This window comes from Lissotriton vulgaris, chromosome 10, assembly GCF_964263255.1.
Source record: "Lissotriton vulgaris chromosome 10, aLisVul1.2, whole genome shotgun sequence".
In the NCBI taxonomy this organism is placed as follows: Eukaryota; Metazoa; Chordata; class Amphibia; order Caudata; family Salamandridae; genus Lissotriton; species Lissotriton vulgaris.
Window position 1 is genome coordinate 916,846,745 of NC_141698.1, and position 72,089 is coordinate 916,918,833.

A 72,089-nucleotide genomic window follows, 5' to 3' on the forward strand; every position below is an offset into this window, starting at 1 on the left:
ATTTTGATGGTCAAGACCAGCCCATTGCTTTTATAAGCAGAAGGCTGACCCCTAGAGAGAAGAATTGGTCAGCTATTGAGAGGGAGGCCTTTGCTGTGGTTTGGGCCCTGAAGAAGCTGAGGCCATACCTGTTTGGTACTCACTTCAAGATTCAGACCGACCATAAGCCCCTCTTGTGGCTAAATCAGATGAAGGGTGAAAACCCCAAACTGCTTAGGTGGTCCATTTCCCTACAGGGGATGGACTTTACAGTGGAACATAGACCTGGTACTGATCATGGCAATGCCGATGGGCTCTCCAGATATTTCCACTTAGAACAAGAAGACTCACCTGGTCAAGGTTAGCTTATTGTTCCGACGTTTGGGGGGGGGTCATGTAGGAGAGTAGGGTCTGCAATCCTATGATCACCCAGATTTTTTGCTTTTGTTTCACTGGTTTACGACTTTCTCTGGCTGTGGGCCTGCTGATCAGACCCACAGCCTGGCTGTTCTCTTTCTAAATTACGAAATGTACCCTAGGTGCATTTACCAATTGGTACTGGGCCACCTTATCAGACCCCGTAACGCAGGGCATAGGGGTACCCAGGGCCGCCAGGGGCTGAAGCATGTATTATGCCACCCCTGGCTGGCCTCCTAAATTTGACACAACTGGCTGCACGACAGCTGGGGCGAAGCCGTGTAACCACCCTTCGCTGTAGGTATAGTAGCTCTATATCTAACCATACAATGGACACCCGAGTTCCTATCAGTCACTCCTATGGCAGGCCTTGACAATCCTGAAGGCAGAGTGCGTGGGCTCGTGTGAGCTAGGTTCAGGCCCGAGCCGAGCCCGGTTGCAGCTTGCGGAATCAAGACCCAATAGCTGTTCCATGATAACGCGTACCATATCGGTAACTCCGGTGTCGCGTTATCAAGGCATGTCGAGTAAGGTGTCATACGAATCGGGGTGCTGCCCTCTCACCAATTCTGGCGATGAGGTTAGCATCCCGCCCTTCTAGAGGGACACGACATGTACGTAACTGTGAACCCCGGTTAAAGTTAACTGAAGCCTCAGCTCCACAAAATGGATGCTGCCACCACAGACACGAGTCTGACCTCCTGCTGCTGGGAGTCCTTCCAGCGAGGAGCACTTGGACAAAGGGTTTCCTGTCGAGGGCGCTGTTCGCACCGTCCCAGACAGGGTTTGTGTATTCTGGGTAGGTAGGGCTTTGGCGAGAAGGTGACTGCGAAGTGGCACCCCGGTGCTCACTACGCATCTGCCGGTTAGAACCAGTTCCAGGGGCGACAGCCCTGGCCTGGGGAAAGTCCGGCAGGGGAGAGGGGTGTAACTACCCCCCTTCCTGGTCCCACCCTTAGGGCAGGACCTAGTCATGTACCCACCCCTTTCTTTAGCATAAAGACCGGAGCGGGGACCCTTCCAAATTAGATCATCTTTGATTCAAGAACTACTTTCTACGAAAGGACATTCAAGACTCTTCTCAAGATTTCTCCCTTGTGACTAAGGAGTAGTCACCCCGCATCAGCGGGCACCAACTAAGAACTCTGCGGGTTGCTGTAAGTCCTTCCTCAAGGAATCCGACGGCCCAGCTCGACGAGAACCGGCTTCCCTGGCACCTCTGACCTCTACCCACGTCATCAGCTCAGCTGTGATCTGTGGGTGCGACGAGACCTCGAGGGACCGGCCATCATCAGAACCTGCACGCTCTTAAAAACCAGCACGACCATCGAGGTAACTCTCTGGTGAGTGCTCTGGGGTCCGAGAAGCCCCGACCCTGAGCCGCTCCAGCACCGAAGTGCAGTCTCCCAGCATCTCCACGATCTGCGTGGGGCCCTTCTGCTCGCTGCTCAGCACGTTGTCTGGTCACTAGCCGCTGGCTTGTGTCCTTCTGTGACGACATCCGAGAATCCGTACTGCTGGTCTGGTTGCTCCAGACTGGCCCTTGCTTCCATCTTTGCGAGAAGCACCCCGGACCCTCCTGGTCCACTCAAGACGCCCTCTTAGGCCCACCACGTGGCCCTGAGAACTGCCAAGGCTTGTTGCCCCATCCTGGGCCCAGCGACGCCGATAGCATCATCCTTCGTGGGACAGCTCGCACCTCCACCGTGGTCGCCGACAACGCCTCCTGGTCCGTGAGACTGCAGAGCCTAGCGTCGCCCACTCACCTGGTCGAGGTGACGGCCAACCGGTGCCTTCCTGGAACCCTCTGACTACTGGCTAGTAGTACGAACTTGGTCCCCTCTGCTTTCAGGTTTCTTCAATCTCCGATCCAGGCTTGGATCTCTACGAACTATTCAGCACTGGTCGCCGGCCAGCAACTCCTTTTCTTCCGGCTCCTGGCTCGTCAGCGAAGACCCCGACGCCTGTAAGACTTGTGCAGCCGCAGCCCTCGTGGCTAGGTAACTCGGCATTTCGGTGCCTGCATAGCCTCCTTACTCTAGGGTCCCGAGTCCCTCGCTTCCGACTTGCCTTATCGGGTCCGCCCGAGACCTTAATCTTTCCGTGTCCTCGGACACTTGTTTCTAAATTGTGCACTTGAAGTATTTGCTAAAGAGATTTGGTTTGTGCTTAGTACCCTGTCCTCATAAAGAGTACAGGGCTGTTGTGATTCTTAATAAATATACTGTTTATTTTCATAACACTTGTGTGGTGTCCTTTCACTGGGTGTTCAAGGGGTACATGTGTGGTAAACAGCTGGCTTAACACGCCCTCTCGAGTCTTTAGCCTTAGACTGCTCGTATCCACGCTACTAGGATAGCTGGTCTATAGGTTGACTTACAACCAAACACCATAAGGGTCGTTGGAACGATACATAGCGGTCGCTAGAATAGCGAACGTTGCATATCGGGCCAACTTCTCACAGGGGGCACATCTGATGTCGATCAGGAGCTCGTTACAGGTTTTGCCCACAACTTAGGATAAGGTACTTCCACCCGTTCATGCTCTGCGGATGCACGGGGGTTCGGCAAGGGCGAGGTCCGCAGATTGGAGGTTCCTCTTGGGTACGTGGAAGGAGATTCTATTGTTGAGATATTGGGGTCCGGTGTTGTGGAGGCATTTGAAGGCATGGGTGGGTATCTTGAAAGTTACTCTCCTCTCAACAGGGAGCAACTGGAGGCGATGGCGTTGACCTGTCGGGTCATGGAGAGGGAGGAGTGGAGTATGAGGCCGAGGTTTTAGGCTTGGTCCATGGGGGTGGGAGGGCTGCCGAGGGTGGTGGGCCACCAGCTGTTGTCCCATGCAGAGGGGGAGCGTCCGAGAACAAGGACCTTTGTCTTTTCTGAGTTGAGCTTCAGGCAGCTGCTGCTCATCCATGATGCAACGTCCTTCTTTCCTTCCTGGAAGTTGCGTCTGGTGGTGATGGGGGTCCTTGGTGAGGGAGAGGAAGAGCTGGGTGTCATCTGCATAGGATACTATGCTGAGTCCGTACTGTCTGATGATGTCAGCGAAGGGGGCCATGTAGATGTTGAATAGCGTGGGGCTGCGCGACAATCCTTGGGGTACTCCGAAGTTGATTTCCTTGTGTTCAGAGAAAAAGGGTGGCAGTCTGATTCTTTGGATTCTGCCGGTGAGGGAGGAGCGGATCCAGTTGAGGGGTGGATCCATGTATGCTGGCGTCATGGAGTCTGGTGGTGAGTGTGCAGTGGGAGACAGTGTCAAATGCTGCTGAGAGGTCGAGTAGGATCAGGACCGCGGTGTGTCCTTGGTCAAGGAGGGTGCAAATGTCAGCTATGGTGGCTGGCTGGTAGAGTGGTCTCGGTGCAGTGGTTGCTGCGGAATCCTGATTGGGAGGGGTCAAGGATGGAGTTTTCTTCTATGAGTGTTGTTAGTTGGGCCTTGACAGTCTTCTCTGTGGCATTGGACGCAAAGGGCAGGAGGGAGATGGGTCGGTAGTTCTTGAGGTCCGTGGGATCTGCTGAGGGCTTCGTGAGCATGGGTCTGACTTCTGCACGTTTTCAGTTGTTGGGAAAGATGCCGGTTTTAAAGGTGGCGTTGATGGTGCGTCGTAGTTCCGGAGTAATGGTGGTGGCGGCTCTTTGGAAGATGTGCAGGGGATAGGGATCCATGGGGGCTCCTGAGTGCATGCCTTTCATGGTTGATGTGGTGTCTTCGGTGGTGACTGGGGTCCAGGAGGAGATGGTGGGCTGGCTGGCACTGCTGAAGTAGAAAGTGGTTTAGAAGCCAGGTGTCTAGTCATTGAAGTTGTCGTAGAGGCCCTTGATTTTCAGATAGAAATAGAAGCCCAGCTTGTTTCAGAGGTTCTGGGATGGGGCGATGTCTGTGGTTTTGCTGGGGGGCTTGGTGAATTCCTGGATGACTCTGAAGATTTCCTTGGAGTTGGTGAGGATATTTTTCTGGAAATAGGTCATTTTGGTGGATCTGATGCGTTGGTGGTATTCCGTTATGGCGTCCTTGTAGGTGGTGCGATCTTATGACGTTATGCTGATTCTCCAGTTTTTGGAAGTGCAGCTGAGAGGCGGGAGTGGGAAAACCAGTGAGGGGAGTGGCTGGGGGGGTCAGCAGTGGCAAAAAAAGGTGGGGAGGGTGGGAAATGGAAACTATGGCAAGAAAAGATACAAGATGAAACAGAAATTAAGGCAAAAATATAATGAAAGAACAAAATAGAAATTATGGCAAAATAAAGTGCAAGAACTAAATAGAATTAGGGCAAGATAAAATACAAGAACGACATAGGGACACAAGGACAGCGGTCTCAAACCACTACCTGGTGCAGAAGTGGAAGGGGCAGCAGCGGTGGAGCCTCAATCAGAAGAGCTGCACAGGCGGAGAGCGGGGTCCTTGACCAGGAGGTCAGAATTGACATGAGTTGACTCTCACCTTGTTTTTAAACTGAAGGCTCTCTTATTACCAAGTTAACCGTTTGTTCACTGAGTTAACTCGGGCTGCTGTGCATGCTTAATATGGGCGCTGTGACCATACCTTCAACGTATACACTACAGCCCTTGATGTTAATGAAATATGTGCTCATGAAACCTACCCTGAAGAAGACTATCACTTTACTCCAACCACTGTCTGATTCACAAGGTTCTTTTCTCTGATTCTGGCATAATACTGACTCAGAAAGAATTCCCTTTATTTAAACTGTCTGTGGGCCTATGCTGAGTACAACTGCAAGCTTGTAATGACTCACTCGGGTCGCCAGCTTGAGACAGTAAAGATACCTTGACTATCTAACTTCATTGTTATTTCTAAACATACTCTTGAATGGTACAAGCAATGCCATTCACTCGGTGCAGCCTTGTTAATATCCCAAAGCTTTCTTAGCGAGTATTTGTCATGGAGTTGTGTAAAGGAACGCCCACTTTGCATGTCATTAGCGATAAATATCGCTGACATGCAAAGTGGCAAAAAAACGGCTGCTAACTCAAGGTAACGAGCGCTAATGCTTGTCAGCGAGTTCTTGTTAATAGTGTGAAAAATTGCTTCTTTTTCGGCGATATGTGCCGAAAAAGCAGCGATACTTCTCTTGATAATATGCCCCTTAGTTTTTTATATTCATCCCTTCTCTTTTTAGAAGTGCTTCTACTATGGTGAATTTCTATTGACTGATGTCATGTTTCTTTTTATTAAAATGGACCACTACAGCAAATGTTTTCTTCTTTCTTTTAATATTTTTGTTATGGGAAATTAAATGAGTTTTCATTTTCCGTTCTGTATTGCCCACATATACCAATCCACATGGGCATTTTAGCATATAAACAATGTTTTTTGAATCACAAGTAGCCATCACTTTTAAAGGTATTTTATTGCTTTTCAGACAGAGGATGTGTGAAATTATTTAGTTGCAAACATCATAACAGCCCCTTTATATGTTGTTCTTATAATTTTGTCTGCATTTCTTGTGTCAGTATGTTCCTGATGTTCTTGGTGGACTGCTATGGAAACAATGGTTGCATATGAAAAAGCTCCTTAAAGTCATGTTCAATTTGCAAACGTCACCAATATCTTCGTATAATCTGTTTTACCCTGTTCCTTTTTGTTTGCTGAATATCTAGACACAGAAACCATCCTTATTCCTGGTCTTTCTTGGTGGTTGTCCACAATAGATCATGGGGCATATTCATAAAGAGTTAATTCCGATTTATCAACACCTTAGCGCATCAAAAGTGGAGATAGAACTAACACCCCATTCACAAGCTGGTGTAGATAGCAGACATTGTCAGAATTCCTGCGATAACAGCCCCAAAACCTAAAACCATGGTGGACACCACCAACTAACGCTAATGAGAGTCAGAGTAGGCGTTCCCATGCAGAAAAACAAGAAAAACCAACAACACCACTTTCACAATGAACTGACAGATCCACGAAGCGAACCAAAAAACACGCAATAAGCCGCGTTAGCCACAGGTATTTAACATCTGCCTCAAGCAGGTGTAAAGATGGATGATTAGCTGCAGTAGGCAATGGAGCCCCGCACACTGCCACATTCAAAGAACAAACAACACCATGGAGCAAGTCATCATGCAGCTCGGAGCCCCAGCAGGGCCACAACACCCACTGCCACCAACCCCAGGACCGCCACCACCCCCTGGACCCGGACCCCGCCCCCCACAAACCACCACAGTAGCAGCTCAGAGTAAGACAGCAGACCTCCCACAAAAGCACCACTCTCACAGACCTAACACACAAGGAAGTAATTGCCCATTACAGGTTCAAAAGAATAACCATTCACCGCATCCTGTCCCACATTGCCCACGGGCTGACAGTCCCAACACAGCGGAGAACCAACATCCCTTTGCCGACAAAGCTGCTGGCTGTGCTGCACCTGTTGGCCTCTGCTACCTTCCAACCAACAACTGCCAGAGTCAGAGGGCCCTCACAGCCAGCCCTATCAAAGTTCATCACACCTGTCCTGGATGCCATCCTCCGCTTCATAACCCAGTACTTTCACTTCCCCAACACTGTGCAGGAACAGCTGGAGACAAAGCAAGGCTTCTACGCCATAGCCGGATTCCCGGCCGTGTTGTGGGCAATCGACTGCACATATGTCCCACTTGTGCCCCCTGCGGACACTGCACACCTCTACTGCAACAGAAAGCACAAGCATTCCATCAATGTGCAGGCAAAGGTTGACCACCGGGAACTGTTCACAAATGTTGTCGCCAACTACCCAGGCAGTGTGCATGATTCCTTCATGTTTCGACAGTCATCATCAACCAGCGCTTCCAGGTTGGCACATTATGGGACGGGGCTACTCGTTGGTAAATACCAATGTGGAATAAAAAGTATTTTTAGGAGCTCACTGATGCACCAGTCCTTAAACTAACAAAGAAGAAATTGGCATGGAAGCTGTAATATCAAGGAAATAGATGTATTAACCTCTCATGAGGGAGACTACATCAATACGGTACCCTCAGGCCACTGTATGAAGTAGTCCAAGGAGTACAGAAACCATGGGCCTTTTATACTGTGATAGTTGCAGTGTAAGCATGGAGGTTTTAAAAAGAGGCGGTACAAGTTTACACATGAATAGCTATTTTACATTTATGTACTAACAGAAAATACTTAGTCAACAAAGTAGGAGGAGTAACAGAGTTGCTGACATTAGTTAAAATAGCCTGACAGTTACTTTAAGAGCAGGTGCATTCTAGCAGCTACAGGCCTTTCTGCGCATGTGCAGTGCTCTGGCTCAATGCTGAAAGAGTGAACTGTAACTGATGACTCAAGGAGAATACAAGGGCAGGCAACCGTGAAGAGGGAGAAGCACATGGCTAACTAAATAGCTGCCACAAACAAAATGGCTTCAGCTCACGCTAACAGCTATTTCTGCTAGTTTCCACAGATGGCCGCTTTAGCATTAGCTAAAGACATCCGCTATGAATTAATAGAAGCATGGAAGTTATCCTGCACATCTATCCTCATAAATCCATTAATATCCTGATCCATTGCTAGGTGGGCATTTATATCCTAAACATTTTGTTAAGCTGGTACATATAAGGTATAGGCAGGAGCACAAAGGAAACAGAGCATTAGGCCATAATAAACACACAAATAGCAGGAGAAAATAATGGATATTATTACAAACAGAACTATCAATATTTTTCAACCTCAAGCAGAAAGTAAATCCCAAAACCATCCAGCCCAATTCTCAGTTTCAGGGCTCCGATGTATTCCAGTGACCATCTATTTCAATTTCAGAATAGCCAACAACACATGTCTATCTTAATAAAAAACATTTTTTAATAGACCTTTCCAGTGTTCTTCTTTATGAGGGCTAGGGTATCAATGATATATTCAGGTGGAGGGCAGAGTTGTATTTATCAAAGTGTGCACAAAATATTTTTCTTGCAGAAGCAGAAACATTCCGAATGCAAATATTAAAGCAACTAGACATATTGTCACAAAAACAATCTTTGTGTTGGGGGACCAGGAGGACCAAACTGGTCCATGGAAATTAGGACTAGGAACCGTAAAGGGCTGTTCCTCCTCAAAAGTGGGACGACCAAAGTTATACATTGATAAGAAGTACTTGAAGAAAAGAAGCCGCTGTACAACCAGCCAGAGGGGAGTCTTCTCCCTGTGTCTGTCTGAACCTCACAGGCAGGCTCCTATCATTCATCAAAAGTTATTTTCCAACGGTGGAGCTGCCCAGTTTGCAACTCAGACAATCAGGGCCCAAAGTTAATTTTTTCTTTCAGGATAGGGCACCCACCCTCTGGGGCAAATGCCCTCAGCCATCCTGTCCAGTGTCTCAGGCAGTGCACCAGTATTTTTTGCTTTAATCTAACAGGCACCAAAGGCACAGCACCTGTGCCCTGAACTCAAGTCCTTCCCTAACTCTTGTGTCGCTCCGCTGATGCACTGCTCTTTTGCCAGGCCACAGATTGTACCCAGTATGCCCCGGCAGTCCGACGCATCAAAGAGGTTAGTGTTGAGGCACCCCATATATTAGCAAGGCACCCAAGAACCACTTAATATATCTGATAGTAAAAAAAAACACCCTGGACCTATTAGCGAGGAGCTTTTTGGTGAACTGACAAGAGTAAAACGTTCATAATGTTTGCTGAGGATCACACAGGCATCTTTCCTAACATTGTGAACCCATGTGCATTCTACTTTTAACGATCTCGACAATGTAACATCTTTTTTAGAGAAAAAAAACGTAATCATCAGCTCTAATAAGGGCTGTCAGCTCAATTACACAGACTAACTAATAAGAGACTGGCAATGCCCTTGCAAAACTGTATTTAGCATGAGAAAAACATAAACAATAATGGGGTTATCACCTGAGAATTTTAGAACAAAAACTACCCACATATAGTTCCCCTTAAAGGTCAAATAAGGGAACATCAATCTATTCTACTCATCCTTTCATAATTTCATCAGACAGGATGAGGAATAACTTGGCCTAATTTTTTATTCATTTTCACAATTTTATAACAGTATTACTGAATAGACAATATGACATTTCATGGCCGTTCTTAGACAGCTTATAAAGGCTCAAGAGAGAGTGAGAAAAAGAGAGAGAGAGAGAGAGCACATAAATCAAGAAAAATTACTATGTGTTACTTAATGTTGCTTACCCTTAATTTGCCAAGGAGCTAATCTCCCTAATCTCCTCCCGCATTCAACAGTAGGTAACCGAATCAGGTGACCTCCTAGCGACAATATTTACCCCCATTTTTGGCAGCTGGGCACAAACAATACACTTGTATTATTTCTCAAGAAAACAGTGATATCCCCATGTGCTCCTAACAGAGTACGCAATATTTCCTTTAGCTAATGTTACCTAAAACAGATATGTGGTGTCCAATCTTGTCCCAGGAAGGCTTAATGAAGGCCATAAGTTCATTGAAACAACTAAGTAAATTCTTCTATTTCTTAAACGTAGTTAAATTACCAAAGACGATATCGTAAATATTATTAACATGAAATGAGAATTAATTTGACCTTACTTTTCCTAGGCACATTCTAACCACAGACATCATTAGAGCAAAATTTACATTACTTGTAGTGTTTGACCCTAGAATGCATGTGCCTTAATACCATGCTGTACTTACTTAAAACCTAGTTGACCCAGTGTTTTATTCTGTAGCTTGTGGCCGGGCATAGTTATGTGTTGTTTACGACCAGCAGGAGTTAGCTTCTTAAGCTTTTTCAGGGGAAAAAGGCCTTGCTGTATTGTAATGAATACACAGAAATCCCAAAAAGATGATAAACCATTCATTACTTCTGCTTGTTCTGACTGACAGCTTCCTTTGGACAGACAGCTTTGAACAGCTGTTTAAAAGCTCCTTTTTCTAGTGCCGGGAATGAGTATGGTGCAGTCTATTTAAAACCCAGGCATTCCAAGCCAGTCTATCGTTTTGCAATGTGATAAAAAAGGCGCTTTTATTTTAGCAGCAACTAATTACTCAGATAATGTGAATATCTTTTAATATTAATATAATGTATCTAAGGATAATGCTGTAACATTTTGTATTGAGTCCTAGTTGTGTAAAGCATGCAAGTTTTTTTTTCTTTCTATGAGGCCTATTTTTTTCCTATTGAGTGTTAATTCTAATGTTTCTTTACCATTGTGGCAATATTCACACATCTATACTTTGTTACTGTTTTAATTTTAATGGTAGCGTGCAGCTATTTAGCATATGTTATATAATTAATTCCTTGAATTTTAAAGTGCAATTCTTTCAATAACATTTGCAGAACATAATGATAACAACAAACCAAAGTGAGCTCATTCAAGACATTTTCAAGAGGGGGGCCACACACTCAGAACACACAACACTGCTTGCTAAGGCAAGCCATTCTCACCCAACAAACATAGTCATTACTCACTGAAACAAGTACTTCACAAGCATCACCACCGGTGTCAGTTCACACACCACATAGACACTCAAAGAACAATTAATCCACAAATCAACACTTAGGACTAAAGCAAGAGACAGCCCACAGACCTCAAACCAAGCCATTTGTAAATACCAATTGTAAGTCATATTTACAAATGAAAGGATTCTCAAAAAACAGTACAGAAATTACACCAAGACAAATAGATAGCTGAAAGACTGTCATGTTCAAAAAGACAGGCTCCAGCCCCAGGCCTTTTCCAAAATACACCAAATTACCAGTTGGGCTGGCAGAACACTCAAAAGCGCTCTGTATCACCACTTATGAATTTTACTAAGTGTGTAGATCAGGATCCTCCTTAGTGTATTTGTTCCATAGAGTACTATACATTATGGAAGAAATACCATATTTAATGTACATAAACCTATTTTGGTATCTCCTCTAGGGGAATCAGCGGAGTTCTTTCTAAATCCATATTGGTACCATCAAGACAGCAACACTTTCTACGAAGTGTGCTAGGAGCAGGCATGCCAAAATTATTACAATGAAATGTAATATAATCAAAACATATTTATCCTGAGAATTATCCAAAAGTAGAGAAAAATCTCCTCATTACCTGCCTTTATTTGCTGCAGCAAACAAACAAACAAACCGAAATATTGGCCAAGCGATACAAAAGTGTCGCATCGCGACCGTACCAAACAAAAGTCTCCAGCTTCCAACAGCCAAGTTCTGAGTGACCTAACGGTCGTTTTGAAATACTCATGCCAAAGAAAATTTCAGTCGGGAACGGCCATCATCTAGAGGATTAGATCGGGAAAAACTGAGAACACCACACATCACAATGCCTCCAAAGCACAATGCACAACTGTGGGGATGCACACGTGATCGAACCACATTTAACATGTCAAACTTCAAGAACACCTACCAGATACAACCATAACACTCCATGGTCATCCTGGCCAACCCCTGCATCCTGGTGGTGTAGTTGCCTGTATCAGGTACTTCCTGGGGGCTGACCAACACTCACCCCACACACATCCAGCAAAGGCTTCAGTGGATTGGTGGACCTGCCATCACATTCTGCCAAACCAAGTATTGACTCTTTTCTCCCTGCACTGTCACAGGTGATCAAAGATATGCACTCTGCCCTTTGATGATGACACCCCTCCGAGATCCGAACACACCGGCCCAGAGGCAGTACAATGCTACATTTTCCGAGCGCTGTTCTTGTACCATTTTCCCGCATTGCGCATGAGTATTGCTACCTTTGCGCTGGTTGTCACTGTTTTTTATTGCGCTTTTGACCATCTCAGGTTTTGTTGCGTTGGGGTTTGTGGTGTTATCTCCGTCGAGGTGGTTGTTTCGCTGACATTGTCCGAGGTGTTGGCAAACTATTGCATGTTACCGCTGTGTTGTGAATTCCACATTGTCACAGGGTTATTTTCCTGCGATGGGCTGCGATACGCTACTCTTGCGGTAGTGATCACACGTTCTTGTGAATATACCCCTATGTGTCAAGTTTTACTTTCTATGTGTTTTACTGCATCTTGAATATTTTCTTTTGGATGTCCTCTGTTAATGAACTTCTGTCACATCCTTTCTGTTACTAATTCAAACTGCTCATGTTTGGAAACAGTTCTTTTGGTTCTTAACGGCAATGAGTATCGTAAATGTAAAACTCTCATAAGGAAGTAAATTATTTATATCTTTTGGTTTGGTTTATTTATCAGTTTGGATGCTCCATTTTGTCCTATATGATTAACATTAAGAGAAGAAACTTGATTGTCACTTATTGTCTATGTTTAAACAATCCTTTAATTGATTTGGTTATGTTCTTCAATAATCGTTCTCAATTTTGATCACTCTCCTTGCCAAATCCAGAATATGTCATCAATATATCGATGATATGTTACCACATTGTGTGTCCTTTCTTCTCTTTTAAATATGCTGCCTTACTCAAATTTATTCACAAAGAGACTCAGGTAGCTGGACGCTGCACAATTCCCCATAGACGTGCCATTCAGTTGAAGAAAATATTTATTATCCCTTTCAAAGTAACTGTGATAGAGTATAACATTTAGAACTCTAAAATAAACACCTTTTTTCATCAGTCATGTGTTCTGTTATAGAGGGCCCACTCTGTTGCCTCTTTTTCCAAATGATGTTGTATGGAAATATACAGCACTTTCACATTGATAGGTCATAACCACAGATCAGTGTACTCAAATAGGTTGAGCATATATAATGTTTGTTTCAAATCTGTGGTGTTTGTGATGTATGAGTGACTTGTCTGTACTCTGGGCTGTAAATGGTATTCAAGATATTTGCTAACTGGTTCATGTACAGATCCAACCCCCAGTACGATTGATCTGAAAGCTGGTTTTGTTATATGTTTATTCATTTTAGGCAACATATATGTTTTAGGTACTCTAAGCTTTTAGATACTTCATCTAAGTATCTCTTTTCCATTTATGTTATGGTCCTGGTATCAACTGCCCAGCTTAGGACAGTAGCCAATAAGTTGTAAAACTCTTTGGTATGATCTAATTCCAGTTCCATATATGGGTTGCGATCTTTTACACGAGATTCACATGTTCTTAATAAAATGTCCTCATTTGTCAGCTAGTTTGAAGTGATGGCATTACAAGGGCTAATTTAGTCAGAACTCCTAGTTCTTTTCTAGTCATATTTCGATGAGTACTCCTTTTCGTCTCATGAATGAAATTTAAGCCATTGAATTCCAATATAACTGGTAGGAACCAAAAATATGCTTTTAGGTTGACCTTGCTTAGTGCCTCTTCAGGTGTAGATGTCTTGTTGTCAATTACATTTTCCAAAAAGTGTTTTAGTTATAGGGACTGCATATATTTTAACATGAAAATTTCTGTCTCTAAGTTCATGGTATTGTAAGTTGGTACAAAAAAATTACCTTACTAAAAAATGGTGTGCGGCCGGCACAGGTAAGACCTGTGCGTCAGTGGAATGGGGTAGGGTGGAGGGGGATGTCAACAGATGATGGGATAGCTAGAATTAAATACAAAATAAATAAAACCACTTACCTTGCACTCGCCGCATCGGCGACTCAGTGACTTGGCAAGCGCAATTTCAGTGGTTTTATTTATTTTTTTATTTAATTTTACCTATCCCATCGTCTGGAAACTTCCCCCACCCCACCCTGCCCCCGCCCCACCACACCTCCCCACTGCTTTTATCTGTGCCAGTTGCGCCTGTTAAATATGTTGGTTTACAATAGTATAAGTGGATGTTTAGAAATATTTATGACCATGCTTTCACTTGGTTTCTCAGTAGGATTGCTTTTTTGACTGGTTCTTTTCCCCTTCTGGTCTTTTGATAGATGCTGGGCTGGCAGATAAAAAACACAATCTGTGAGATGATTTAGAAGTGTGTGCTTATACATTTTATTGTGGCGGTTTGGCTGTCATGCCCTACAATCTTCTTTTGGAACTATTTCGTTTTGTGTTCTATTCAGCATTTCCTCCCTCATCCCTATGCTGGTGTTTCTCCCCATGAATTATATGCTGATGGTCTGTTTTGTCTTTTTTTAATAGATGTCTGCCAAGTTATACACTTCACCTAACTTAAAATACCTATCATATTTGTCGTTCATTGATTTATTTTGCTTACTTGAATTTTTAGGTATTCATTTCTGCTAATATTTTTTTCCAGGTATCTTCTTCTGATCTTTTTGTATTTCATGGTTAAGTTGTTCAACCACTTGAGTCATTTCTGTCAATACTTTCTATAATAAGTAAAATTAAATCCAAAGAGCATTATTTAATATTGCAAACCATTGGTCAACAAATAAATTATTACTTTTATACAATGCAGGTTTCAAAGATAACCGTACTCTCAGTGGTATCTGTTTTGCCTTATGATACTGTATAAGTGTAGTTCTGTGTAGCCTTCAATTAATTAATTAATTAATTAATTTCCTTTTTCATAAGATAGTTTAGTTGACCAGTGTTGCTTTCCAAGGTCCCAGGAGAAAAACCTGATTACTTTGTTTCTATACTTAACAAATACATTTATTGTGCTTCTTCTGCTGTAAAGCCAAACATATGTATACTTATCTGTAATATTCAATATTTCTTCAAAGGACATGTTTGTCTCTGGTTCTTGTCGGCAAGTGTTCAGAATAACTATGATTTGTAAAATGAATATATTGGCTTTACCTACATTCTTCAGTTTTCATGCAAATTCCTTTTTTGTGTGCTAAATCCTCGGTACCACTTTCTTATAATTGAGTGATCAACATCACATCTCTCTGCACATTCCAAACAGGGCAACAGTGTCTTTCCAGGATGCACCACTCTTGTTTGTATTATACAGCCTCGATTCTTCATACTTGTTTCTCCAGTTTTCACTTGCACCCACAAATAAACATTATTATCCAGCTATTCTTCTCAAAATTGAATTTCTTTTATTTGCCTTCTGTGTTCACTTTTGTTTCTAATCCTTGTAAACCAATATGTCCCTGTTTTGTCATGTATGCCAATCAATCAGTTGTCAGAGTAGCAACATAAGACCACCAGTCCTAATTATAATGGATAGTCTGATGCTCTTTTTTCTGCCCGGGAAAACATGACAGTCACAAACAGAAAAAAAAATCTAATGACCCTCACACCTTGGAATAAATCTCATGGGATATCAGGGTATTATTTATTTGTTTTTCATAAAAAACTCCCACTCTAGGAGTTTGTTTGTGAAAAAACAAAAACACTTGGTGCACAGCCAGCTAAAAGATGACCACGCAACAGTCCTTCAGTTCCTTCAGTGAAGCCTCTGTGGTGGCAGCTCCTCTGAAGGCACAGAGATCACTGCAGAGCCAGAAATTTGGCAGGCAATAGCCTGGCTGGGATGGTGTAGGAGATGATCCCTGCCCAAATCAGGCCCTTAGTGTTTCTATATGGTTCTTATGCTAAACTCCATTTCTCTGGGGTGCAATAATGAGGCACCCTAAACATCTCACGGAGAACTAAACTCCCTGAAGGCCAACTGGTTGCACCAACCAGGTAGGAGAAGTGGTAAACCAGGACTGCGATGAGGAGGTCTGGAACTCAGAGTAATTAAGATCACGGATACGTAACTGGACCACTACCTCCTCATCTTCCTTCTTCCCTCCAATGATTACATTTCAAGGATGTACCAATGCAGGGAGACTCACACACAAGGTTTGCATAATGAAACGGAAAAAATGAGGCTATCAGCAGGGAGATGTCTTGGCATTAATTAGCACTACTCTCAGGTGCATACCAAATGGTCCTGCTCAGTCATGGAAGAGATGTGGTTATATAGATTTGTGCCTGACTACATTGGCTGGCTGTCATCAATAGTATACCAAACCTCTGCTATGTCTGGGTGCACAGCAACCTATTGCTATGTGGCCACACACAGTAACCTAATGCTAAGCTCAGTTTCTTGGAGCTCTGTTATTAAGTAGGGTGGTATGGCAATCTCCTACTTCTAAGTAATCTGCTCAGACGAAGTGTTTCATGGCAGCGATGCCCATTGTTATCAGGGTTACAAGTTATCACACAGGAAGCTAAAGTAATTAAAACAACTAATGCTCTCACTAACCACTACCTAAAATCAACAACAAGTGTCATCAATAACATAACTCCTCTTCTTCTTGCTACATAATTGAATAACCTCTTCAAAGGTGACAGAAATTGAGCTGACTACCAGCAAAAAAAAGTAACAAAAAGGAGAAAGATAAATAAAGGATCTCAAAATCAGAAACAGCCCAACAAGGTCTCTGTGAACAAAGAAAGAAGCAGCAATTTCTGCTGATTACGTTGAAAAACACCTACTTCAAATACACGATAAAAAAAGCTGTAATAGGCCTAAACTCCTTTTTAATCCATTAATTCATACACTAACACAATCAAAAAAACAATAATTCATAACTCAGTAGAGAAAGTAGAAGAGATAGTAAAATTCTTTGCAATGAAACTCCACGGCATAAATAGGGAATCAGACCATAGACTTCTCCCCCCTGCATAAAGAAAGTACATTTAACAAATTGAGTTTTCTTTCAACTTTTAACAATGTAAGCACCCCAGTAAAATAATTGTGACCGCCCACCCTTCCAGGAACACTGATCAGAGCATGCCCCTTTTATTCAAGATTGGAAACACTTCACTAATGGAAGGACCGTCTCAGATTTGCTTAAATGAGAATTAGCAGCACTATTGCTCTACAAACAGAGCCTAGACTTGAAAATCATCTGAACCTGTAAACAATGGGAAGTTTGCCATTTGTTGGCCAAATCACATGGAAAGCAGTAACATCTCAACTCACTAACTCACTATGCACATTACTAATTATAACCTCCTTAATAAAGTTTAGTCTGGAGTCAAGGAAAAACATAGCACAGAATCAGCCACTCTTCACATTATTAAAGACAGCCTCAAAATAGTAGATAAGGAAAATTGTAGTCTACTATTGCTTCTAGACCAAACCGCAGTACATCATACAACCTCACTGAACATCATCTCATCTTGAATGGTCATTGAAGACACTGTACTTATTCAATGCCTGAATGCAGTTCATTAAACTAGATCATTTCAGGGCACTATCTTCTTTTCTAAACAGTGGCAACCGGAAAGGATCATCACTATCCCCCACCACTTTAATCTATTCATGAACCTCCTGTCAGAACTGTTATAAGTGGAAAACATAAAACATTGTCAGTAAACCAATGATGTCTAATTCTACCTAAGGGTATCTAACCACTCAAACATCAACAAACTGAAAACCTGCCTACAATAGATCCTCTGTCTTTTCCCTCAAATTGAACCTCAACAATCATGAACTCATACTTCTACATTCTAGCAATCCTCGCTCATCAACACAAATTAATCTGAATGAATTACCCCTTTTTGGTAAATCACCCAAATTCTCACCAGTAGCTGAATGTCTTTGGTTCTCACTTGATAACACTCTTAATGCCAATCACATCTAAAATCTAACAAAACTAGCTATGTACCATTTATACCTTTAGAAAATGAAGACTCTGTTCAGCCAGGAGCCATCTGATGTGCGGTATAAGCACCAGTTATCTCACATATTAAAAGCAAGAACATGATCCTTCATGGTTTCCGTAAATCATCTATCTCACCCCTTAAAACACCCTGCAGGTTGCAACTCAGTTGGTAACGAACACCAGTAAATCAGACCATGTAATGCCAATTCTAAACTAACTCCACTAGCTTCTGTTAGAAGCATGCAGCACCTTCAAAATAGCCTGATTGAAGCACCAAACTGTTCACATGGAGCTTCCTCCATTGCCTAAAAGACAAACTGCACACACATGAAGGGTTACAAACATATCTGGAAGCATAAGAGAAAAAAGTTGAAGAAAAAATACTAATTTTAATGATGCCAGTGGCTAAACAAATTCAAATCTGTCAGACAAGCCTTCTTGTGTGCAGTACCCAAACTCTGAAACCAAATACCATGGACAATCCGACCACGTTTAACAAACTTCCCTTCTTTTAAAAAGAAGTGAAAAACACCTATTCATGCGCCAAATCCCTTAGCTTCATTGCGTCCTTCTAGTTTGTTTGGTACTTTCGAACTAATTCATTTTGTTTTATGTGTCTATAATGTTCTACGTAAAGCATCCTGCGGCAACAGTAGCTAGGGCAGTGGTATAAAAATACCATAAGTAAATAAACTGCAATGTGCGCACAGCAAATAGTGTTTGGTTTAATGTATCTCAACCTGAACATCTTAATTAAGGGAAGCTAGTCTCATACCTTTCCTTATAGCTCAGTATACATATGTAGCAAATCCACCTTTTAGTCATGATTACTCCAGATTATTCAGCTTTTTCTAGATTCTACTTTTGCTGCTTTTTTGTAACTCAGTGAACTTTTTTCCTGCTAAACAGGATTAAAGTGCCTGTGCCCCCCTTTAAACATGATTAAATTGTCTTACCCCTAATTGACTTATTTAATTTGCCTATAAGTCCCTACTATAAGGTACTGGAAATGTACCTTATGCCTGCATTTTAAAAATCACCTGTGGACTGCAGCACCTATTGGGCAATCCATAGAGTGGGCCTGTAAAACATGGATTCAGGCCACCCATATGTAGCATGACTGCAGCAGCCTAAAATCCTACTTTAAAATCTGACAAAATAACCCTTTTTGACAACTGGGAAACCTGGCTTTTAAATATTAATAAGTCATCACTAAGTACACCCTGTTGTCCACAGGGTTGGGTGTCTGGTATGTAAAAGTTGAACATGCTGAATTAAAAGTGGCAAGTTCTTGTAGTGGCTAGGCCCTAACATCTATTTTCGCTGCCCAGGCTATAGCTGAATTCTTGAAAATGTCAAAGTTCAGACTATAAACTTGAATCTTTTATCTTTTGCAGAACCGCCTGCAAAAGTCATTCATAGATCATATCTAATATTTATTAAAAGCCCAAAGTAATGGTAGAGCCAGTTCCTAATAAATATTTGGGAAAAGTGACTTTTAGAAAGTGACCTTTTCACAGTCTAGATCTTCTGGAGGAAAATTTTCATTAGCACTCCAAAATTGGCTAGCTGATTGCTTGACCTTATTGCGTTGTGAAAAACTGCTCCCATACCATAACAAGGGCTAAGGCCTTGTGGCAGGATGGACTGGGTGTGGGCCGTTTGATTCTCATCAGCCCAGGATTGGCGAAGGAAATTCATTAACATTAAAGGGATAGCATTGAGGCCGGTCCATTCATAGTTTACAGTAAGGAGAGACCCGGAAAAGGGTAAGCCTTTGTACTGAAGGCCCACACTATCCAGGATGGTCCCAAACCCAGTGGGAGAGAAGCTACCCCCAGTACTGGTTATGTGTGTACATGAGGAAGAAGACTTCTTGTTTCACTGGATGGACCCTGGGGTTCTGCAAATGGAAAAAGGGGGTTTCTATCTTTGATGGTAGGAATGAGGGACACTATGGGATTAAATAAAGTAGGGAAAACAGGAACTGCTGAAAAAGCTGATATGGTACTCCCCCGTTAACTTTTTCCCCATTCATTAGGGAGTGTTCAAGAGCCACCTTCACCCACTAGCTATGCTGACCTTGAACGTGGCACTCAAAGATACCCTTCAGGGAACACTTTCTGGACCTGTGGAAGTTCCGAAGAGGACTGGACCTGACATGAGCCCTGAAGGACTGCTTCTTCAGCTTCTTGTACCCAGGATAAAGAAGTAGACTCCAAAATTCAGTTGACATAACACACAGCACAAGGTTGTTTTCTGAAGTTCCCACTTGACCAGTGCCAACTGGACCTGCTGGACCTGGACTGTACCATGTTGGCGGCCTTTGCTGTCCTGATTCCTAGCCCCTAAGTGCTGTCACTGAGGTCCTGGAATCTACAGAAGTGACTCACAGAAACTGCTAAGGAAACCCTGGAGTTTTTTCTTATGTCAAGTCACCCATCACTGTTGCAGGACCTCATGGCAAAGGGGTCTGAATTTGATGCACTTTCCTTGGGTTTCCTTCAGGCTTCCCCCACTAGAGTATTTTGAGCTCTGTTAGAAATGGGGTTTCTGGTTATAGAAGTATGCACCCTGTCCAAGAGGGAACCACCATTCCAGTTAATGTAAGTTAGACACACTAAAAGATAACCTGTGCTCACCCTCTGGCAGCTAGGCACAGAGTAGGCAGGCTTATCTAAAGCAGCAATGTGTGGGGGGCATGGCCAAGATGGCGGATGGGTGAGTCGTGTCCAGTATGGCACTACTTGCAGGAGTGGCCCACTGGAGTGCCCAGCTTTTCTTTTTCCAGTGGCGGGGGCCTCTTGAGACTGGGGTGAGGCTCACCCAGCACAGTGACGTAGCCCTTCGTACCTGGGAGAGCAGAGTCTGCCACACAGAGGAACACAAGCCGGAACTCCCAGAGAGATGGCCTGCCCTCCTCCCGGTGGGGGAGAACCGGGACTCGGCTGAGCAGCACTCGGGCTGGAGGAGCAGAGGGCCCAACTGAGAGAGTAGCAGACTCCGACCACAACATGCCCAGGGAGTCTGGAGGAGCAGAGAGGCCGCAGTGCTTCTTGGGATGCAGAGCAAGATGAGACCGTCTGCCTGAGAGGGGAACGGATCCCAACGCCAAGGTAGGCCCAAGAAGAGCGCCGGAGCACTTGTGAGGTTGGCCCCCATCAACATAAAATGGTGAGCCAGCGCGGAAGGGGGAAGACCCTGACACTGCCCTGGAAATCAAGGCAAAATAAAAGGCAGGGAGAGAGGCGGCACAGAGGTCTGACATGTGCTTCCCAGGAAGTTGGGAGGACATTTCTCTACAACGAGAAATGGAAGGTGCCAAGGGGAAACCTGGCCCTATGAGGAATCCCCCTGATTTGAGCATGATGAGACCACCTGTTTGAGGAGAGGGTGGGCATCAGACCAGCCTCAAGAAAACTACCAGAGCACTTTGGGGGTCGCACCTCCATGATATTTGGTGCTCTTGTTCTGGGGGGAGGATTTCCCTTGTGCCCCTGGCCCTGGGGAAGGCCCCTGAGAAGCCACTGAAGAGGCCATACAAGGAATTGGAGGGAATGGAGAGAGGTGCCGCAGAGGGTTGACGAGCGCCCCATCAGGAGGAAGAAGGCCTCATGCTCCCTACCGACAATTCCCTAGGTCAGAATTTGTTGACAGTATTTTCGCCCCATGGGGACAGGAGCCACTCCTTAATTAAATACCCTGCTGTGGCCTAGGCGCCTACAACTGGCCTCTCCTCTACACGGGACAGGTTGGTTACCGTCGGAATTGAAGCCCACTTGAGAATGTAGAGTAGTACTGGGTCCTTCCAGATGTAGCTACCTCAGTGGTCCTAGGGGCTGGGAACATTCAACTGACTGGAAGTGACACCTCCCAAATCAGCAGAGATACAGCACAATGTCTCATGGGAGGGCCCTTTGAAGCCCAGGAGGCACAGGCCACGGTGAGCCCCGAGCCTATTGGCCCCTACAAACAGAACATACTAGGGAAAGGGGATTATGGCTGGTCCCAAACACATAGGCCCTTCAGTGCTGAGCTCAGTGTATTCATCAATTGAGAATCCAGAATGGGACAACAACAGAACCTCTAGGAGCAACCATTGAAGTCAACACCAAGTTGGAGTATAGTACTCACCTACTGGGACTCCCGAACTTGCTGACCAGGTCGGGTCTCTGGGAAACACTGAGCCTTCCAGAAATGGCAACTGCGAAAGGAAAGAAAGAGCTATGCTAAAAGACATGCTTCTGAAAAACATGGGCACCCAATCAAGCAATACCACGGCGATGTCAGCGGCGGAGGGGCCTGCCAATAGGGGAATACCAGAGGAGCCAGTCAGCCGCCCTTTTCTGGTAACATTGTTTGCAGACCTCCAATCCTTCAAGAAGGAATTTACGCAGGAGATTAAGGAAACCCGGCGGAACCTGATGGACTTGGGGAGAGGATCTCCACAATTACAGCAAGAGGTCCTCCGCCTCAGGGATCAGCACCTGGACCTCCAGACACACGCGGAGGATTTATGGAATAGATCACATCACAATAACATTTGCATTAGAGGCGTACCATCCGGCGCAGACGGATCGGACATCTCTGCTTTTGTTGTGGACCGTTTCAGATCTGCTCTCGATGACCAGTGGAGGAAATCATTAAAAATGACAGAAAACATAGGGTTTTCCCTAAACGATCGCCTAAAGCTCCACCACCGGACATCCACACCTTTGTACACAATTTTCCCCTGAAGGAATGTATCCTCCAACGGGCGATAGAGAATCTTCCACTGCAGTACAAGGGTTATCATCCAACCCTATACCAGGACCTTGCCGCCATAACTTTTCAGAAACGCAAACCTTTCCCTCCTATCACCTAGCTCCTTCGGGCTACTGGGGTAAGGTATAATTAGAGCCACCCCTTCCACCACAAAGGGAAGCTGCATCATACTAGCTCATTGGAGAAGGCCCACAACATTTTAGACTTGGCAGACATGGCCCTGGACACCCCGCAGGAAGAAGAAGGGGTCCATGATTTAGAGGGCAGACAAGGACGGAGGAACACAAGAGCATTCCCTGAGTTTCGCTAACCAGATGCTGAAACTATAGCCAGAGAGAAGCAAGCGGTCATTGACTCTTTACCCCAGAACACTTCAAGTCAGCCTTCTCTTTGAGCCCCGCCGCAGGCCAAAAATCAAGGCCACAAACATCTCCTGGATGGGATGCCCTTCCTTAAAAACCGCCCTCATCTTGTTATACAGGACCCTGCTCTAGGTTAGGTTAAGCTGAGTGTGGGCAGAGTTAGGGTTCCATGACCCCGCTTCAAGAATATTCCATAGGCCTACGGGAAAATGGACTTTCACATTGTGTTAGTACATTTTATGTTATTACTGTTTCTCATCCTGATATGGGCCAATTTGTATATTTTTGTTTGCTGGACCTGGGTACTGCCATCACAATACATTGATACTGCCACCCCCAGCCTCAGACTCTATAATTTATGACTCTAGCATGATTTAAGTAACATTAAACCCCTTACTATCATGTCACACCACCTAATTATTCTCACACTGAATGTAAAAGGCCTTAATCACCCCCTGAAAAGGTGTGCTATTCTATTGTATCTGGAACAATCTGTAGCTCACATTTGCCGGTTACAAGAAACCCACCTCCTCCCCAAGGACGAACACAGTCTCCGCAGCTGTGCCTTCCAGGACGACGGAATCCCGCTGACCTGCTGGTCGATGGAGCCCATTTAAAGCAGACGGTCCCTAACGCTGCGGCCATATCTCTATCAGGTGTATCTAACCTGTGTCACACATCGTAATAACAGAATTGTACTCGTGCTGGGCCACTAATGGGCAAGAACTCGATTGTCTGGTTCTCTGGACTGTTATGTACCTCTTGACTCTCTTCTTAGCAAGTTTGGAAACCCTCTGCTGAGACGTTTGAATTGACTTGAGAACCCAGCTGTTCCCTATCCTTGGGTCAAAGTGTGGAGCTCCACTTTCCATGTTTTCTCGCTCTGTATGATCCCATGGTGATCTGTTTCCCATTGTGTCTTTCCAGGCGCATCACTCTGTGTGTCTCCCACATGACCTGTTCGCGCTGAAGAAGGTGTGACCCACAACCGGGTTAGACACCGAAATGCATGTCGGCGCTGGAGTTGATTTTAGTTTCCCCGTTCTCATATACCCTTGTGAGAAGAAATTGGATGATGAACTGTATGACCAACTGATCATGGGATCCTCAGATGCTGTTATGGACTCTATTTAACTATACCTTTGAATCTTTGTATCTTTGTATTCCCCCATTTTGTGGGAGGGTTTTGTAATCGTTTTATATATATATATATATATATATATATATATATATATATATATATATATATATATATATATATATATATATATATATATATATATATATATTATTATTTAAAAACAATGTTGTTTTGCTGTATAGTGAATGTTGAATTGGTAGTATGTAAGAGTTTGTCTGGGTATGTGTCTGGGTTGTGTTGACTGAGAGGTTATGTGTGTGTGACGTTGGATGCGCTTAGAACTTTGATACTCATTACGTTTTCTATCATTTTGATAAAACAAAATAAATAAACGTGACAGTATGTCGTCTATACCATAATTTGGAAGGCCAGGATAGTTGGGCTGTTTTTATTTATCAGTGACTGTTTCGCTCTACATGTATCAGCTTACAGGCAGAGGGATTTCCTTTGTGATTATTTTGACTATTTCCCCTGTCCTCTCTTCCTGTCATCAACCTCAGCGGGCCCCTTCTCTGTGAGTGATAGGTTCTGATCCAAACACTTTCCCCGACAGTACTTCCCATCCTTCCCGAACAAAGCCGCAGGGGTAGCTCTTCTGTTGACCCAGCACTTTAGGAGCAAGTCCTTTCTAAATAGGCAGAGATAAAGGGAAGGATGGCATACTCGATACAAGCAGGTCCGAATGCGGTAACTATAGCCACCATATATGTGCCTAATGAGGGACAGGAGCCTTTCATAGTGTGGGGTGACCTTAACCTTGTCTTCGATAATGACCTGGACAGGTTGGTGCAAAGATACGGCCAGACAGGGGCCCTCACCAAGGGGGGACTACAATGGTTTCTAAGCACAGACCTCACAGACATTTGGAGACATACCCACGCTCAGACCTGGGACTACACGTACTATTCATTTGGACACAAATCCTTCGCCAGACTGGAATACCTACTGGTCACATCAGACCTCATACCTGGAGTGCAGGAAGTTACCAATTAACCAAGATCCCTCTCTGACCAGGCGGCTGTAGTAATCACTTTAGAGACCACTGAAGGCAAACCAAATGTTAGAACCTGGCGTCGGCGGGATAGCTTCCTACAACGCCCAGAAAATATACAATAGATCTCAAATTCCATAGACAACTATCTAACCTCAAATGAGACCCCAAATATGTCCATACTCTGGGATGCCCTAAAGGCGTTGATTAGGGGGGATGTATTTGCCATATCCGCTAGGACAAATGCCTGCAGCTTTCCGTTCAAGTAGTAGAACTTGAACCGATTCATAAAAGGACTGGTGCCCCCATGGTATGGAGAGAGCTGGAAGCTGCTAGAGCTCAGTGGCTGGCCTAGACACATACAGAGTGGAATACGCAGCAATCTGTCTTAAACATCAATACTATGTTGGGGCTACAGGTGAAAGCGTCTCTATGCCAACAGACTGCAGGCCAAACGACAGGAGCACGAGTCCAAGAGAGCACAGATTCAAAGGGCTAGTTACAGACCAAAGACTCTCATATTGCGGAGGCCTTCTGAGAATACTATATAAAACTCTACAAAGCTCAATACCTTCCACTGGTAAACATCCAAGCCTATATCAAGGGCATGCACACGTCAATCCTCATCGCAGAACAGAGGGACGACTTAGATAGCCCTATTCAAATCTAGGAAGTCATTTCTGGCATCGCCCGACTACAAGCATTAAAATCCCCGGGTCCATATGGCTTCCTGGCCATCTTTTATTAGACCTTTTGCAAAACCCTTGCACCCCTTCTCATTCGGCTATTTAACGAGTTGGGGAGCTCAGCTTTCCTTCCCCCTTTAGACAGCGTTGATAGTGGTGATCCCAAAGCCAGGGAAGGACAAAACACAATGCACGACTTACAGGCCGATTTCACTTTTAAATGTGGACCTAAAACTCTTTAAGGGTATCTTAGCGTCCAGACTAAACCCACTCCTCCTGGGCCTTATTGACCCGGATCATGCCGATTCGTCACCCAACGTCAATGTAGAGAGACAACACGTGCAGGGTTTTCCATCTCATAGACAAGGCGCAAAGACATATTCAGGAGCGAATACTCCTAGCAGTGGATGCCGAGAAGACATTCAACAGAGTGCACTGGCAGTACCTTGAGGCTACACTAGAGCGCTTTGGGTTTGAAGACAGGTTTAGAAGCTGGGTTTTTAGTGCATATCCTTGTCCTACAGCCACAATTTGGGTTAATGGGCATACGTCCACATCTTTCCCAATTTCGAGAGGCACCAGACAGGGCTGCCCCATGTCTCCATTACTTTTCACATTGTACATGGAACCCAAAAAGTTCGATCTAATCCAGAGATCACCACACTGTCAGTCTGTGTGCAGACAGCATTTTAGTGACCCTGGAGAACCCATCCACCTCTTTACCACCTTTCCTGAAAGAATTGGAATCGTTTGGTCAGGCAGCCGGTTTCAAAATGAACATTCATAAATCGCAGGCCTTGATCCTAACTCTGTAGCCCCAAATGATGGGCATCCTCAAGCCGAAATTCCCTCTCTGTTGGGCCCCATCACATCTTTCTTATCTAGAACTTCAAACTGCCCCCACAATACCCATGACGGCCACTCTTAACTACTGCTCTCTGACTCGCCAAATTTGCGGTGACCTTCACTGATGGCGACACTATTCTCTCTCTTGGCTGGGGAGAATTGCGGCTATAAAAATTACAATCCTTCCCTGGATTTTGTATATGTTCCAAGCCTTCCAAGTAGAAACCCCATGGGGCATGCTTGATAACCTCCAAGACGAGGTGAACCGATTCATCTGGGCAGATAAGCGTCCATGCCTCCGCAGAGACATCGCTTATCGTAACCCGCTCAAAGATGGGCTGGGGGTCCCAGATCTTAAACAATATTATCAGGCTGCACAATTGAGAATTTTATGTAGCATGGTCCTGCGCTGAATCTGAGAAACACTTGCAGGACAACCTCTATGAAGGATCCCCTTCCTTCCTAAAAATGCCCGACCTACTAGCCTTTACCTGTCCTCTATCACCAAACCAGCACTAAATACTTGGGATAAACTAGCGACTGAAAGAAACCTTACTTCCTTCCTTCCCCAATGACCCATATAGTAGGGAACCCTGAGTTTACACCGGACTTAAACAACACTGCATTAAACTGCTGGAACCAAACAAGATGTAGATCGATCTGACGATTGTTGAACATGGAGGGCCCTATCCCATTTGAGTCCCTTCGGGCAGAATCAGGGAATCCTGAAAGTGAGCGTTGGTATTACACACAAATATGCCATTGGGTGATGCAACCGACAGTCCGGCCAGGGGCACAACAATGCCTTACACCCTATGAATGCTGGCTGCTCTCAACCCTTATGAACTCAAGTTAATCACACAGTTATATAAATTCCTAGGTCCTCCGAGCACACCTACAAAAACGGCAGGTCAACTCTGATGGGAGTCTGAGATCGGGCGGGTACTGACTCCGAAGGAATGGGTAGACATCCATTATCGTGCTAGGCACACTGCCCATAATATACGAGGCATTAAAACAGCGACAAAGATTATAACATATTGGTACCTTACTCCTATCCCAGGCACCTTATTACACATTTTATGGGACTGTCTGGAAATAGCGCCATACTGAACATGGGTCCTTAACAATATCAACAATTACCTGGAAACAGAACTCCCAAGATTCCCCACCTATACCATCCTGGGCCTTCCAACGCCCTTTCCTTCCCATTAAAATCTCGGAGACTCAGGCAGATCAGTCTAGCGCTACTAGAGTCACTGCAGTGCATACTGTCGCACTGGGGCACAGATCACATCCCGACATACCGATGCTGGCTGCATAGAGTGTATTACATCATGGGCATGGAACGAGTAAACTTAACCCTATTGAATCAAAGAACAGTGTTTCACAAGCTATGGAAACCATTTCTGAATCTCCTGATGTCAGAATTCCTTGAACTTACCTGCCCCAAGTATCTTCGCCTACTGCACCTTTCAGAAACCCCTACGATTCCCATTCCAAAACCTTGAGACAGGTCATTGCTAGGTGGGGGGCATGCTATAATCGTCACTAGTCAGTGTAAGGCAGCCCGTGTCTGGGGTGGGGTGTGAGGGGGGAGTTCAGGGAAATGTTAGATAAATGTTTGTAAAGCGTCCTGTGTTCCACAGGTTATGCCGCTTAAGTTTTTGCTATGATGAAAAGCGTAATAAAGAGAGTTAAACCATAAAGAGGCAATGTGTGAAGTATCTGTGCAACACACACACACACACACACAGTAAAACAATGAATACACAACAACAAAAACTCCTGACAGGTATAGAAAAATAGAGAATATTTTATGAGAAAAGCAAGACAAAAATGACAAAAATTCAATAGGAAATAGTGGTCTGAAGTCAGTAGCACTAAAAGGTTACTTGAGGTTGCATTAGACTGGGGAAAATCCAAAGTTCAGGCCAACTGAGATAGAGAGAAGCCGGCTACAGGACACACACAGGTCCCACCGACAAAATATCTTGGATGGAGCAAAGTATCAAATTTGAGGACTTGAGGCAGGAACTTTAGGAGGTGCTGTGTCGTCGTCATGAATGGAGGTGAGCATTGGAGCTAATTGGCCCCACTGATAGAAACTTTGTCATCAAACCCCTGTATGATGTAGGCACTGTCTTGTCATGAAGCCACGCTGTCGTCGTTGAGCCACACTAGCTGTAGAGACGTGGTAGACGGTCAGCCGCTGCTTTGGCGTTGAAGGGCAATGCATCAGTTCCTATTGGCGCAAAGCCACTGCTGCATCGATGTCGATGTAGGAAAAGCTGCAAAAACCCACTTTTATGGCCCCAGACTGGAAGGGGTACCTCAATCAAGGGTAGGACTCAGAGATTGGAGAGTCCAGCAACACCAGCAGAATTGTAGGAAATATTTTATGACCCTGAGACTTCAGACAATGGGAGTCAAGTGAGCAAGCCTTTGAAGTAACTGTGGGTTCAAGTGAGATTGGGAAAATCCTTAGCCTCAGCAGGGTGGAGATCATCAGGCAGCAAGGGCACCTCAGCACAGCAGCTAAGCAGATCCTTGGAACAGTCAGTAAAGCAGAGTGGAAACCCTTGCAGCACAGCAGTCTTTTCTCCTGGCAGAGGTCTTCACAGGTCCAGTAGTTTACTTATTTGGTAGGGCCAAGCCCCCAGTACATATACACAATTGTGACTTTTGAAGTGGGGCTGACTTCAAAGCAGCTCCATGAAGTGCAGAGGACCCCTTTCATCCCAGCCCTGTCTGCCAGGCTATCTGTGGGGGGCAATCAGCCATTTGTGTGGGGACAGGACACAACCTATTCAGATGTAAGTGTCAGCTCCCTCTCCCTCTTCCTACCCAGGAAAGATATCAGAATGCAGATGAATCCTTTGTAACACCCACTCTTCCTATGTTTGTTGCTGTCTAGAGGAAATGCATAAAGTGTTGCTGTCACCCACCCTTAACGTATATAGGCAGCAGGCTGCATGCACACAGAGCTAAGTTAAGAGCAGAGAAATGCCCACTTTCTAAAAGTAAAAGATGCACAGATGATGGACGGAATGCAGAGAAAATCAAACATCCAGCCCCGGTCAATAGATCTGGGTTAAATCCATCATTGTTTTGCTCACCATGCCACCCCCAGTTAGACCCGGGTAGAGGTGTGGCGCCGCAGCCAGGGTGAATGACACTGGACGCTGGGGCTCACGGTTCGATCCCCGGCTCCGGTGGCAGGGGTCTGCCAAGCACCATATGAATCTGGGCAATAGCTTGCTTAATCTTCCCAAAGGCCCCCAGTGCCAGGATGCCTCCGGGTAGCTGTGTGCATTACAAATACTGGATTTACCCAGCCATATGCAAATCAGTCTTGACTCTATGCCTCATGGAAACACTCCAGCCTGAACTGCCAAGCCAGGTCCTCTCTGGAGTGGAAACAAACATCCTAGGACCGGAGAAGTGTGGCTCAGGGGTTAGAGGCGGCAGACCTGGAGCTTGAGTTCGGCCCTGGACCAGGGTTCAATTCCCCGCCTCGGCAGGTCTTGGGCTCAAAAATTCCACGGACTCGATAATTCTCGCTCCGGTGCCTTCTCGACTCATGGGTTCACACTCTGCGACTTTGGGCAATAGCTTGCTTAATCTCCACAACGGCCCCTCGCGGTGGGATGCCTGGCTTTCACCTTGTGGATACCCTGCCAGGGTTATCTCACAGGGGAATACCAGGACGGGTTCCCTAAGCAAGCGCGGAGATGCCCCAGGGTAAGTCGTGCGCTATATAATTTTCATTCATTTCATTTCATTTCATTTCTAGGACCGGTTGTGGGGCATCACCCCTCATCAGCCAGGCTGGCCTACAACCCTTTGTTTCCTCTCTGCCACAGTTTTCATGGAGGAGGAACCGCTATGAAAACCATAGCATAGAGGAAACTCGTAAGATGCTTAGAGAGACTGATGTGGTACAGCCAAGCATATTGCTACCTCAAGACCACCCGCCACCAGCAAGGATCTATGATCCCAGGCAGTGGCGGCAGTGCAATGGCGGTATGACTGCCCAAGTTGTAACAGGGTGGTTGGACAGCCGGAACAGTGGTGGCTGGACTGCCCCTCCCAAGTCACCACAAATCTGGCGCTCCTTGGCCCACTAGACTTGTTATCATGGGTTATGTCTGTGCACTGAGCACTAACTGCATAGTAGGGGCCTGGATCTTGGAAGGGAGTGGTCTCTATATGCATACTGAGAGGTGACTGTGCCTAGTAGAAGCTTGTCACCTGATAGTGCTTGCCTTTGGCTAGGCCCTGCAGTTTATCCCACACAGGAATGCAACCACCCACCCCCTCCATGTACAGACTTCAATCCTGAGCACTAATTTTTATGGTATGGCATGGAAGCTCAGCTGTCAACAGACAATTATGTGAGCATCACTAGAAAGGGGCTTTCCCAACACGTTGGGAGCCAGGAGTACATCTTTTAATTGGGCAAATTGATGTGCTTCCACAAAAAATGCTTGCCCTTCATACAGCAGTGATCATTTTGTTTATTTATCTAGCTACCTGAGTTTGAACTTTCAGGGGCACAGTCATTGTACAGTAATGCTTTGAAAGAGTCTTGAGCTACAAAATAATTTATGGTGCTTTCTCTAGCATTTTTTTTTTTTTTTTTTAAATATATTTTTATTGCAGGAATCAGTAAAACAGTACAGTAGCGACCAGTATCGTATTATAAACAACTTATACAAGGTATAGCCCACCGACCCCCTTCCATAACGTTGCTATACAGCCAATCAGCCCATATCCCTGGGGTTGGGCGGCAAATGCAGCTGGGGTCAGTAGGATGCTGGAGCTGGTCCGGATAACACACTGTCCGTCATCTGCTTTTCTAAACAAACCCAAAACCTCAAAAAGAAACCCCCCCCTCAAAATTCCCAATTACTGTGAAACCCCCCCCCCCCCCCACCATCAGCGCCAGGGAGCTCATCAACATAGAATCCACTGCTTGACCCACGGGGAAGGTAATAGTGCTGTCACTGCTAATGTTTAACGGGACTCGGGTCGAGTTGCTTCTTCACTTCCGGAGTCGCTGGGGGTACAATAATCTCTGAGGGCCTGCACCAGCGTTTCCCATTCCAACGCGGCCTCCTGCGCCTTCTCATTGCCCTGCCTCCAAGCCAACTGATATCGCAGCGCGCTCTCACCCACCGCCCATTTCAAAAGCTCACTGTGCCATCTGCTGCCTGTAGGACCAGCTCGTGCCTTCCAGTTCCTGGTCACCTCTCGCTTAGCAAGTAGGAGCCCCAGGTCGATAAATTTACTGGTGATTTTCTTCCGGGGGGTATGGGGGAACCAGTGCAAGAGCCCTACCGCCACATCGAATGATAAGTGCCTCCCCGTCACCTCTTCCAAAGTCGTCGCCACCTCCTGCCAGTAGGACGTCAGTCCTGGACAGGCCCATAGCATGTGTAGGAGGTCCGCCTCCTGAGCCGGGCACCTAGGGCATTCCGCCGAAGCCGTGGCAAAATAACGCCTGATCTTTACCGGGGTCAGGTACGCTCTATGGAGAACATAATAGTGGACCAGTTGGAAACGGGCGCCACGTGTACCCTTCCAGGCACGCCTCACCAGCTGGGACCAGGTCGTCTCCGGGATCTCCCTACCAATGTCCTCTTCCCAGCGGGACTTCAGTGTGGCGAGAGGAACCAACCCCTCGGCAATCAACCTGCCGTAGAGGCAAGTGACCGCCTTCACCGTGCCCGCCGACATCATTACGTACTGGCACACCTGAGACAATTGAGGTTCCTCTAGCCCGTTTTGCCAGTGCGCCTGGATCGCTCGCACAATGGCCGAGTGCAGCAGAAAGTCCCAAAGCGGTCAATGAGATCCTGAAAGGACAGGAGCGCTCCGTCCTCGTACAGGTCCCCGACGAGCTGTAAACCGGAATCCTCCCAGTCCGCCAGTCGTGACCAATCTCCTCCGTGGGGGAGGGCCGTCAGCATCCCCAATGGTATTTCAGGCGCATATGGCGTCCGTAGGCGACCTCTGTTATGAGCCCGATTCCAACAGAGTCGGATAGTCCGCTCCTCCATCGACAGGTCCCGTAGGACTAAGCGCTGTCGCAGCGCGATAAAGGAGAGGACGTGCCTGGCCATACCCGTCCCTCTACCGTCCTCCGGGCCTCTGAACTCCCTGGCTATCTCCTGAGTGTAGGTCTGGAGCTGCGCCGCTAGGTAATACTTCTCGAAGTCCGGCACAGCGAGCCCCCCCTCGTCCCTCGGCCTCATCAGGGTATTGAGGGCCACCCGCCGCCGGCCCGTTCCCCAAAGGAACCCGACCACCATAGAACGCAAGCGACGAAACGTGGCCGGTGGGACCCAGATCGGCAAAGTCCGAAAGTAATACAATAGTCGGGGGAGCGCCACCATTTTGAGCAGGGCGATGCGTCCCGCCACGGAGAGCGGCAGCGTGGCCCAAAAGTCCATGCTACCTCGGAGTGCTCGCATGCAACGGGCAATGTTTCCATCTAGGAGGTCGGGTTGGTCGTGGTACACAAATACCCCAAGGTATTTAAAGCAGTCGGGCTCCCATCTGATCTCCTTACTTAGCGCAGGAGTGGGGGTACCCCTACGCATCGGGAAGAGGCAGGTCTTAGACCAATTCACTTGGAGGCCTGAGACCGCTCCGAACTCCGTTAGCGCTAATTCCGCTCCCCGCAACGCGTCAACCGGATCCTCCAGGAAGAGCAACAGGACGTCCGCATAGAGCGAGACGTAATGCGGGCCCGCCGCTGTCCATAAGCCCGTATAGTGGGCTCCCGAGCGAAGATGCATCGCTAGTGGCTCTACCGCTAGTGCAAAAAGAAGCGGGGATAAGGAGCACCCCTGCCGCGTGCCACGCTCCACCGGATATCGCGATGAAATCAAAGGGCCCGATCTAACCCTGGCCGAAGCGGAAGCGTAGAGGACTGCTGTCCATTTGACAAATCCCTCCCCGAGGCCGAATTTCCGTAATACCGTGCATAGGTAGTCCCACTCCAGGCTATCAAAAGCCTTCTCCAGGTCCACCGACAAGACTACCGGGGACGGGGCATCCACGAATGGTTCCCCAAGCAAGCGGAACAACCTTCGGATGTTCATAGTCGTATTCCGCCGCGGGATGAAACCGGCTTGGTCTTCATGCACTAGGGAACTCATATGTCCCAGCAGCCTCGAGGCCAAGATGCTGCTCAATATTTTGTAGTCCACCGTCAGCATTGAAAGGGGACGGTAGGACCCCGGGTCAGACGAGTCTCGGCCTGGTTTGAGGAGAGGAACCACCAACGCCTCACACATCGAGCCAGGGAGACGACCCAACCTCTTCGCCTCCCTGTAGACCACCAGTAATCGAGGGGCCAAGAGGTCAGCGTAAGCTGCATAGAACTCCACCGGAAGGCCATCTAGGCCCGGGGTCTTGTTCCTCGCCATCCGTTTGATGGCCCCGCGGATCTCCCCCAAGTCGATGTCAGAACCCAGGGTTTCCGCCACTTCCTGTCCTACTGTGCGGAGTTCCAGTGGGCTAAGATAGTTATCAAGCCGGTCTGGGTCACGTGCGGAGCGACTGCGGTATAAACTTTCGTAGTAATGCCGGAAGCAACTAAGAATCTCCGGTTGGGTGCACACCTCGGTCCCATCCGCCCCACGCATTTTTGTCGTCGTTTGGGACTGGCGCGTAGGGTTGGCCAAACACGCCAGTAACGCGCTCGACCTGTCGCCCTCCGCAATAGACCGGACCGTATAGGCCTTATAATCGAAACAGCGGAGCCGTTCGACCTCCACCGCTACCTTCTCCCTCGCCTCTACCGTTTGTGTTTGCAATTCTGGGTGTCCGGGGCGGCTAATTTCGAGCTCGCGGAGTGCTCGGTCCGCTGTGTCTAAGTCAGCCAGGATAACACGCCGCATGCCCACCTTCTTAGAGATACAGTAGCCCCTCACCACCACCTTGAAAGCGTCCCATTCGAACGCCCTAGTACTCGCGGAGCCGCCGTTGGACGCAAAATAATCCGTGATTCTCTCCCCTAGGTCCGCCTTGAAGACACTGTCCTCGAGGATCTCGGGGCGCATCTTCCAGGTGGGTACTGCCGGCGTCCCAGGGAACCAGCGAATGTCCAGTAGGAGGGGGTTATGGTCCGAGATGGTCCGCGATAAGTACTCCGATCGGACCGCTGCCGAAACTAATTCGGACGAACCAAGAAAGCCATCTAGTCTGACATGCAGCTCATGAAGGCTCGAAAAGTATGAATAATCTCTAGACGCGGGGTGATGCGCCCTCCAAATGTCCGTCAAACCCCAGCGGGTCTGCCAATCTTGACGACCCTTAGCCGTCCGCCGGACCAGGGAATCGGGGAGCGGGGGATGCGAGCGGTCTATGTCTACATCCACTACGGAGTTAAAGTCTCCCCCCAGCAGGAGGGGCCCGGCGAAAAAGTGGGCCAGCGAGCCCGATAACCTGGAAAGGAAGGCAGTCTGGTCCACGTTAGGAGCATACACACAGCAAACGCTCAGGTCCCTCCCCCCTAGCGTGCCTGAGATGGCCACGAAACGCCCCTCTGGGTCCAACACTGTCCTCGTGACCTGGAAGGGGACTCCTGCCCTAATCCATATTAGCGCCCCCCTGGCATAAGCAGAGTACGCCGTGGAAAAGACCTGCCCTCGCCACCTACGCTGAAGCGCCGCCCCTTCCGCCTTGTTCAGATGCGTTTCCTGCAGCAGCGCCATTTGCACTCCCCTACGCACTAAATAAGCATGGACCTTGTGACGCCTGGACATAGTGTGAAGCCCCCTCACGTTCCAAGTAATACATTTCAAGTTAGCAACATCAGCCATTGTCCCAAAGTGTTCTTGCACAGTCTCCCCGTTCGGGTCCCCACAAAGAGAAAGCATCAATCCTCCCAGCGCTGACGGCGGCCATTTTCCCCAACCAGAACCAAACCACCCAAAAACCAACAAACCCCCCCCCCAACCACCCCAGAACAGGACCCAAACTGCACCATCTAGATCCCATCCAAACCTCTACGGAGATCAACCCCAAAATCCCCACTAGTCCTACGGTCGCCACCGTAGGAAGGACTTATGGGCCAGGAGCGGGCTGAGCGGAGGCAGTGGGCCCTCGTCGCCCAGGCTACCAGGACTATAGTAAGCCCCCTCCGGTGTCAAACCCTTCCGGGGCAAGAGCAGAAGCCCCCCAACCCTCCCTCCTTCGTTGTCAGCAATAAAGAACGGCAACCGCCTCCCCCCTGCCGGGCCCCCACCCAAAACCAGGCAGCATATCCCGTTACCCTTGTCCGTCCAAAAGGTCCTCCACCGATTTCGGTGTGATCACCGGTGTATGGGTACTGTCTGCCACTGAATCTTCCGAGTCCGATGGTGCCCCCTGAGCACCCGGGTTTTCTTCCTCCTCCTCGATGACTTCGCCTCTTGCTCCCGACAGTTCCGACAGAACTTCCAACACTCCCCTCCGCTCCGATGATGTCTCCGCAGTCGAGGGCCCTCCCGTGCGGCCGCGGCGGTTCCTGACCCTCTTAGATCGCCTCCTTTGTTCCGGCTCCTCCGCCTGATGGGTCGAGGCGCTATAACCATCTTTCCCTGTCCGGTACAGTTCGAGCCAGTCACAGACCTCCTCTGGGGTGTCGAAGAACTGGGTTTTGTCATCGACAATGACGCGGAGCCTTGCGGGAAATAGGAGTGAATATTGGATGCCCTCACTCCTGAGTTCACGCTTAACCGCCAGGAAGGAGAACCGCTTGCGCTGCGTCTCGTAAGTGTAGTCAGGGAAGATATTCACCTGACTGTTTGCAACCTGGAACGGGCCATTGTGCCTGGCGGCATTTAGGATCAGATCTCTGTCCCGGAAATGTAGCAACCGTGCCACCACCGGCCTTGGGGCTCGTCCCTGCTGTGGGGGCCGTGCTGGGACTCTGTGGGCCCGTTCTAGAGTGTAAAATGAGGACAGGCCCTCTGGGACCACCGTGTCTCGGAGCCAGGTCTCCAAGTATCGCACCATATCGCCATCCTCGATTTTTTCCGGCAGGCCCACCACCCGAATGTTATTCCTCCTGTTGCGGCCTTCCGCATCCTCCGCCCTCCGTTCGAGGGTCTCAATTCGGGACATGGCATCCTTTATCGTCGCAGCCAGGGTTCTCTGCGCCGGTTCTAAAGTCTTCACCGTGCCCTCCACCTCCTTGACCCGGTCCGAGAGTTTACCATGGTCTGCCCTAAGGAGGCCCAGGCCCGTCGCCACCTGGGCAATGTCCTGTTGGAGGGCGGACCGAGTTGCCTCTATCGCTTCCAGTACACGGTCGAATTGTTGCTGGAGTGGTGCGCCACCAGGTCTTTTAGGGTCTCCATGCTCTTCCTTGTCCTGGGCTTCAGAGTCTGAGGCGGTCTGGCTGGATCCCTTGGCTCCTTTAGGTTTCCCCATGCTGCCAGGGGCTCTCCGTGAGGGTCCCGGAGTAGGCGTCTCCGTGTACAGGTGTCCAGCACGACCTTCCCGGGAGTTCGTTCTCAAGTCGGGTATGGGCGATCTCCGTCTCCAGAGCCTGTGAAGACTCCGCCGCTTCGGCTCACGCCACCGCCACGGCGTCCGAGGGCACCGATAAGGGGGCGGAGACAACCGTCGCCGAGTCGGGCAGGCCCGTTCACCCACTATAGCTCCGGGGCGAGGGCCACCAACTCCCTCGGTTGATCTGTGGCGCCAGAGTGTCGCGCCACCCATGTAGTTGGGCTGGCCAGGAAATCGTATCTAGTCGCGGAGTCGCGGTGCAGACCACCGCCTGGAACAGAGGGCACCCGCGCCCGGTGCCCTCTAGTGCGTGGGCACCCGCCCGGTCGTCTAATCGAGTATGAACCCGTTGTAGAAGGTCCGAGCCTGCCAATGTCCAATGTCTAAAACAACTGAGGATGGTGAAGCCGGGTGCCAGTCGACATCCGCGAGACCTCTTCAACTCCGTAGTTTCGATCAAGGGGACAAAGGGGTCCGGGCGCCATGTTGGGTCGCACTCCGCAACTCCGCAAACTTCGGCATTTCTTCGAAGCCACCCCCGTCCAAACTCCACCAAGGCCCCCGGCAGGGTGTCGTCGCCTCGCTCAACCGAATGCGGGGTCTGGGGCGCCCCTCAGCCTCCGATGTTCAGGATAATTTCGGGCTTAGTCCCGGAGCCGAGCTCTCAGGCGACCATCGCCATCGGCGCCCAAGCCACGCCCCCGCTTTCTCTAGCATCAGAACAGATGGGAGAGGGGCAGTCATTAACCTGCATGGATGTTTAGGTCTGGTTTGGCAGTGCAACTATCACCTGACCTATTAACCTACACCAATATTATTCTACAGCTCTTTGCTTCCACATAAATACATATCCTTTACCATGTCATTTACCGGTAATGCTTCACATTACCATACAACATTCCTTTAAATGTAGACCTATTGGCATTGCCAATGATTGCGCTTTTTTTTGGTCCCATGGTTGTCCCACGGGACTCTTTCTGCATTGGCTCTCACGAGACGGAGACAAACACATTTGTTTTCAATTTTGTCCCAGTGGGGGTCTTTCTCTGTGACTCCCACACAAGGACTAGCGGGTCAGGGTAATCCTACATTGCTCCCTAATCATTTTCAATATTTCAATTTTTGAACATGTAAACTGAGTACTTGAGTTCTAAAATGAGAGACACACCATTTTTCTGCATGTCTCAGCTGTAATATAACATGGCTTACTCCCACCAGACTCCCACAGCTCGACCAATTATAATTAATGTATTACATATGAATATTCAATAGGGTGATGAGAAATATAACAGCTTAATTCTGAAAGTCTGTGTTACTGTGTAAGGGTGCACAAAGGGGCATACCAAGTAGTAATATTGGGCACAAATACTGGTTCTGCATGCTACTCCTCATTCTGTTGCCTAGGAAATAATTTAGAATTGTATAAAAAGAATGCTCAATAGCTTGAGTTAATGGTTTGTCCCATGGCTTATACAAATTCACCATTTCCCCCAGGTGATTAGCAAGTGGCTGCAGCATTAGAGTTGAAAACAGTGATCCAACATTGGAAATTGATGGGGCTGATTTTCTTGCCTGCTCATTTTCATTGCAATTCTAATGTGTGTTAGAAATTGGGTCTCTAGTTAGCAGTGGTTTGCACCCTGTCCAACTAAGGACCCTCACTCTAGTCAGGGTAAGTAAGTTACAGACCTAAGGTAACGCCTGCTCCCTCCCTTTGTAGCTTGGCACAGAGCAGTCAGGCTTATACCCGTGACAATTTGTAAAATGTGTGTGCAAACATACACACACACAGTGAAAACCCTACAAAAGGACTCAACACCAGTTTATTAAGCTAGCTAATATTTATCTGAGTAAAACAAGACCAAAACAATAAAAATCCTACATACACAAGTCAAGATACGAATTTTCAAATATTAAATAAAGTTTAGTTCTTAAAATTATAGCAAAGTACCTTAGCTGTGTCAAACATCAAAGACAATGAGAGGCACAGGGTAGGTGAGGCGCCGAAAAAGCAGGCATTGCATTGGTTCCTTACTGCTACGTGGTGGTGATGCATCAGTTTCTTACTGCTAGGTAAAGGATGTTATGCGTCAGTTCTGTACTGTTGCAGGGGAAGTGATGTGTTGGTTTCAGGCATCCAGCCTCGGTTCCTTACTGCAGTGCTGTGTCAATAAAGAAATCAGTGCCCAGGGACCATGCATTTAAAGTCAAGTTGTGCTGCGCTGAACCATCAGCGAAGAAGAAGGTACTGCATCAGAGTCAGAGTGGTGTGTCACGGATTTCGGTAATGCTGTGCTCGAAACTCACACACCTATGGTTCTTCTGACACACTGCGACAGAAAGGTGGGGGTCTTCGTTGTAAGCCACAATCATTGCGTGAAGCAGGGACCACTCTCCGTTGAAGACAGCGGTGATGCAAAGCATTGGTTCGGAATGACGCTGGGAGTGAATGCGTTGGTTGTCTCCTTTGGAGCACAAGAACTCAATTCCAAGTCCCAGGGATTGGGTTTGGCACCACTTGGCAACACAGGATTTTCAGCAAGAGAACCCAGGTGAAGTCTTGCAGGGCCCTGGGACTTCTTAACAGGAGGCAGGCTCAACTCAGGGCCTTGGAGAACCTCAGAAAGCAGGATGTAGAAATCAAAGTCCTGTCTTTTCACTCACAGGATAGAAGTAACAAGCAGCAGGGCAGCATCGCAAGCAAACCGCAAAGGGCCAGTCCCCCCTGAAGCAACAAGGTTCTTTTTCCTGGCAGAATGTCCTCAATCTAGAATGTTCTCTTCCTGCCCTGGCTTCAGATACACTACAGGGGTTGAGACCTGTGTGAGGACAGGCAAAGTCATTTTCGGGTGACACTATGTCAACTCCTCCCACCACTCTAGCTCAGAAAGGCTCAGCAGCCTGGTGATGGGCCATCAGGATATGCAGGGTACACCTCAGCTCCCTTTGTAGGACTGTCTAGAGTAAATGCACAAACAGCCTAGCTGTCATTCTGACCCAGACGTGTATTCAGAGGCAGGCAGAGGCACCAAGTGGTTAAAGTAAGAAAAGGCCAGTTTCTAAAAGTGGCATTTTCAGACCTGCAATTTAAAAACCAACTTAAGTAAAATATGTATGTTTAAATTGTGAGTTCAGAGACACAAAACTCCAATTTTCTATGAATTCCCAATTGGAAGGTACACTTGTAAGATGAGGCAGCTCCAATGCTGACCTGGCGGAGAGATAGACATTGCTGTAGTGAAAAACAAATTAGCAGTATTTCATTACCAAGATATGTAAAACACAACTGTACATGTTCTACCATTAAAATACACTGTGCCCAGTCTGTGGGGCTACTTTTGGCCTACCTTAGGGGTGACATATGTAATAAAACGGAAGGTTTAGGCCTGGCAAGTGGGTGCACTTGCCAGGTTAAAATGGCAGTTTGAAACTGCACACACAGACGCTGCAGTGTAAGGCCTGAGACATATTTGCAGGGCTACTGTTGTTGGTGGCACATTTAGTGCTGCAGGCCCACTAGTAGTATTTTATTTACAGGCCCTGGGCACACCTGGTGTACTGTACTAGGGACTTACTAATGAATCAAATAGGCAAATCATGGAGAAACCAAATATCATTACATTTTGGACACAGAGCACTTGCACTCTAGCACTGGTCAGCAGTGGTAAAGTGTCCAGAGTCCTAACACCAGCCAAAAAGAAGATCAGAAAAAATAGGAGGAAGAAGGCAAAAGGTTTGGGGATAACCTTGCAAAAGAGCCAGGTCCAACAGTGCATTAGTCCGTGTTTTATTTAAGTCATCCTAATATTAAGCAATTTATAATGAAATATATTGTGCAGCGGTAGGATTGTGTAAAATACACTCCCTTGTTTGTGTTGGAATAGATCAACAGACACATGCCGCAATTACGCACACTGCACAAGGGTGTATTTTCCCAGTTGTTGAGGTGAGTTTCCCTCTTGTATGACAAAGGATGTCTAAACACTGAGCAGGTCCTGTGTAATCAAAAGCTTGTGACTTACAACGTTAACTTTGCTGCCTGATTTCAAAGTTTTCCTCTGCAGTGCCAGCCAGACAGGTTCAACAAGAAAGAATGTCTGTTTTCATTTCACCAGACACAATCCCTCCGTAACATCCTTTCCCACTATTTACCAGACTGCAGCAGCTATCGCCTGAAGATAGGCCGTCTGTGTTTGCGTTAGTCCAGTTCTGGTGACCATGATGTAATTACTATAATCAAGAGTCTGCAGTGCGGCCGCGCGCTGAGGTCAGTTGTACAATGGGCCTGTATTTATACTCACCATAGTTCCATCTAATTTGTAATTACCAAGGGGCGCGCTTTAGGAACTGTGTGGGCCTGATTCAAGGCCAGGTTTTGTAGGTTTATTTATTCATTCTCGCTCTTTTTAAAAACGTAATAGGAACACCATCGTTTTGATCATAAATAGCATTGATGTCACGTGAGCATCGCAATAGCTAGTGTGATTTTAAGGAGGCAGACAAATACCGTTTGTATAGATGAGAATTGGAAATACGTAATCATTTCAAATAGGTGACGTTTCTTTTACATTTAAAAATCAGCGTGAATAAATAAACCAACAAACCCTTGCCCAGTTTTATGAAATTCTTTTTTTTCAACATTTACAGGGGGCTCTGGCTGCAGAAGTCGATGATCTCCACTCGAATTCAAATTCAATTCTAGTCATTAGTTTGTTTATTTGTTATACTTGATCCCTCTGATAGTGCTGGGGGATGCACTGGATCAAAACAAGGCAACTACATCGAAGGATCGATGCCAATATTGTCATATCGGGTATAGTTTGAGTACCTGTTAAGGGATTCCTGACCCCCAATTGTTCTTTCTTATTTTTCCTATAGCCTGAGTGACTGTCAGGCTATTTTCACTGGAAAACAGGAAACATGGAAATTAAAATGGTAATATTTATCACCATTTTATTTTTCCTGCTGGCAGGAGCCAAGTCTGGGGGCGTGGCAGCAGCAGAGAGGAATTCTGTGCACTTAGTTTAAAGTGTGCATGCCACTTTGACCGGCCGTCTCGCGATGGCCCGCCTGACATGCACACTTTAAACACTCCATCCGAAGCTGTCCAGACAGCTGGGTGGAGAGAAATCACAGTGCTATAAGGAACGTTGCACAAGCACACTCCAGCCAATCCTGGTTCTTCTCTCATGCTGCTGAGAGAAGCATCTGGATTGGTAGAGGGGAGTTGCTAGCTGTAGCTCTGGAAGCCTGTGCTGCCGAGATGAAGAGGAGCACCCTACACGAGGCAAGGCAACAGGTAAGTAAATCTTTTTTTTATTTTTTATATTGAGTTGCTTTATTTCACTGACATGCACTGTGCGAAACTTGCAGTGCCTTCAGTATCAACTCCAGAGCTCTTAATCGTGTCCCGTTATATAACGCAGTTTAAAAACATAAAACAATTCAGAGCTATGGCTTTGAGCCTAAAGGCACTGCTGGTCTCTATTAGTCCCTGCCAGTGTGCCTGTCGCCCCACCTGTGTTCATTGCAGCTGGCCACCTTTGGCTTTTTAGAAACTTGAATATTACAGGCACTTTCCTCCTGAAAGATATTACCTAACAGTTTGTGATATATCTACAATGCATTATGTTGTGTATGCATCAGCAATGCCCGTGCAGGGCCGGCTCTAGGTTCATGGTGGCCCTGTGCAGGGAGCGTAGGTGGGGGCCCCGGAAGAGGGGATCCGGACGGGATGGAGCTCAGGAAGGTGTTTTAATAATACGGATATGGAGATCTATACCTATATAAGGGCAAAGGGCATTAATCGGGAAAATTACACTAGGGTCCTAAAATGATACATAGCAATGTATGCAAAAACTGACTGTAGGATATGCAGGCAAATGAAAAACGTGGAGTTAGAATAGTAATTTTGACCTCCCTGTGTTTGCCACGCCCACTGCTGCCCTGGGGACCCAGTTCAGGACAAGTAATGTGACGAGCGAGTAGTGAGCAGCAGCAGGCCATATCTAATATATATGGCTCTGTGCTGCTTTAATATCACTCTTGTGCAGGTCAGTAAGTTAACTTTTGTTGCTGTGCTGCATTGCGATAAAGGAAATCTGCCCTTTGGTGTGCATGCCTGGCGTACCCAATCAAGCCTTAACCCTAGCACTCTCCGGCAGTTGGTGGCAATTAAATTAAAAAAATACTCTATGGGATTTCCTTATTTCCTTACTTCACTTCACCCTCTCTCTTAACCTGACTCTAGTTCTACTTCTCCATGTACCTTTAACCTCCCTCCGTCTCTGTGTATCTCACATGTGTCTACGGGACGCCCCAGCTGAGGAGTGAGGTGCTCTGGCAGAGCTGGGTGAGTCCCAGTAACGGACAGCAGGACTGCTAGAGAGAGATAGCAGCGAGTTCCTTCCCCTAGAGTAACCATAGGTGCTCTCCCCGCCACCTAAACCTGCACAGATTTCTCTAATTCCATTGACCGCCTGCTTCAATCCCTCCAGCCCGCCACCTAAACCTGCACAGATTTCTCTAGTTCCATTGATCGCCTGCTTCTAACAGGTATTAAATTCTAGTTGAGAATGGCCTATTAATGAGGCTGAGTTTGAAAATCTATTCACAAACAGACTAGGTCTTATTGCCTATTCTGACCTCTTAAAATTATAATGACAGGTTTTAGGTGCAGGGACACTGGATTGTGGTGCCTTCAGTGTCGCTGCACCTAAACCCGCAAGTCTTGTTATGAGAAGCCTCGTAGGACAGTCCACGAAAAGGCGTGGAGAGGTGAGCTATCATACTATCACACAACTGCTAGGAAAACTAGATGGTACCGGTGCTCCACTGGCTGCGCCCCTGGGTATTCACTTGTGAATCTGACCAGCTGTTCCAATACAATGAATGACACAAAGGCGCCTTTTGTTTGAGAACCAGCCTGGAGTCTGTAAAGATGGACGCCAAGATGGCACTAAGGCCAACTAACAGGAAATGAATTCATACTGCCAATTGACTCCCTGATGCCAGGGTGAACAGCAAAATGATCAAGAATACACATCCCAGTCACCCTAAAGCAGTAACAATGTGATCAACACAGCCTAACTTATATGGGAACAGCCATTAACTAAACTGTGTGTCAAAGTTCATCAAGCAAATAAAATGTCTCTGCCTGCACACAAATTACCAACCTACCTTCTCATATTCAAAGGTTCGAGTGCCCTAGCATGTGCTGGCCGAGGCAGAAATTACAGGCAAATAACAAAAGCTGATCTCCACTTTTATGTGTACTGAATGATAGCCCCCTCCAGTTTTGAAAAAAGTTTTGCAGTTGGAGTCGTTTCCTTTCTGCTGACTGTTAAAGTGTGCATCTTTTAATTTTACATTCACACGATATAGCCTTATTATATAGTCTTATTATTTCATTCGAAATGCTTCTGAGCATATAATGACCGAAGAACGAAATAAAAAAAAACAATAAATAGACTCACATTTTCGGTCCTCTCCAACTCTTGTCGACCGAAAGACGCTGTCCATTTGCCCCCTCCCTAACACGTGCTGTTCCCCCACACCCAATGGATGTTGCCCTGTATCCTGCCGTCCCAGCAGTCGCGTTGCACTACTTTTTTTCTGTTACACGTCAAATTCGCTCTTGAATTTTAGAGCATGTTATCAATCACTGCGTATGAAAAAGAGTTGTTCAAAAAGTGCAATCTCTCGTTTTAAGGCACAATGATTGCATTATTTCAATTCCTTTGATGTTTGAGGCCTGGGACAATGGTGCTTTGCTGATAGATAGGAGGCAATTTCACACAGTGCCACGACGATGTATCATTGATCCTCCCGATCCTTTTCGTGGCGGCCCCTGGGGTTTGGCGGCCCTGTGCAGGTGCACACTTTGCACATACCTAGGGCCGGCCCTGGCCCGTGCCAGACAGACTGCCTTATTTCAAATGCCTGTGGTAGAACAAGAAGGAGCATCTTTCCTGCTCCTCATCTACCAGTAGCTTGCTGAATTGAACATGCCCCTTACAAACTACAGAGCTACCAACAGGATGGCAATGCCACTGTCATTTTCACTTTTAAAAGTGCCTGGCTGGGATTGCACCTTCTACTTAAGCTCCTCTTGTTAGGGAATTCCTGACCCCAATTGTGTTTTCTCAGTTATCTTATTTCTTCTTTTACTCTTCATCAGTGGTGGCTCCTTCGCTCAGGCAGAGGAGCGCCTCTCCACTGCTGAAAGGGAAAAATAAAATGATAATAATATATCATTATTATGATTTTATTTTCGCAATTGCAGTCAGTGGTGGGGTGGGTGGGGCTTGCCAGAGCAGGGAAGGAGTGGTGTGCACTTCCTTAGTGCGCATGAACTGTTTGGCCGGCCCTCTTGGGCCAACCAAACAGTTCATGCGCACTTTGCATGTTCCTACCAGGCTACATTCCACTGCCTGTTCTGGAACATCGCCTATCCACAGCTCACAGACCAATCACAAAGGATGCTTCCTGCTCCGTCGCCCAGGACAGGAAAATGAAGAGGACGGAGGCAAGTCGGCAGCTGGCCGTTAAAGGTAAGTCCTTTTTTTTAATGTTACATTCCTCCCCCGTGCCACACCACCCCCATGTTAGCAGCCACTACTGCTCTTCATACATCCTACAAACAAACTTTATGAAAAGCAATATAGTAAAATAATAAAGGAAAAGCAGCTGACTCTCGCCATCACTATAGCCCTCCTAAATTAGGCTGTTCCTTTCATGTGCCTGCTTCTATTTGTGGGCAAGTCTCTGTACAATGTGTCACATACATATGTTCTTTTGATTGGATCAAAAATCAGATTCATACTTAATATTGTAATGATAAAAACTCATGAGCATAATATATGTTCCTCCTCTCCTATGTGTGTTTATGTTTTGTGACTCATGCATGCCTTGGGATAACATATACCTTTCTCATATAGATCTATTTCATTTTTCTTGTTTTCCTATTCTGACACTAGGACTGAAACCTGGGATATGTGCTCACAAAGACAATAAAAAAACATGAACCAATCAGGAAGTCCTGTCTATGGTAGAAGCATTTAAAAATATTAAAGAAACATATTAATTAAAGTGCAAAGCTAATGAGACACATAACACACATTAAATGCAAAAAAAAAATGCAATAGGCATTCATATTTACTCCTATTAGGCTTGCAATGGCTGATAAAATAGTGGCTGACAACCTGCTATGCCAAGAAAATGCCTAATGTGCATAAAATGTTTTTTCCTGACCTTTCCATGAACATGCTTTTCATAATAAATAATAATTGCATACATGTTTATATATAACTCTACAAAATGTTCATACTTCCACAGAAATCACAATTAGCAAATGATCAGAAGTTTGTGGTTAAGTGAGTCAATGAAGAAGTTCACATATCAATATGTTTGCTTTCATAAAGAAAATGAATGGTTACTGTGCCAAAATGTTTCCTTTTCGTAATACAGGTGTTTCAGCATCTTTATGGGATATCATTAAGTAGTAAATAAACATGATATATTAGAAGGTTAGAGATGTAGTTGATATGTGGGAAATTAGACTTTAGTGGGAGAATGCCCTGTGAAATATAGAAATGATGCAAATTATTTGCAGAGTTTGAAATTGTTATCTGTGCGCTATTGTATTCCTTTGAGAAGATGGAGAGTGAACACTTTCCCATGAGAGCATCGGAAGCTGATTGACCAGGTGGAGAGAGAAGAAGCAACATGTAGACTGCAACATCATGTTCATCTGTTTATAATAGTGTGTGTTTCAAGAGCAGGCCACTGTAATACCGTGTGATGCAGTCTAGTGGTTGGGGGGTGGAGTATAGGGGAGGAACAGGAACGGGAGGAGCCAGGGACTGACTCGAAGGCAGTTAGAATAGGGATAGGAACCAGCATGGATTGATAATAAAGAACTCCAATTCATAGCACAGTCTAGCGTAATTTTTGAGGTAGCAAGATGCTACAGCTGGCGACGAGGGTGGGATTGGGCGCACTGTGTAACCTGTGCTGATCCTGCAACACTGCATAACCCTGTCCCCCGGCGGCACAAGTGAAAAGCCTGCCTACGCGACTGTCGCGATCGAGAAGAGCGTTGCTGCGAAGAGCAAGCCGCCAGACATACTTGTCCTGAAGCTCCGTGGATGTGAAGGCTGCGTGGAGCGGTGAATGCCGTGAATGAGCATTCGAGCGCGATCGCGCGCAAGAGGACCGGAGCTCGCCCCGTGTGTGGGGGCTGGAGCGTAACGACAGAAGTGCCCACCGGGAGCCCACCCCAGCGGCGATTAATCCGAAGCTCGCCCGCGAGTGGGGGCTGGAGCGTGAAGTCTTAAGCGCCCACCGGGAGCCCACCCCGGCGGTGACTGACCCGGAGCTGCTCGCCCCGCTTGTGGGGGCTGGAGCATGGAGACTGAAGCGCCTACCGGGAGCCCACCCCGGCGGCAATGGCGAAAAGGCAACAATAAAGAAGAAAACAGCTTCACCTGGAGCGGTAGCTGTGCCTGAAAGCGGAGACCGGTGAGTGAAGTCCAGCGCTGATGAACGCAGTGTCTCTGGCGAAGGAAAAGGCAAAATCTCGCTGCACACGAGATTCTCGCTGTGGCCATTTTGAGGTGAGGCGCGAGATTTACCCAATCCCCTGTTAAGGATCCTCGGCGGCCATCTTTAAGTCAGGCAAAGCAGAGTTTGGAAACAAGCAGTGGCACATACAAAACAAGCATTGGCAAACAGAAGAAAACAAACATTGGTCAACCTAAGGAAACAAACATTGATAAACGCGAGGAAACAAGCATTGACAAATGCAAGAAAACAAACATTGGCAAATGTAAGAAACAAGCACAGGCTAAGGCAAGAGGCGAAACAAGTAAACAAGCACCAGCGAATACAAGAATCAACACAAACAACCACAAGCAAATGCAAGTGGTGAAAGTAAACAAGAACAAGCAAATACAAGACATAAATGAAGACAACAGTAAATAACGACAAGCAAGCAATAAGGAAACACAACAAGCACAAGACAGTGCAAATATCGAATACGGCAAACGTAAGCAAATGCAGATCTGGAACGCAACAAGCACGATAAAAAAGGCAAGTACCAAAGTAAACTTTCAACACCACGTGAAGAGAAATAATTAAGTTAAAAATAAAGAAGCTGAGAAATAAGTGATCCAGAAGCATGAGTAGGCAAATATCAAGGAAGCCGTCTATCGTCAACTAAGTCATTGGATAACCTGCACTAGTACGGGAAGAAACGCAAGAACAATATGTCAACGCTACCACGTACCATCGCGGAAGAGCCCTCACGCACCTGCAGCTAGCATACAACACAAGAAAGTGGGAATTTGCTGAGCCACGAGTCACGCATAGTGTAGCTGAGTGGTGTCCATTCTGAACTCAAGAAATCCAAGCCTCACTCACTGAAGCATACCGAAGTAGTTGCGAATCTTACCAACCTTAAAGGAAACGACTAGACCAAGGATCGCGGCCGAAGAGGGTCAGCAAAGAAGACGGGAAGCAAAGGAAACAGTCCTGTGACCGTAGCAGATCAAAATCTTCCTCCCTCATGGCGGTGGGAAAAGCAACACAATGATCCAATCCCTGCATTGAAGTGCCACTCCCAGTGACACAGACTGACATTCAGAGTTTGGGTCCTAAATGAAACCGGTGGCTGGAATCACTGGATGATTTTCTTGACGTCGCCGGTGAGCAAAGAGATGGAAAATGTCTGATACTACTCCTCCAGCTGGTGGGTCATGAGGGCCGGCGCTTAATCAGAACTTTTTCTGAAAAGGACACAGAGACCTATGAAAGACTCCAAGAGACGCTACACGCCCATTTCAATGCAAAGGAAGACGTGGATCATGAATGCATCGCCTTCAACACAGCACGGCAGGAACCAGGAGAATCATTGCCAAACTTTATCACCCGGTTGCAAAGTCTGGTACAATGCTGCCATTTCAACACATTTACAAATGAGGACGCAGTTTGACTCCGGGTAATCGAAGGCTGTTCAAGTTCTAATACAAAGCGCAAGATCCTTCGAGGGCATTGGTCGCTAAAGGAAATTATCAGGAAAGCCGAAGTTGGAGAGTGGGTCAAAGCAAGAGAAATATCAAGAGAATTGCACCTGAGTGCAAGACACAAAGATACCAGGAAAGAGACATCTCTCATGTCTGTGAATAAAGCCCAAGAAACAAACAAAACCAGAAACAGTGAGGGTGAAGACAGATCAGAGATAAGACAACGGGAGAGACAAAGTGACATGAAATACCCTGAGTCAACAACACAAAAGACCGGGATGGTCCAGGATTGCGACAGCTTCACTGATACAACCTCAAGGAGTTATTCAACCTCAAGGAGTCATTGAACATATGGTGCAAATGATTCTGAAGCAGATGAAGTGTCTAGTGGGACAGATCGCACCAATGGCCAGATGACAGCCTGCCCAACAAATGTGCAAGAAAGGCAAACTATAGAAGACTGGACCAGTCACGTCAACACTGGAAATCGGTACACGATCACACCCGTAACACAGATGTCAGTGCACAAAACAAGCAGGAAGAAAAAGCAAACCGCATAAGACGGACTGATCCACTCAGACACCGGAAATGGGAAGACAAACACATCCACGACATCTGAGACAACGAAGAAACTGAGAGGAGATCATTATCATCACACGAGAGAGGCAGAGACAGAGTACCCTGGGATCAAACACAGGAAATAAATATGTGGTTATCAATCAACCTCTCCAGTGAGATGACACCGAAGTCACTTCGAGAAAGGTACCCGGAGAAATATCCCAAAGGGAACTCCGACTCTAGGAGCAGCTCGTCACGGCCTACCTGTGTCAGAAATCCTCCATTTAAGACACACTCAAAGGAATGTTATCAAAGAAAATCGACAAAAGACTCCTCTGATTTAGAAAGCACGTCTGTTCGATCCCTTGATTCGACCGAGTCATGGTCCCGACGACGGTCATGGTGTCAACCACCTGAACACACCCTAGAACCAAAGGACATTCTTCTCATCAAGAGCAACATATCTCACACCAATGTCTCTGAATACTCAATCACTCCACAAGACAACCTGTCATGTCAGTTGTGGGTACATCAAGACATAAATAATATACCTTCACGCCTGATGGGGTCAGCGAGGCTGACTCAAAGGGCCTACAGAAGGAAAACAGATGTAGTGGACATTACACACCGGTAGGGAAAGGACTATCCAGTCACTCTGCAAGGAAAGCCAGACATGTCAACAGAGACAGATCACCATCGGATGAGAGAGAGACATGCACATGCCCAGACAGTCAAAGGGTTCACCAGTCCCAAACGCGAGTGGGAGTGGGTGAGACAACCAGAGGCAGCGAATGAGTCCCCGAACCAAACTAAGATGACCTCCTCAGATAGTGCCTTACTGCCTGGTATACATGACTTTGAACAGGAGGGCAGTGTTGCCCTCGACCGGACAAGACAAAAAGAAGTAAAATGATATGCGGGTGCTCGGAAGAGAACCAGAACAACATAACCTCATGAAGAAGATCGAGCGTCAATCGAACAAGAGCCACAAAGGAAGACAGACTGCCGACATCAAGCTGAGTCTTTCACAGTCACCTCAGAAACTGAAGATGAGTGGATCATTCAGAAGCTGATTGGAAACTACCACGAACCTGAGCACAAGAAGACCCCACAAGACGTTTCGCAATTTCAAAGGTGCACCCCTGTAGCAAAGGATGCTCTCGTCAAGGCGACAGAAAGTCACACAACGAAAATGGAGATGCGTCTCCATAGCCTAAACGGGCGACCCGCGGACCCGTGTGGCTGATTAAGGAACTATAAACATGTTGGAAGTCAATTTTATTTTTTTTGTCAAGAAAGGGGGAGATGTAATACCGTGTGATGCAATCTAGTGGTTGGGGGGTGGAGTATAGGGGAGGAACAGGAACGGGAGGAGCCAGGAACGGATTCGAAGGCAGTTAGAATAGGGACAGGGACCAGCATGGATGGATAATAAAGAACTCCAATTCATAGCACAGTCTAGCTTCATTATTGAGGTAGCAAGATGCTACAGCCACCACTTGGCATTAGCACATCCTGAGCCATATTCCTTACTTGCCTAATTCCACGTTGCTTTGAGACTCTACAGAGTTTCTTGAACCTCTCTTTATGGAAAGTTCTGCTTTGATTGATCCTAGATTTAATTGAACTGATTTTCATAAGATTTATTCTTGAACTTTCACTCTCTCTAACTAAAACTGTTAATAGGTTTGGACTGACGCCTATTTTACCCCAATTCTTAGAATAGAGATTCTTTCTTTTATGGAATGTGTTTAATGCATCTATTATGAATATTTGATTGTCTAATATTGATTATCAATTGTTGTCCATATATTGATGGTTGAGATTGATGAATTTAACTTGTAACCTAATAAATATGACTTACTAAAAACTTAAAATAATAAAACCCTTTAACTCATACCAAAATGTCATTTTTGACTGAAAATAGATTAGAAATTGTGATTATAATTTATGCAATGTTCAGCTCCTGATTTTCTTTAAAGCAATGACAAAAGTCCATTGCCTCTGAGACAGTGGGAATTATTCTGAATGATGGCAAACTGAGATTTAAATAGAAACTGATTCCTGCTCCAGCAAACTAGCAAGCATGCCCTCTAGATAATGGAACCCTGTACACCCCTACAACTTCTGGTGTCTCTCACATGTACTTCAAGGCACATTTCAATATCCGAGGTCAGTAAAGGTTTGTTGAAATTACATACAACGTCATTCTCTATGGAGGATAGTGAGAACAGATAAAGCAAGGTTGAGGGGTCCCACAAAGGTGAAAAAAGTAGACATTGCTATAGGTGAAGTGAATGCATAAGGCAATATTACCACCCAGTTCACCTGAACTTGAAAGTTTATCTTGGAAAGTTTGCCCAAGCTCTAAAACTAACATCTTGTTTTGTATATAGACCTTCTGCTTTGAATTACAGATATTATTTTTCAACAAACTATGGTATTCGTATTATTACCTATATTATGTTGAATCTGCCTTAATGGGATGGAAAGTTATGATCTCCAGAACATTGCATTTGTCGTAGCGAGCATTCATTCCACATCCTGCCCCTATTGAATGGTAAAATTAGCTTCTCAGTGATCGGGACTCCTTGGTAGGTCTGCCTGCTTCGATCACAGACCTGTTCAGCTGTAGAAGCAGGTGATTCCATGGGATTCAGAAAGAGAACAGTTTCCAGACTACATTGCTCATTCTAAAGTCTCTACATGACATAATCACAGACCCCTCAACACCTTTAGAGCCTGCCGGCACTGTGATTCCCCGCAACAGACTGTCCCACCACCAAGTAGACTATATATTGTGGTGTACCACCTATGCATATTTTCCACAGTTGGCTCAGAGTGGTGTTACCGAGAGCCATCATGTTCTCACAAGACACTGGTGAACTTATTCCTGTGTTTCCATCCATGATCTTCCAGTCAAACCCAGTGTCTCTATGCGATGATGTGTTTTTACTTGTTCCTGATTGATCCTATTTTGTCTGCAGTCAATGTGTGGCATAGCCAAATGCCTGGGTGTCTTTATCTTGCAGCATGGCTCTAGCTCTCACACTCCTGGCTTTGAAAGCCCTTCTTACTACAACTTTTCTCTTCACATGTGTGAGGTGCAGCAACTGAAAATGTGCAGACACTGTGGTTCATGCTACTACTTTCAGGTCACACCCCTGTGCCAAAACTGAATTTGATTGTAATGTTAAAGGAATAATTATCAGTTGTACAAAAGGCCACCTCATGTATTCCAGTGTACAGCTCTGTAAATGGATATTGTTTTTCTGAGATATTTTTGAAAGCTTAAACAATTTTTTAATACAGTTTGAGTGTAGGAAAAAAATACGATTGCAGGAATGCAAAGAATTGAAGCGCAAATCAGCCTTCTGTCCTATAAAATATTGCAATGTTTTGGACAACTATGCAATGATAATACTAAAAAATTTTAAAAAGAAAAAATCTCTAATAAAATAGCTTCCAATGAAAACATAACTTTTAAATGTTTGGATAGATGAGGGTCTTTTTTCATAATGGACACTGGATAATACAGAAAAGTTGATGAACACCTTTTCGACTTTAACATGTAAATTATATGATACTGGAAAAGAACCACACACAGGAATGCATGAATTGTGAACATAAGATTCTCAAAATGGCCACAGATGAAGGATATATTGCTTTCAAAACTGAATTATAACTCATACAGAAATATCTCAGATGCCCAACAATGTGTATCTTACCTAAAATGCATAAAGACCTCACAGCAGCTGCTCTGATAGACTGACAGCCAATGGACTCGGTCAAAATAGCCCTCATAGTCTAGCTGCAGAACCAGCTGATTACCTAACTTTTTTGTTTTACCTAATGTAAATAAGTTCAGAAAGTTATACAGAACGGATATGCTTTCTGTTTTACCACAATACATACATGCCGAAAAGTGTTCAATCTTCATAAAAATATCATACAATGTTGTAATAAATGTGGCTATTAGTTCAGAGGGGTGGAAGACCCATTGAAAAAAATGAACACAATCCTGGTCAAGATGAACCACACAAGTAATTAAATTCACCTGTGCCTAATGTTCTGGTAGCTTGGCACAAAAGTAGTTAGGCTTAACTTAGGGATAAAGCGTAAAGTAGTTATGCAGTACTCAAACATTAATAAAGGGAAACTACAAAACAAGATAAATCACATGCCAATTTTGAAAAAACAGCAAAATTAAAAAATAAAATGTCACCAATCCGACAAAAATTGTCAAAAGTCCCATAAGTAGAACTGGAATTTTAAAAGTTTCTGTTGGAACCAGCACCAAAAATTGTGGTTATCTGGCTGCGCTGGGCCTGGGTATAGTCACAAGTTCAGGCCAACTGTGATGAAGCATGGGTCAGATACAGGGGCCTGGGGTGTCCAACTGAAGATTTTACCTTCTTTGAGTCCATGTTAAAGTGAGGAGCTGCAGGGCAGCTTTGCTTTAGTAGTCAAAGGGAGTAGAACATTGTCAGCATGAGGAGCCCATCGGGCATCACGGATGGTTGCTGTTCGGTGCAAAGAGTCGGTCAGTGCAGGTGGTTGGCGCTGAATCTCGGAGCTTGCACAAAGAGTAGATTGTCACTGGAGATTTGCATTATAGGATGTCCCTGATAGTTGTTGGGCTATGCAAGGAGTCTATTGTCAATTATAAAGAACCCAAGATCTTCTAAGTTTTCACCTGGAACTCAGGACTTGTGGATTTGAGGAAGGAGGAGGCCACTCTGATGCCTGCCAAGGGTCCAAGAGCTTGGGGGCACTTCAGTGGCATTATGACTCACAACAGCAGAGCCCAGGAGCAAGGCTCATGTAGGTCTGGGCAATTCTAGTTGGTGATGGTCAGATAGGCAGTTGCAGGGAGATCTTTAGTAGATTGTTGACTCCCTGTAGCTCAAACAGATCAGCCAACTGACACTTGGAGTCACTTGTGAATCCTGGTTTCAAGGCTCATAGGTCCAGTTTTCCTTCTTAAGAGAGCAGGAGCAGCCATCTTCTGAACCTCTCACAGGTCCAGGAGTATTCTGATGAGAGGTTCTGAAGGTGCCACTTTTATTCCCTGTGCCAATCTGTAGGTGGGGGATACCCACTAAGTCTGACCACCCCCCTGTCCAGGGTTTGGCTCCAAACCTTCTAGGGTAACAAAGGACAGGCAGGTTTAGTCATGAGCTGCATTTATAAGTGGCAGGGATGCCAGCCCTTATAAGTCATAAAAGGGTTGGTCAAACAATGAGGCTACCCTTTGAAGCTCAGGAAGGCTGTAAAACCTCCCATCGATAACCTTTCAACAGTGAAAAACAACTTTAGGAGTTTTTTCACTGTCCGGACATGTAACATTTAAATACCCATGTCCTAATTTTTAAAAGTGATGCACACTGTCCCATGAGTGGTTAGGGCCTACCTAACAGGTGACTTATGAGTATTATAAAGGATAGTTTAGGCCTGGCAAAAGTTTATTTTGCTAAGTCGAAATGGATGTGCAAAACTTCACTACAGGCTGCAGTGCACACTGAGAAGTGTTTTACAAATGCAAAAAGAATGAAATGAAATGAATGAAACTTATATAGCGCACAACTTACCCTGGGGCATCTCAGCGCTTGCTTAGGGAACCCGTCCTGGTATTCCCCTGTGAGATATCCCTGGCAGGGTATCCACAAGGTGAAAGCCAGGCATCCCACCGCGAGGGGCCGTTGTGGAGATTAAGCAAGCTATTGCCCAGAGTCGCAGAGTGTGAACCCGTGAGTTGAGAAGGCACCGGAGCGAGAATTAATGAGTCAGTGGAATTTTTTGAGCCCAAGACCCGCCGAGGCGGGGAATTGAACCCTGGTCCCGGGCCGAACTCAAGCTCCAGGTCTGCCGCCTCTAACCCCTGAGCCACACTTCTCCACCACAATTGATGGACAGAATACAGAACAATGTCATACATTGACACCAGTACAGAGAACTGGGCCTAAATCCATAGTTTTTTTGCTCACCATGCCATTCCACTTTGGACCCACCCATATGCATATCAGTCTTGACCCTGCGCCTAATGGGAACAGTCCAGCCCTAACTGCCAAGCCAGGTCCTCCCTGGACTGGAAACAAGCATCCTAGGACCCGTTTCGGGCTTTCAGCCCTCATCAGCCAGGATAGCTTGACTCCAGTGGCATGGATAAATGTTTTACAATCTACTTTAGTAGGTAGCACAATGATTGCTGCAGCACACTAGCAGCATTTAAGTTACAGGCCCTGGGTACATGTAGTACAATTTACTAGGGACTTATAAGTAAATTAAATGTACCTATTGTGCCATGTTTATGGGAAAGCACACATGCACTTTTCCAAAGTTTAGCTTGGGTAAAGTGCCGACAGAAACGAGTACAGCAAAATGCAAAATGTTTAGAGGAATATCACATCAAGGATGACAGGTCTAACAAATGTGAAATTAAATTCAGCTTGGGTGTGAAGATTTAATTATTTAATCAAACAGTTGCAACATGCCATATTTTTTGGCCTTTACACAGCTAACAAAGTGTCTTGCTTCAATTCAACTTCACACATCTGTAGTTAAGTTTTTGAATACATCAATATGTGCATCGTATCATGATTGTATTTTTTGCACCGGCAAACAATGGGGTTACTGCATTTGTTTTGCATATCCTCAGCACATACATTAACTCGAAAAATCTCCATGTTAGGTCATGCTATTCTTGCAGCAGAGCTCAAAAACACAAAGAGGCAATTACTGCATGTGTTTCAAAGCTCTGTCAGAAAATCATGAATTAACTTGAAGAATGTATGCACTGAAGACATGAAAAAATGCACCAACTGCATCTGCACCAGTACAGCACAGAAAACAGAATCTTGATAAACTGTGCTTAAAATGGAAAAATCGATCTGCAGATACACTATACCAGAGTAACTGCTTGTTTCAGAGAAGTGGTGGTAATCTATGACTAAAATCATTACACTTCTGCTGAGAAGTGCACGTAGAAGTACTCTCCTTCTCAAAATAAACAAGCATTGGAAAAGCACAGAGGCCTGACACTGTTCACCAGCCTTTTGTAACGATTCGGTATTAAGGAATCGGTATCTCCGATGTACGTAAAGATTCGGTAAAAATTACAGAATCAGTAATATTCTGTAAAAAATAGCCAATCGGAAGGTTTTGGTAAAAAAAAAAAAATACCGAAACCCCAATACCGATTCGTAAATACCGAATCCAATTCCGAATCAGTAAATACCGAATCGATAATTTAAAAATTCGGAATTTGTTGAATCAGCCAATCCTGTGCATCCCAATTACCTCCCAAATAGGAAGTGGCCACACCCAGGCAGCTGCACTGAACCTGGAACTGACTGTGAGGCAGGTAGCTGAGCAGAGGAGCCAGGAGCAACACAGTCTTTCTTTTCCAAGAAAAAAAATTGCAAAATGGCAAACCAGGAAAGAGAGAAGGATGGAGGTGAAAGAAAAAGAAAACAGAAGTTCAGTGAAAAGGAGCTGGAGGTCCTAATAGAAGAAGTCACCAAGGACCATGAGAAGCTGTTTGGCAAGCAGTCCCTCCATGTGCCAGAATCGCAGAAGAGACAGATCAGGCTTGCGATTTAGAGCAAGATAAATGCCATTGGGGTCACCCAGCGCTCTATTGAGGACATAAAGAAAAGGTGGTATGACCTGAGGAAGACTGCGAAAGCAAGGATCGCAGAGCTACCAAAACTGGTGGAGGGAGGAGCGTAGCACCTGCACCAACAGCCCTGGAGCTCATGGTGGATTCCACTCTCCAACCGGAGAGTGTGAGTGGGATCGTTGACGCAGACAGCTCTGCCAGAGCTGCCAGCAAACAAGGTAAGCTTCATGCACAGCATGCTGTGCACCCCCCTACCCAACCTCAATCCCCAGAGAGGCATAGGTACTCCCACTCCAGTCCATGTTTCACTCATAACCTGCAATCCTTTATGAGAGATGTAGTCAGAAGTAACACATGTTCAGAACAATCAGTCTAGCAAAACCAAAGGGATGTGACAGCAATTAGCAAGCAGAGGACAGTCAGCGTGATTGGCAAGCATAATGTTTAATGCAATGCAAATGCTGCCAGATAAGTGAGTATATCTACATTCTGTCTTTACAGGTGAGACATCTCACAGTGCAGCAGAGGGAAGGCACCCAGGCCAGAGGGGAGACAACAGGAGGAGGAGCAATCGCCCTCAGGGCACACAACCCCACCACCACCAGCACTGCCAACGTCTCCATCCCCACCATCTCCACAGCTCGAGACAATGCCACCATCACCAACACCATCACCACTGCCACAAACAACACCACAACCACAGTCAGGTAGGAGGCATGCCGTGGCCACCCTCCAGCAGATGGAGGTGTCGGAGGAAGAGAGCACAGGGGGCAAACAGTCAAGAGTGGCTGAGGATGGCAACAGGGAAAGATCCGAGTCGCAATCAGAGCGCGCCCACACATCCTCAAGGCGCCGCAGGGCAAGGGCAGCCAGTCTTCCAATCCCGGGCCAAGGTGACAGTGTGTTCGCTGGTCTGGAAGGCAACATGCTGAAGGTCCAGTGCCTGCAATGGAGAGCAATGCAGTCAGTGCAGCGGGAGATATCACAAATGAAAGTGCACATACATCGCATCGAACAGGGGATCAGTGCGATTAATAACACCATGTCTGAGGGCATGAGTGATGTGGCGTCGGCTGTGAGGCAGCTATGCACCAAGTTTGAGGAGGACCGCCTGTCTAGGTGCAGGGAGAGGCAGAGACTTGATGCATACACCAAGGCGGTGAATCGCCTGTCCACTGCTACCTCCCTGATGTGTAGACGTTTTATTGCCATGCAGGAGGAGATGGCGCACTGTAATAAGGATGTGGCAAGGGAGATGGTCACAATGACTTCTGCACTTGAACTGCTGCAAACTGAGAAGGTGGCCACTACAGCAGAGGGGGGTACAGTGAGGAGGCTACTAGCCGTAGTAGCACTACGCCCTCTCCCACCGAGACCAGGAGGCGCAGCGAACGCCACAGCGCTGCCCAGGAACATACTGGCAGTGCAGACAGTGGGGCCAAGGACCTGGCAGCGCGTGGGCGCAAAAAATAGAGCCAGCCCTGGTTGTACATTAATGGGTGATATAACCCATGGGCGTATGGAGACTGATTCAGATCTTGGTGGTGTGCACTGGTCATTAAACGCCATCATGAAAATACAGTAACTGACTATGTTTCCTTACTCACTCAGAAATAGTTGCGTGTTATCTCAGCCCGTCTGTGTCTTTCATCCGGTGCTGCTGCCACACCAGCTGCGCGGGGCTCTGGCAGTGTATTGTCCTCACCCTCGTCCTCAGAGTCAGGTAGTTCCACTGATTTTCCTTTCTTTGTGGCAAGGTTATGCAGCATGGCACATGTCGCTATTATTTTGCAGCAGATAATGGGGTGGTACTGACTTGCACCTCCACTTTTGTGGAGGCAATGGAACCTGCTTTTTAGCAGTCTGAAGGTGCGCTCCACAACGTTGCGCGTGCTTTTATGTGCCACATTGTATCTCCTCTCCCTTGGGGTGGATGGGTTGAGGTATGGTGTTAGTATGAATGACCGGAGGACATATGCGCTGTCACCTAAATGGGAAAGAAATTGCCATTATTTTGGGTCACCAATATGTTAATCCAAGGTATACATCAAGGTGAGTCACATTGAGTAGGTATCCCTCTCCGAATTCACCAGCAGCCAGACGTGTATAGATCCCACTGTTCCTGAATATGTAGGAGTCGTGGGCACTCCCAGGAAATCTGGCCACAATGTCAGTAATGATGAAGTTTGCATCACATATCACCTGCACATTGATGGAGTGAGTTGTTTTGCGGGTGCGGTATATGTATTCTGTAGCTGCAGGTGGTCAGATTGTTATGTGGGTCCCATCGATGCAGCCTATTACATGTGGGAACTGTGCCTTTTTGTAGAAATCCAGCTTGGTCTATTGCAGCTCTGCCTGTGTGCTGGGGAAGCGTATGTAGTGATGCATTCTCTGCATCATGGCGTCCAGAAAGGAGTTGAAGAAACGGGACATGCAGCTCTGTCACACACCACCTGCTGCGGCTATCACACTCTGGTAACTTCCTGATGCCAGGAGGTGCAGGCAACAGAGTACCTGTACATGGGTGGGTATTGCGTGCACCCTTGGTGTTTGATGCTCCAGGTATGGTTGCAGGTCCCGCACCAGGTCAAGGATGGTGTGTGGGTGTAGCCTGTACCTGTCATGGATTTCTGGCTCAGTTATTTGGAACAGTGTGACACGCAGTCTGTACACACGCTCTTCCTGTCTCCAAATCCTCTGTCCTGCTGCTCGCAAACTTAGCCGCCTTGCTATGACGTAGAGGGCCGCCATTGTGTTCACACTGTTGCATTTTGGGGCTGTTTTTATGCACTGCATCTGATTACTACCTGCTCTGGGTCAGTGGTAATTACCGATTCTTTAATGCCAAATTTGGACAAATTCAGTATTACTGAATTTTGCTACATCGCATCACCAAATTTTTACCGGTTCGTTATTTACCGATTCAGTATTTTGAGGTTTTGGTGTTGACCGATCGGTAAATAAGGAATCGGTAACTCTTTTCCTTTAATTTACCGATTCAGTATTACAGATGGCATTCGATAATACCTACATCGCACAGGGCTAGATACCTGTCGGTAATGCTGAAATTTACTGAATTTCGGCTTTAGCGACCGGTATTTGGCCACCTACATCTAGCCCTATGTTACACACATAATTTTAGTAAAATCAAAAGGTCTTGGATAACACCAGTCATAAGGAAACCAATTAATCTACCTTTGGCTACCAGTCACTTTGTAATGCATTGCTTTGTAATGTTTCACAGGTAAACAAAAGACGTCCAAAGAAACCGATACAGGCTGTTGTATAGCTAGGCAGCTAGATAGATAGATAGATAGATAGATAGATAGATAGATAGATAGATAGATAGATAGATAGATAGATAGATAGATAGATAGATAGATAGATAGATAGATAGATAGATAGATAGATAGATAGATAGATAGATAGATAGATAGATAGATAGATAGATAGATAGATGGAAACTTCACAAAGAACAGTTTCAAATGGACACATTTTGCCATTCAAAAGGGAATTTATAACACCATCAGCAGAAGACAGGAACTGGTAAAGATGGAATGTGTCATGTGGTCAACATGGAGAGCAGGTAGAACACATCCTGTTATCTGTGGAGAAATGTGGCTCAATGATTAGAGCGGCAGACCCTGATGCAAAGGTCTAGCCTGGGACCAGGGTTCAATTCCCCGCCTCGGCGGGTCTTGGGCTCAAAAATTCCACAGACCTGATAATTCTCACCTCGGTGCCTATTCCAATCATGGAGTCCCACTCTGGGCAACAGCTTGCTTAATCTCCACAACGCTAAGGATGCCTGGCCTCCACCTGGGGGGTGCCCAGGAGTGGACGCCTTGCAGGGAAAGCCAGGATCGGTTCCACAGCGGTATTCGTACAAGCGCCTTGAGACCCTTAGGGGTGAGTAGTGCGCTATACAAGTATCAATTTACATTTACATTTTATTTCATCAGACTCTAAACACAAAGGTGATAAAGTAAAAATAATAACATTGTCACTATAGAGAACTATCTTGTGTGCTGATGTGCTCCTCACTGAAGGCATGCAATATAGTCACTCACAGTGAAGTTTTCCAGTGGCTGAAGTGAGTTGACCACATGCCACATGCTGTATGCTGTAGTGAGGAGAAGCAAAATGCAAATGACACACCAACAAACCAATAGATGAAGACAGCTGGCTGAAAGCCACTTAAAATAAGTATATCATACATATATATTCTTTAAAAAAATCCAAAGGTCTTGGCTAACGGCAGACCTAAAAAGTGCAGGTACTTCGTTCCAGGCATTATCATCCTGTTTAATGCACTGATATATATATGAAGTATAATATGTTCTCGCAGGTACTAGTGTCATACTGATACTGGGAGTGTAGCTGTTTTATAAACTTACTGTATAGGAAGGACACTCAAGGACATAGCTTCAGTTCATACAGCAGGATCGTTGGCACGTTGCCTACAGGTCCGGCGGGACACCCAATCCTTATTTGTTCTGTATTAAAATTCAAACAACTATCAGGGGGGTCTGTTTCCTTCTTTTTTCTAGAGTCCTTGACACAGTGGCTATGGTACTGGTGATATTAACACCTGTGAGAGAAAGGCAATCCAGACTGGTGAATATATGATCAAAATAGGATGCTAATGGCATTCCAAAAAGCAGTTGTTTCTTATGATGTGGGAAATATATTTTGGTGAAAATGGGGCGTATGCAATAATAAACATATTGCAAAGGCCCGATTTTCTTGTGAAATCCCTATCTCACTGAATTTCCAGCCTTTTCTGATTTTTCATAGCTTTTTCTAAAAAAATTACAATGGTCAAAAAATGTACAAACGTGAAGACACTTAGGACCTGATATGCAAAATTCTGTTTTTACATTTCCTAAATAGTGAATTCTAAGAAATCGCTATTTAGGAAATGCAAAATGGAATGTGCAGATTTAGAAATTGCTATTTAGGAAATGCTTAACCATTCATTCTTGTGGGCCTAAAGGCCCATAGGTACGAATAGTTTTGCATTTCAAAATTAGCGATTTCCTAATGTGAAATCACAAATTTGGAAGTGCAAAACTAAAATGAAATGCAAAACTAAGCTGCGCCCCCCCCAAAAAATGGTGCACATACAAAGCACACACACGGCCTTGGGGCAAGTGTGAGCTTTATGGCACTTTAAAAAAGGCATTCTGGGTGTGTTGTTTTCAAATTGCAAATGGTTACCATCTACTTGAAGTCGATAGTAGTAGAATTTCCTAAATGCCCATTTCGCATTTAGGAAATGCTTTGTACATGTGCTTAGGAAATCGCAAACAGAAAATGCATATTTATGATTTCCTATTTAGGGACTTGTAAAATGCAATTTCTACTTGATAGAAATCGCATTTTGTGATTCCCTATCTGCCCTTGTACATATGTAAAGGCAATTTAGCATTTCTTAATGGGCCGAAATTGCGATTTAGTCTGTTATGAAATGGTAAATCCTTTCCTACAGGTCCTTAAAGATCTGTTTTGTGGAGGCATTTCCTATTCCACATTTAATTTATAGAAGAGCACTTTCAGGTCTTTTGGGTGAATCAACACAACAGAATTGTCTTTTTCCCATTAAAAAAATCTGATTTGTTTTCGGAGTTTCCTTGCCAGTACATAAAAGTAGACGTTTAGACTATTTATGTTTGTGAAAAGCAGCAACTGTAAAAGTCAAACAAAGTTAGAGGAGATGCAAGTTTTAAGACCTTTCTTCTATTTTAAAAGATGACTGCACCAAGTAAAGTTTGGAGAATGGGGTAGGGTTACAGATTTTATGGGAGGTTAGGGAAACCTTAAACGTTGTCTCTGGGAAATAAGAAGAGGAAGTGGCTGCCAGGAATCCACACAATAATGTGCTATAAGGCCAAGTGGAATTTAAAAGTGGCATTTAAAAGGCAGGAGACGATGAATTGGTAAATCTGATTTGCCAAATGCTTAGTTAGTGAATCATAGAGAGTAAGGCTAAGGCATTTGTTTCATATTAATTTCTTGTTTATCATTCACAGTTCCCTTACTCGACTCAGTTACAGGTACAGTATGTTTACATCAGATTAAACAACTAAAGCGCAAGCAGTCAACTTTGAAAACTCAGTAAGCACTGTACTATATAATTAAGACTTTTTTGTCTTGTTATCCTGTCAAGATTATTTTATTGTGTGTTTCACATCTATCACAGATACACATTATTTATATTTTTGTTGCAAAATGCATGTAGATTTTTAGAGCTTTTGTGCTTGCAAAATCATTTTTTTTCGACAAACTCGAAGACAGATATTGTGCACCAAATGTTACACTTCACTCAGTGACAAAGAAAAGAAGTCTTAGTTGATAATTTATTTAATTAGTAAGTCCCACTCACTCACCCATCCATCCATCCTCCATTTCAAATCTCATTGAACTCTTTCTTTATCCATTCTTCACTATGTTTTCATTTGCACATACTTTTCTCGCACCCTTTCTCATCCACTCACTGTCATCCAATTATTTAATCACAAACTCATTTCACCATCTGTGTAGTTCCTTTTTAGGTCTCGCCTATTATATCCCGCAGGGATAAATAGGCGAGATTATAGTAAGCGAAAAAGAAAAGTCTACCCAGCCTGCAGATCAAGTACAGTTCATGGGTGAGGGGATGTTTTGTTTTACTAGGCTATGTTTTGTTTTGCTATGCTTTTTTATATTATGCTATGATTTGTTTTGGTATGCTATGTTTTGTTGTGTTTTGTTATGCTATGCTATGTTTTGTTGTGTTTTGCTATGCTATGTTTTGTTTTGTTATGCTATGTTTTGTTTTGCTATCCGATGCTATGTTTTGTTATGCTATGCTATGTTTTGTTATGCTATGCTGGTGAGGTTCTGTGAGTTTGTGTGAGGGTGAGTGAGGGTGAGGGGGTGTGAGGGTGAGGGTGAGAGGGTGTGAGGGTGAGGGTGAGAGGGTGTGAGGGTGAAGGGGTGTGAGGGTGAGGGGTGTGAGTGAGGGTGTGTGAGGGTGAGGATGAGGGTGTGTGAGGGTGAGGGTGTGAGGGTGAGGGGGTGTAAGGCTGAGGGTGTGTGAGCATGTGAGGGTGAGGGGGTGTGAGGGTGTGTTAGGATGAGGGTGTGAAGGTGAGTGAGGGTGTGTGAGGGTGAGAGGGGGTGAGGGTGTGTGAGGGTGAGGGGGATGAGGGTGTGTGAGGGTGAGGGGGTGTGAGGGTGAGGGGTGTGCGGGTGAGTGAGGGTGTGTGATTGTGAGAGGGTGAGGGGTGTGAGGGTGAGTGAGGGTGTGTGAGGGTTTGTGAGGGTGTTTGAGGGTGAGGGTGAGTGAGGGCGAGGGTGTGTGAGGGTGAGGGGGTGTGAGGGTGAGGGTATGTGAGGGTGTCTGAGGGTGAAGGGGCATAGTAGAACAAAACATAGCATAGCATAACAAAACACAACAAAACATAGCAGAACAAAACATAGCATACCAAAACATAGCATAGCATAGCATAACAAAACAAAGCATAGGATAGAAAAACAAAACATAGCATAGCATAACAAAACATAGCATAGCATAACAAAACATAGCATAACAAAACACAACAACACATAGCATAACAAAACATACCAAAACACAACAAAACATAGCATAGCTTAACAAAACATAGCATAGCAAAACAAAACATATAATAGCATAGCAAAACATAGCATACCAAACACAACAAAACATAGCATAGCATAACAAAACATAGCATAGCAAAACAAAGCATAGCATGATAAAACACAACAAAACATAGCATAGCATAACAAAACATAGCATAGCATAACAAAGCATAGCATTGCAAAACATAGCATAGCATAACAAATCATAGCATAGCATAACAAAACACAGCATAGCATAACATAACAAATCAAAGCATAGGATAGCAAATATAGCATAGCATTGCAACACTTAGCATAGCCTAACAAAACAGCATAGAATAACAAAATACAGCATAGCATAACATAACAAAAAAAAACATAGGATAGCAAAACAAAAGATAGCATAGCATACAGCATCACTCCGCACCACCACAGCATCACTCAGCGGCACCACAACATCACTATGTGCTACCGCAGCATCACTGAACGCCACAGCATCACTCGTTCGCCATCACAACATCCCTCAACGCCACCACAGCATCAATCTGTGCAACCATTCAACAACACCTGGTTCAAATATGTTTTCTCAATGTTTCAAGCTTTATTACAAATGTAACAAAAATATGTTAATAATTCACTTCTGTTCTTGGATTTTCGTCACAATAAAATACACTGAACATAATCTTCACAAAAGTTATTTGCAAAACTTTAAGCTATTGTCATTATAAATTACAATAACTTTTATTTAAGTATTAATTGTTGAAAAAAAAATTAAAAGCCATTGTAAATACAACACATATTGCATTACAAATGCTATAGGTAGGTCACATTTTCCAAAGTTATAACTATTGGCATTGTAAATTACAAAGCTATTAATTTCGCTATTTTCAAAAACAAAACATAAATTTAAATGTTGTCATTTACAATAGCAATAGCTCAAACTTTCGTAATGTGAGATCTATTGCATTGCAAATGCTTGTTTATTATCTGTTCAGTCTAAGGCTCGTATTTCTTTACGCATTCATGCTCACACTCATTCATGCATCAAAGTGCATCTCCACCTACAACTTGTACTAAATCATTCGAGGACATCCATCATCACAAATTCATCCTCAGAAATCTAACTCATGATGAGATCAATAATAATAATCGTAATAATAATAATATTAAAATAATTATACTATTTCGACTATCTATATATCTATCGATCAAATTCATACATGTTTTAAATATGTAAACATATATATATATATATGCTATACTCTAAAATATACAAAATTAATCACTAAATGTTTTATTATTTTAAAAATGATCGTTATAAACATTAAATTACATTGTTAAACTGTTATTAAAAAATACAAACTAATGTTCTTTAATTAAACACAACTTTTAATTAAATGTTCTATATTTTAGAAATTCAAATGCCATCCAGGAAGGCTTTGTTCTGTTTTTTTTAAGCGTAATATTTTAAAATAGATTAATATATTTACATTATTTAATACACATTTATCCTGGAGAGCTAATGTGCTTCAACATTTTATTTCATGTATTTTAGGGTGTGAATGTTTTACATTTATATTTTATATTAACATACTTTTAATATTATTTTAAAACATGAATAAGCTGTAATAATATCCTCTATAGTTTCCTTTAGAGAGATATCTGCCATGGTGGCAAATCTCCACCTATGTGTGAAAAATAGAAAATTTGCACTCATAAATTCAGCTGTGGATGTCTCCACTCTAAAGAGTGAGAGAGAGACAGACAGAGACAGAGGGTGAGAGAGAGAGGTCCAACTCTCACAGCGTTAATTTATCTGCAAAAAGTTTAGGAGGACTCAGTGCCTATTGAATAGAATGTAACATCTTATCAATCAATTCTTTTGTATCTCAACATCTGTTGAATAAGAATGAACCCTGTGGGTACGCAGCAAATAGAATAAAATCTAGTCCACATGTGTCTGGGGTCTGGAAGAGAGGCTATTTGGAATGCTGTGACATTTTTTATTTAACCTCTTTGCCTAACGCTATTATAGATTTGGACTACTACGAATCTCATACACAAACCAACTACATTCCATAGCTAAAAATGCTAATGAGGAAGTTAAGATCTCCCTTTTCATAACACATATGCTCAAATATTATTCCTTATTTCATAATTTATCCAAAGACCAATTTACCTACCCGTATCTGGCTGACTGAGACTTTATGTGAATGTTGACTGGATATTTTAGGATCTTGCCAAATATGGTAAGTCAGATTCAGCAAATTGTCCATTGTTTTGAGTGCACAGATGGCTAGACACAAGCCCAGGTCACTTGTTTATTGGGCTCAGTATTCTGTGAATGAGATGCCGCCAGCAGAAAACAATTGGTCAGTAGATCATCTACCAGGTAACTTGAAATCTCTCATTAATGTTAAGCAAGTACATAATTGGCATAATACTAAAACAAAACGATCTTAATATATTTAAAGTTCTTTAAAAAAAACAGAAGCATCTGTTTTAGCTTTTGGGAGGCTGATATTAATACACAAAGCTTGCTTTTGTAGCTGCATTTGTATGCAGGAAAAAGAAGAGTTTCATGCCAGTAAATATTTAGGAAATAATATGTCAGTGTTTCTAGCCCAGGGCATCAAATTGCTTGATTAAAAGCATTTTTGCCTTTGAATGAGCCATGAATCATTCGCCTTCCTCATCCATCTTCCTGTGAAGCCGAAACTAGCATTCAGAATAGCAGCAGATCAGTTTGGAGTGGACTTTTTTAAACTTCTCAGACCCGATTTGAGGGGCAAGAGGGCAGACTGAGGCCACTGGGCCTAAATTGTAGTGGTTGAAGTCATATGCCACTGGTGTCCAGGGCATGCCTTTCTATGGGTCTGCAACCTCGGCCAAGTGCACCCCTTCTGCACTTGACTCTTGTGGTAGTGAGGGTGAGCAGTCGAAGGCTTCTCAGAGATATAGTGTGGAGGACTATTGCATTGTTCAGCCCTGTCCTTATTGTTTAGTTACAGAAACATATTTAAATCTTACTGGAAAATGAAATACTACACAGCTTAAAATGAATTGCAATTACAGGTTTATAATTCGATTGACGATCTTCAGTAAGGCACTGCAGCCCTTTACGGTACTCTTTCCCCACTCAGGGGAACAGCTATAGTCCCCAAAATATTGTTAAATGATATTTTGGCCATTCTCCTTTTAAACAGAACAATTATCCACCCATTATCTGTTTATCATGTATCAGTAAATAACTTGCTGAACAGATTTATGTATTGTTTACTTTTAATTAATTTCTGTAATTTTGATTGGTTTTAGCACATGTAACCGTGGAGAAACGGACTTATTCATTTAAATGAGTTATTGAGTTTGGGTTTAGATTTACATTGGAGATATAGGGTGAGGCAGGGATGGGGGTGTTTATTAGTCTGTTTTAGGTTATTGTATTACTTTCAGGATAGAGGCAGTGGAGGGTGCATTGTGGGATTAGTACTTTGGGAGCAGTGTTAGAATAACTTGGTGCAACTTATGATAGCATGTCACAGGGTTAACATTCTTGAGTGGATTGGGTGTAAGCCGGTGAGGAGTTGGCTAAAAACTAATGATTGAGCAACAGCGGGAACATATGATTTTCCGAGGCGATGGGGAAGGTGGATGAGGAGGTTAGGTCGCCGGCTGCTGCTTCAGCAAGGTATTTTATTATAATTCCGAATGATGGGGCACAGAAATGTGGGGTAGGTTTGGTGTTACAATTGGATGATTGTCTATTTGTTGAAAAGTGGGTTTGAATTGAGAAGATCGGGAATGAGGCACCAATTTTATTTATTTGTTAGTTTTAGGCAGTTTAGTGGGGTGGGAGAGGGTAGGAAGGGCTGGAGAGGGGAGGATGATAAGGGGATTGCTTGCTGCTTGATTAGCTGGGTTAAATATTAAGGAAATCACTGGAATTGTGGGGTTGAGTGGGTGGTAGCCGTTTTGGGTGCATGGTGAGTTACTAAGGTTTGTGATTGAATAGCTGAGGCCAGCAGGGAACAACTAGCTAAATGTTTTTTTTGCAGAAACCCCTGACGAAGAGCCTATGAGGCTTGAAATGCATTGGGTATATTAAGTGATGAGCCAACTCTGTTTTGCTTCACCTTTGATTGTACGTGTTGCTGTGAAAAAACCTTGATGGGCACTCAGTAAACATTTGAAGATGCTAGAATAAAGATAGAAGGTGAAATGACGCTGTCTCTGCAGTGTTTAATGAATATTAAAAAGTGTTTAAAATATTGAGTACAATTGGTGTCTTAAGATGATATTGGATATAATTGGAAGAAGTGGATTAAGGGAGGGAAGTTTTCCCACATCCAGTGCAGCAGATGGGGCGCGTAGTTGGGAGTTAGTCTTTGTGTATATCTCTCAGATAGGGGGACGAAGTGAAGATATGTGTTTGCGGGATGGGCCACTCTAAGTTAACGAGTGTGAGGGGCTGTCATCTACCACAGTTGTACATTACAAAGGCTCTGCCTGAGCACTGTCACAAAGGGTTTGTCACTGGTCTATTGTGACCCCAATAAAGCTGGAGCCGGGTCAGGGAGGAAGGGGATGCCTGACACCTTAAGTGGGAGAAAACCTCTAGAAGCTTCTTTCAGTTCATAGGAAGGTCCAAATATAAATATCGAATCCCAGATACCAATTCTTCTGTACACTTCTGGATCTATGGATACTCTTCCAAGAAGAAGTACTACTGTGCTGCTGAAAGGACTGCCAATTTGCTAGACTGCTGCTCTGAAGGACTGCTATCCTGCTGTGCTGACCTACTACCCTTTTGCATGGGTGAAAATGACTAGACCTGCATCTATTGAACCCAGGACCCCAGACTGACTCCAAGGGCTAGTTGGCTGACCACCTTACTTGAGTCTCTGGAACAGAAGGCTCCAAAAATCTCGACCCTATCACCTGGGCTCTGACATCTGTGAGTCTACTCTGCCAAGTCGTGCTACCCCAATCATAGACCTATGGAATTGGGTCTGAGGTGTTCTGCCAACCTCTGAAGTATCAGTGGAACCAACATCTTCTTTGCTGCACATTGTAACCCCAAACAGAAACAACACAATTTCACAGCTGCATGTCCCTTGCCTGTTGCAAAGACCCACATCATCTGTCCCAGTACAGCGTGACCAGATAATGGCAGTTATTTTCATTGAAATCTCTAAATTTGCATATCTCATGTTTTACTGACTGGATTTTGCTGTTTTGGTTTATTAAAAATTACACAATTTTTGTAACCTGGTGTGGGATCTTTTTTGTGTGGTGTTTTTGCCATATTTCCATTGGAATTGTTGCACAAATATTTTATACATTGCCTTTTAGTAAAACCTGACAGTTCTAAACCTACCTACCAAAGGGTTGAGGCGACACACAGTAATTTAGGGTTAATTTGTGCCTCGCCCTGACCAGGATTGTGGTTGTTCCTTGACCAGGGTTGACACACGGTCAACCGACGACCAAATTTCCTACAATTGGGATACACAGAAGAACTTAAGGAATGATTGACTCTGCATAATTAAATTATCAGTTAGCAGTCCTGACGAATAATCAATGAGATATAAAGGGGCATGAAATATCAACTTCTTATTCCATGGGAGAAGGATAGATGTTCTTGTAAAGAACCAGTTCTTAAGAGAATGGAAAATTAATTTATGATGGCAGTTAGATTCCACAGGATATGTCAGAGGTTAGGTAGCACAGGATATTCAGAGCAATATTTCAAATAAGCGATCTCCCTACAGTAATTTTAGTGGACTAGTGACTCATTGTTGTCTATGTCCTATGTAATTATAATGTGTCTACTCTGTTATGTAACAACATAATTTATATTGATGAGGTTTAGTAATAGTGTACATGGCTCTGGACATCGCCACGGCCATCCCAGATGGCTATAAGATAATTCACAAGGACTGCATCAACAAATCGGCATCGCCATTGTATACAAAAGCACCCTCAGTCTAACCACCCACTCAGAGGACCACATGACCAACATGGAGCACTGTCACTTTCAGGTTCAGACCAACCCAGGTACTACCCTCCATGGCATCCTCATCTACAGACATCTCAGACCCCGTTCACCCTTTAGCTACTCCATCCTCAACTTCATCACGCTCTTGTATCCTTGGCCTATGTGCTCGTCGGTGCCCTTAACTTTCATTTGGATGGGGCGTGGCCAGACCAGCTACCGTAATGGCCACTTGGAGCTGAAGCTCCATGAAGTCCCCACGTGCTCTGACCTAAAGCAGCGCCTTGCTGCATGCAATCCCCAATATATGCCACGATCTGGCAGTCGGACCACCAGGAGCGACTGATGAGTGAAGAACCGCCTCTCGACGATGCAGCAGAACCGAGAAATCAGCCGAGGCGATACTGGGCATCTGGAAGACAAGATGGTGTCTGAAGACTAACGAGCATATAATCTGCGGCGTTGACAATGGAGCCGCCCAGCTGCTCTTAGTTGGTTATCAGAAGAAACCCCCGCAGCATCGATTGGCAAGTTTTTTCTAATTTTAGCCCCAGTGTGAACTCTGGAAGCTTAGGACACCCTGGGGGACCACGCCTTGTAGAAGGCAAAGCAGCTGATGTAACACAGCATAGTGGGGCTGACCTGATGGAAGCAAAAGATACTACATTGATCCACCAGCCCCTGCCCTCGCTGCTGGTGTGACGGGACCTGAAGCAGCCCTGGGTAGCACCCGCAATTGAACGCAATTGAACGCGCTAGCGGCTGCGAGCAGCAAACACCATTGAAACAGACTCCCCGACTGTCTGGGGAACTGGTGATAGGCGGGGTGCCCAATAAGTAAGCACCTCGGACGGGATCAAAAACCAAGCTCAATCGAGTCTTCAAGGGAATTGATAAGCAACTATGTCAATGGGCTTACTAACGCAACAGTCTGGAGAATGCTGCACCATCCAACTGGCCTGACGCACAAGGGATCAGTGACCTCCGAAGACACGGTCATAAGGTAATCGCCAAACAGGAGGCAGTGGGCTGCCAGGGGGGTGCATAGCCAGCACGTGGGACATTACAATTGACACTGGCAGAGTTGGGAAATAACCCACAGCAATTACAAATTTGGGACTTCCGTACCCATCGGATAGCCATTGTACC